This window comes from Ruditapes philippinarum, unplaced genomic scaffold (genome assembly GCF_026571515.1).
Source record: "Ruditapes philippinarum isolate M1 unplaced genomic scaffold, ASM2657151v2 ctg3423_1_1_1_1, whole genome shotgun sequence".
NCBI classification, from domain to species: Eukaryota; Metazoa; Mollusca; class Bivalvia; order Venerida; family Veneridae; genus Ruditapes; species Ruditapes philippinarum.
The window spans coordinates 19,130-80,077 of record NW_026867151.1 but is presented as its reverse complement, the minus strand read 5'-3'; the positions used below and the strand labels follow the sequence as shown (position 1 = coordinate 80,077).

Genomic DNA, 60,948 nt, shown 5'->3' with positions numbered 1-60,948 from the left:
GAGTACTTCCAAAATGTTTGTATGAGAGAAATATGTTAGTAAATTACCTTAGAAAAGAATGGTGTATACAAACGAAAAAAACAACACATATTTTAAATAGCGGAATAACATTTTGTTCCGGAAAATTATATTCTGTTACATGTAACGTTCAATTTTAATGTGTGTGTGTGTGTGCGTGTGCATGTGTGAAATACATTGTACAGAGACATTCTATGTTACAAATCTATCGAAAATCGACCATTAGACTATAAAAACTATAAAAGAATTACTGTAACAGTTGATAAATCTAATAAAAATAGTTTGTCAAGACAGTGCTTCCTACCATTTAATGAAAATCTGACGGAGACCCAAATTTTAATAAATCCACTTACTATCTATCCTTTTTCAAACGAAATAAACGAACAATTAAGGCCATGATAATATAAAATATATTATTTATTTACACGCTCCTTTGATGAACATGTTATAATGTTGTTGTAACATTTTTAATATGATATTTTTAAAAAGTCGAATAACATGCACGTTTTATTTATATACTTTTCGCAGACAACATGTGATATTAATAAAGTTAGGCATAGCAATATGGATGCAGATTTTAGACAGCAAGGCATTGAAATAATGATGGAGCTAAAGAGACAGTAAGACAAATAAATATGAATGGAGATATAGAAATAGTAAGTAAGGCATATAAATATGGATGGATATATAGAGATAGTAAGTAAGGCATATAAATATGAATGGAGATAAAGAGATAGTAAGTAAGGCATATAAATATGGATGGATATATAGAGATAGTAAGTAAGGCATATAAATATGAATGGAGATAAAGAGATAGTAAGTAAGGCATATAAATATGAATGGAGATAAAGAGATAGTAAGTAAGGCATATAAATATGGATGGATATATAGAGATAGTAAGTAAGGCATATAAATATGAATGGAGATAAAGAGATAGTAAGTAAGGCATATAAATATGGATGAAGATATAGAAAAAGTAAAGCATATAAATATGGAAAGAGCTTTAGAGATAGTAAGTAAGGCATATACATAAAGATGCAGATATAGGGATAGTAAAGCATAGAAACATGAATGGAGGTATAGAGATAGTGAAACTTGGGATAAAGAGATATAGAAAATAGAAATCTCAATGTAGACATCGACCTTTATCAATTAAATTCAGTAATATTTTCTATGTAGTCATGCAAATAGAAAAACATTATCCCTGCAAGAATAATATAATAGTAAGAGGGTAAGAGTATATCTTGAATGAGTTAACTTTTAATTTTCTGGAACATATGTCTATCTTATCCTAGAACTTGGGTGTAAGTTCTTATTCATTATTTCCTTTTTTGCCAGGGTTAATATTCTGCACGTTAATCATCTGAGTGATTGTTTTTATCATCAGATGAATCTAAAAGATTTAACATATAGTCATCAGTTGCACGTAGAATCTGCTGCATCGCTCGCAGTGCTACAATGCTTATTGTATCTTTTGTATTGATTTCTTTTTCATAATTTTTCACAGGGAGAACATGGTTTCTAGAAATGCCGAAAATCGTAGCAACATTGTCAATAAGTTCTTTGACCGAAGCACTGCGGAATACTGTTGATGCATCTTCTTTGACGTGGAAACATACCTTGTCTATCTTTGTAACGATAACTACCTGCGATAAACCTGAAATTGAATTAAATTGCGATTGGTCCATTATTGGAATACTCGCCGTTTATCGTAGCGTTACGGCGCCCAGCATGAAATGATACTGAAAAAAAAAATACCGATAGGTATAGAATTCTACATATTGTTTTTTAATTTATATTTCCTTTTAAATGTACACGTGTAGTCTACAGCCGATCAAGTCAAAGCCCGGGACCGCTTTGATATCCACGGCTATTATAATGCTTCCGAAATATACGAGTTGAGCCGATGTTTGACGATTGATGCTTGACAATATTGGGCATCTTCCAATTAAAACATATAAACTGTGTTTTGTTAATAAAAGTTATTTGATATTAGTAAAACGTTGGAGATGTATATACTGTTCTAGATTTCTGGTCAACATCTTCTAATACATTTTGCATTAATTGTAAACCATTGTACCTTTCCGACGGACTTTTGCTTGTAGACTTTTTATTTTCTCTACCATTTTCGCAGACAATTCTGTAGCTGAAGTCCCGTCGACGACGAAGCAGACGCAGTGAATCTTATTGCTTGGTGTAGGGGTCGTAACAAATCCGTATGTTTCCGGCGAAATTGGAACGGAGGGGTTAAACTGTAAAAATAATTTCGTGAGATTAAAGAACATGCATCTTTAATACATGTATCTAATCATTTCAATATAAATATAACAGAATAAGAAAAATCGTAAAATGGTCTTATACATCGTATATAAGCCCATGCGAACGGTCTTAGATAACATATGACGTGTATCGTTCAATTGAAAATTCGTAAAAAAAACAAAGCAAAAAGATATGCTAAAGTCTAACAAGTTTGGGTTTAAATAGTTAGTTTGGTACAGCCATTTTGAAAAACTCTTGGTTCTTTATTTAAATTTCCTGGGAGGCTTTTTTGAAATTCATACATCCACTTTCATAAATTTCCATCTTAAAATAAAGTACAAACGACAACTGTGATTAAATATTCCCAACTAACAAGCCTCTACACGTGTATCATTGAAACTTGCACAAGTGATTTGTACGCATGTCGTAAACATGTAAGTAACCCCTGGTTCTATAGATACACATTTTCCCATGCTTTCAATAATTATAACTATTACATGACCGATTATAACTTTTCACCCAAAGGCCGACCACTTATAATCAGTACTGGCCCTCTGAAATCTAATGTTTACATATTTTCAAATATTGCGTCATTAATCAAGCCAGCTGAGAAAGCGCAAGTCATCAGGCCAATGTTCAATTCATGATACGGCCGATACCTTGGTCAAACACCGCAATGGAAACCTCTAAATAGTAAGCCATGTATCATTTATATGCTTTAAATATTAAATGTTCATCATGATATAATATAAATCACACCTCGTATCCGTTTGGTACATTGCCGTCTATCAAGTAACCAAGCTCTTGGGCGTCAATACCTTGATTTTCTTCAAGTCCACGTGTGTCACACAGTTTGAATTTCATTGGTTGCGTAATGGCAGACCCTCGAACCCGATACATATTATACTGTAATGGACAACACAATGACAGCATTATAATACTGTATCTTCTAGTGAGTGATTTGACAACTAAAATATAACTGTAAAATTAAGAAATTTCACAAAACACGAAACTTTGAATGCTCTAGCGTTCTTAGCGTCATTACTCACTGAATTTTGTCATATGGTGGCTGATTTGTTACACGTTTGCGCGTTGCATTGTCGCTAGCGACAACACAACAAATATCGTTTTCATCTTTTTTTGGGCCGATCGCTAATGTTGAAAGAACTTGGGCCCAACCCTTTTGCTATTTGTTATTTCGAAATCAAGTTTGTTTCTCTGTATATTTTCCTGTATATATTAGCAATACAATATGATTAAACTAAAACCTTTTCGTCTTGTCGCTGCGAAACGCGCTAAACTGCGGCGCGTTGTCGCAATTTTGCGCTGTCGCTTGGTTGATTTCTTATCGTGCTGTCGCATGGCTCGTTGTCGCGAGCATTAAAACACTAATAAGCCAATTCTTCCATTTGAATCAAGTGACAATGTGTCATCTCGCGACAATGTGACGCGCAAAAGTGTAACAAACCAGTCACCATAGTTTCATGCTTTAACCTCTGACATGATTCATAGTTCATCTACCGGATTACAATATCAATGTCTATCAAGGGTATGTACAGCCAACGGAATATTGCTCTATAACAGTAGTGTATATATTATCTTCGGTAGCATAGTTAAAGTAAACATGAACTAACAGTATTTTATAGTAGTCTATGACAGTTAATGAGGACTTCTCACAATATCAAAGGTTGCACATACTTTTAAAACATTATTTAATTTTCAACACTTAGAATTAAAAAGTTTTGAAAATCAATAATTATGATTTTACGAGAGAAAAGAAATATCGGGAGTTTGTATAATTATGTTGCTTTTTTGATATTAAGAAAATCTTGCGAGTTTAGAACTTAAGATCCCTTAGCAAACATTAACAAAAGTAGATATATTGTATAATGGGATAGATCGAGTCTGTCCATGAGAGATCCAGCAAGGTACAGCATCCCTCCTGAAAGACCGACTAGCATCGGCTTTTAAATTAGTTTCAACAGTAATTTAACAAGCAATAAATGCATGTGAACACAAATACAGTAGATCTAAATCTCACATCCCCTTTAACATTAGTAATAACAATGTAACTAAATAATTCATTGCTGTATTTAGTGTTAAAATCAAATATTAAAAATAAAAATAACCTTTGTTGTAATGCTAAACTCTGCACTGCCACAAATAGCCTGTTCAGTGGTATGTCCACGGAAGCAAGACGCAATCGTGTTGAAGAAACTTGACTTTCCGGCACCAGTAGGTCCGAGGAGAAGAATGTTGGCAGATTTTAGACCGACCCCTTGAGGAGGGGACCAATTTTCGAGGTCATGTTTTAGCTTGTCCAGGTCCTTTAACAGATTAATGACTTTTTCAGGAACTCTTAAACATGTTATTTTATTTTGTGAATTTAAAATAAAAATACAAATGTAAAAAAGTCCTTTGTATATTGTGTTAACGTGTATTTTAATGCGTAAACAGTTAAAATGTATGTACACCTTAAAGTAAGCACAATTCAAAAAAAGGATTTATTTGAAAGAATTTTCAATGTAGTAATGCATGTGTATTCCTTGCACATGAAGTAAAATACCTGAAACAACCATTTTCATACAGAACGTAGACAGTCATAATTCAACAACTTGAAGATGAAACTTGAATGGCATTTAACATTGGAATAAAACATATAAGTTTTTTTTCTTAATTCTTATCGACGTTTTCTACAATTTTATCATAAAATATTATTTTTACATATAAACCTGTTGTTCCCAGCCGCCTATATCCCTCCAAACAGGCACAAGCACCGAATCTACAATAAAATCAAAATGGAGTGTGATCATTGGAAGATTTCATAGAACTATAAAATTCTGTTCTAGCAATGCGCGAAACTTATTTTGGTTTAATAACATTTTATTGTATGATTTTACAAACAATGTACAATTTCACAATTTCTTAGACATAATCGTCAAGTGTACATACAAAAGGGTAGTGCCAAAAGTTACACTGACACGATTAATGTCAAATGAAAACACTCCTGTTTTAATGTTGGAGAAATACAAGTGCCATTTCGTGTGATAATTATGGCATGTGCGGTAATAATTATGGCATGTGCGGGCACCTGAGAAAACCTTCGGCGTTTCGTGAGCTTGTCGGATATCATTCTGTCTACTAGAAATAGTCCAAAAATCCTGGCTTGGTTCGAACCAAAAGCGACACAAGGCGCAAATAATTGTAAAATGTCAGCGACCTTAACCAGTCGCACAGGGAGGTTCCTGGTATTTCATATAATTATGTTTGACTTATTACATAACTGCTTTTTTGATATGATAGATCTTATTTCTATCGAGAGTCAAATTTATTCTAATAAACACATACCCGTTACACTGTAGACCTCCAATTCACTGAATGTGACGATGTTGTTTGTAAGCTCTTCAACCGAAATTTCTGTCATGTCGTACGAATAACCAAACTTATAACTCGCATTTGTTGGGTAAGTGCTATTTGTTTCAGTGACTGTTCCGCTGAACGTACACAAATCATAACCGCCTCCAAAAACTGGGCCATAGCCTACATTGCAATATATTGCTTTATCGGGCACCTTAACAGCAAACTTCGAAGGATCTGTCTTTCCGTTTTGTTGAAGTCGAAACAGAAATGCACGATCATCCTTCACGTACTGTCCTGATGATGACCAGCTTTTCTCTGTGTATCCGCCATAAATTGTACCTGCAACGTCATATACGATGGTGACAGTTGGTCCTCGGTCATTGCAGAGTTGATGGAAAGTTGCAGAATTTGCCCCGTCCTTCGAAAAGCTATATAACAAACGAAATTCCTTTTTGTATTCTTGTATGTATGTCAGTAACTGCTTTTTCTGTGAAAGTGTAAGTTTTCCAGCCATCCTGAATATTTAACAGAAATACTGGTTACATATATAATAAACATTTAAAGTTACACTGTTAAACATCAGTGATCCAACATGCCAAAAAGACTCAATTTAGCCTTCAACCAGGACCCCTGCATACTCGATTGAGCGACGCGGGCGGACTTAATTGACGATACGTAGGAAAATGAATGTAAAAAATCATACAGTCGGGACATTTATTTGTGACATTATATAGCCTGTACATTTATTCATAACATTGTGTAGCCAGTACATTTATATACATGTATATTGCTTTGTAGCAAGTACAATTGTTTATAATATTGTGTAGCCAGTGCATGTATTAATTATATTGTGTAGTCAATACATTTATTTATATACTGTGTAACCAGCTGTGCATCATGTTTATGTAGTACATACATATTAACATCGTGTTGCCAGTACATTTATTCATAACATCGTGTAGCCAGTACATTTATTCAAACATTGTGTAGCCAGTACACTTATTTGGAGTAATTTAACATTGTGTAGCCAATACACTTATTCTTAAGTAATTTAACATTCATTAGCCAATACACTTATTCACAAGTATTTTAACATTGTGTAGCCAATACACTTATTTATAAGTACTTAAAAATTGTGTAGCCAATACCCTTATTCATATATTCATAGGTAATTTAACATTGTGAAGCCACAAATTGTGTAGCCAATACATCTATTCGTAAGTAATTTAACATTTTGTAGCCGATACCCTTTTTCATAATTAATTTAACATTGGGTAGCCAATACACTTATTCGTAAGTAATTTAACATTGCTTAGTCAATACCTTTATTCATGAGTATGTATAATACCTTTGTCCATAAGTAATAAGTAATTTAACATTGTGTAGCCAATACCCTTATTCATAAGTATCTAAATTGTGAATCCAATAACTCATTCAAGTAATATAACATTGTGTATCCAGTACCCTTGTTCGTAAGTAATTTAACATTCTATAGCCAATACATGTATTCATAACATTATGAATGGCTGTAGCCAGTACACTTACTCATAAATTTTGTATTAATAATTCTGTGTTACATGTACCAGTACTTTTTTGAAAATCTGGAGACAAAAGATCAACTTTTCATTTTGTATATTGTTTTAAAATACATAAAATTTTCCCTCTTATCAAGTGCACACTTTCTTTATCGAGGGCGTTCTTCCTTCTTAACTTTATCTCTATATACATGTTATCTTCAATTTATTATCATCTGCATCAATTACTATGTAAACTTTTATGGCTGTAAACATTAAGAATTTATATACTTCAATATATGCGATGTGTTTGTTACATGTTACTTTTTTGTATACATGTTTATTAAATGTTACTCTCTTTCAATATATATATGTTTGTTAAATGTTACTTTCTTTGAAAAATAAAAGGAAATGAAATAATAACAAAAACTCTTCGTATTATATAATGTAACATTCAGTAAGATATGACAAATGAATAAAGAAAGTTGTGAATCATGTTCATAACAAATAAAACACAAAGTAGAAAACATTTTTAAAAAGGGGTGAAATTACCTTAAGCGTTAATTTGACAGTAATTTTACCCAAAATAGTCCTATCCAATCTATTTACAGTGGTAAGTTTCATATTACTATTATCTATTCGGAATATTTACATCTGTGATAATCATTTAACACGTCAGCGACCACTAAATTTTTCGACTGAGCAGGCAGATGATAAATCTTTGACGAGGCAAATACAAAATGTATGATCAAAATGATGACGAAAAAATTATTCATTGATAAACTTTGAAAAGAATATATTTTATGTTAAAATCAAACATCTTTGAAAAAGTACGTCCTTTATGTTACGTCATTTCATTCACTTTCTTTACATGTTTTACATAATTTTACATCTTCGTGTTTTACTATGTTTCTTTTTTGGAAAATGATACGTACATTTTAAAGCGGTACAGTGAACTTTTAAATTAATAATGTCATATTTATAGGTTTAAACCCTTAAAACAAGTATTGTAACTGTAAAAGAAACTGTAAGTTTAAAACCCTAGAACATATATTGAGACTATAGGTTTAAACCATTAGAACAAATGTTGCAACCATAGGTTTAAACCCTTAGAGCAAGTATTGTTACTAGGTTTAAACCCTTAGAACAAACATTGCAACTATATGTTTAAATCCTTAGAACATGTATTGGTACTATAGGTTTAAATCCTTAGAGCAAGTATTGCAACTATAGGTTTAAATACTTAGAACCCATATTTAAACTGTAGGTTTAAACCCTTAGAACAAGTATTGCACCCTTAGAACGGGTAGTGCAACTTTAAGGTTAAACACTTAAAACAAGTATTAAACAACGTTACTTTTTTTACAAGACAACAGGTTTAGTTTATCAACTGAAGTTTACGCGAAAGAAATGTGAATAGGTTGCACAAAAATGGCTTTTATAGTTGAAATTAAATGGAAACGATGAAATGAAAAGGTTTTAAAAGTATATCATATCAAACAAAGAGAGCCGAACCTTTAAATAATGTACATGTCACGGTTCAGAACTGTTCACTAATTAGGGGAGAAGATGTGTGAGAGCTCGGATAGTCGGTAGAGCCGCGGAACGGTATTCTAAGTATCCCCGGTTCGAGTCACGGTCAGGATGCACATTTTTCTCCTCTAATTAGTGAACAGTTCTGAACCGATCAGGTGTAAGTTATAACTGCACAAGGCATATGTACATCATAACCGTAAATGTACAGTGATTCTGTACAACATAATTACACAACACTACTGTACACTATGAATATTTAATACAAATGTACATACCAACTGTACAACGCAATTGTTCACTTTAACTGTACAAAAATTGTAAAATAAGACTTTATAATTCAATTGTATACACCACTTGAACGGTGCAACTTTTCACCAGAACTGTAAAAAATTGTAAAATTCGACTGTATAAGAGAACTGTTCACCAGAACTGTACACAGGTTGTAAAATTCGACATTATTAAAGAACTGTTCACCAGAACTGTACAAAAGTTGTAAAATGCGACTGTTGTAAAATTCGACAAAGTGTTCAAGGCTACAACTGTTCATAATAACTGTATAACATAACTGTATACCACAACCAAAAAATACAAGTAAGTGTACAGCACACAACTGTTCAATATAACTGTATCTAAAACGTTAACTGTACATGCACTATATAATTATACAACTGTATAACATACAACTTTTCAACATAACTGTACAACATAATTGCTAGTTAGTGACTATAGTTAGCCTTATTATATAGTTGAATATCATTTTGTAAACAAAGCCGAAAGTCGCTAAATAAGTAAGACCCCTAAAGCATAAATAGATAAACAGCGCGGATACCTTAGGTGACCCACGCATTATTATAAAATATATTTACTAACACATAAAGTTTACACATGAACTACATGGCCATTTATCACTTTAGTTTACTATCATGCATTTCTTTGCGGGCAAAAAAATAAGTCACGACTTCTTAATATCTCGTTTTGATAAGGGAATGAGAAGAGTTTGTCGTAAATGTTAGTAGTTAAAATAACTATTACATTTGTATAACGCGGGAAATAAGTTAATAAGTTAAGAAAAATCGTCATTTGTTCCTTTTTCTGTACTAAATGAAAAAAGAAGAAAAAAAGAAGTAGTAGAAGAAGAAACAGGGAGAGTACTCGCATACTGAGCTCTAACTACACATCTACATGTAGAAATGGGTGATAATTTAGTTTGAAATAATCATTTAACGTATATCCCAGAAGAAACGTAATATTACTCTGTACATGTACCGCAGACTAGGAGAAGAAAATTGCACATGCCTTTGTTTAATGAAATGATAAGCTAGATAAGTAGATAAGTGACTTTATTAGGGATGATGATAATAATGATAATAATAATAATAATAATAATAATAATAATAATAATAATAATAATAATAATAAAAATAATTATGATGATGATGATGATGATAATGATGATGATAATACGAGTATATGCATTTTTTTCATTCAAAAACAAAAAACATAGATTTCCAAAACGTTAGACTAACGCTTGAGCCGGTGCAAAAGCCAGTGCTAGGGGTGTATGACAGATTTTGAAAATGACATTGTCTCTCATGAACGGACTCGACAAAACCGATCGATATCTCGAAGGATCTCCTCTGTTTCATGTTTTTATTTCATCACACATATATCTAAGCGTAAAAACGAAATCAATGTACATTGTCCTGCATGTCTGGGGAATACATTATATACAATGCCTCTTCTTTGTGAGCCTTTATATATTTTAACTTACATCTTGCTTGTGATAACCGGAAGTACACTCGTTTATACACTGTGATATATTTCTATATTGTTTTAGACGAGAAACTTTTATGTCCCTCGGTCTGTATTAAGTTATATTTTATTTCAAAAAAGAGGAAAACTAGTAAATCTTATGACCTCGCACTTGTTACTCTTAATTACAAATAATTATCACCGCTGAGACGGTCATTTATTTTGTGTAATTAATTACACACATATTGCTTCTAGGGTCGAGGTTTGGTTTGTCACGTGACCAGGGTTTCTCATTTGCGCCTCAAATGAATAGTGGACAGTTGTGGGTTGATACTCGTTACATAAGGTTGGTACCTTTTTATATTCAACTATTATTTCAAAATAAAAGAATGAAGGAAATAATTTAAAAGGGAATATCAGATTTTTTTGGATGTTTGTGTTGTTTTTCCTCTATTTTATATATTGATAGAATTGGAATGAACGTCAAATTAAGGTGAAAAAGTACTATGTTCCATCTGTCAAAGTGCTTGTGTTTCTCAATTATTCTATCTTTTTACAAGAACAAAAATACCTAACAAAATTACAAAATTAAAAAGGATTTTAATTTTAGTTCATTCACGGTAAATAAATAAATACATAAAAAATATTGTAAAGCGAAAAAAACAAAACGAAACAGAGTAACAATGATGTTAAATTATTCGACAATTATTCGACGCATTTTTCTTCAGCGCAGTACATTTCTAAATTCTAGAATAGCAATATTTTGTGCCAAATATTACTGAAGTTATAATTATACTATTTCTTATTCTTTAAATTTTGCAAAAATGTTTCTCGGAGTGATATTATTCTTTCCTGTGACTCTATTTCATACAATGTTCATAGTTTGAAATTCAGTGTAGACTCTATTGGCAATTAGCAAAATAGTTTCGTTTCCTTTGGCCATTTACAAATGTAAACAAAAATACTAGCCAAGACAGTTAAATACGTAAACATATAAAACCGTATATACAAAACAATAAAGCACAAAACAAACAAATACTATAACATCAGAAGGCAGGTAGTAAATAGAAAATTCAATACCGAGAGGTTATTTATTATCATTATTATTATTATCATTTTTCTTGTTATTATTATTATTATTATTGTTTTTGTTGTTGTTATTGTTGTTGTTGTTGTTGATGTTGTTGTTGTTGTTGTTGTTTTGAGTTATAAAAGATAAGAGATTTCCAATCAGTGCCTGTTTTGAATGGTCAATTATTAGCACGCAGCAAAAGCGAAAGTCTCCATTTTAGGATTAGCTTGTTTCTTTTTAAACGAATACTAACAACGGGATCTTTAATTAAAAGGTGGTAAATTTTTTAACTGTTCGTGTTGAATTAATTGTTCTGGTGGGATTCGGAAGTCGATCGCACGAACACGAAACACGGAACATTCAAGTTTTACTTGTGGAGAAAGACTTTCGATGGCATGGAAATACCAACTGCCTTTCCAAAAGTTAGATCGATACAGTAACCAATTTTTAGTGATGTAATTAAAATAGCATTAATTAAACTGCACGAGTCAGATTCAATTTTGACCACATAAAATGTTTCATATGGTATTTGTATAAAACACGCCTTTGTTAAGATGAAATATGTTAGGTTTGTGTTTTATCTAAGATTGGAAAAGTGTTATACTGCCATCATTTTAATAGTATTTTTCTGTATTTGTATTCAGTGTTAATTATTTTAAGAAAACGCGTGTAAGAAAATATTTGAATAAAAACCAGTTTCTCTGAAAAGAGGATTTAAACCAGAGTGTATCACCTCAGAAAATGAGTTAAATTTAAACTCATAATAAATGTATAATATGTGAAGTCCTCTTTTGTTTCTATTTCCAGTTTATAAATCATTATGATGTATGCGTGGCTAGTTGTTACAGTGGTTGCCTCGAGCGCAACGTGCACACTATCTCAGGCCACAAAACAAAACGCCCCGACACATGTGCCGAGACGTAAGTTATTAACATAATTATTTCAGCATTTAAATAATTATGTATATTAGTGTGACGATTCACAAAATTTAACAATGTTTATTGAACGCATATAAAAGGGCACCTGGCAGTCAAAATATTACAGACAAAAACAAAAACTAATGAAAACCAGATATTTATACGGTGCTCCGAAATATAAATGAGCCGCGTCAAGACAAAACCAACATAATGAGTTTGCGACCAGCATGGATCCAGACCAGCCTGCGCATCCGCGCAGTCTGATCAGGATCCATGCTGTTTGCTATCAGTTTCTCTACTTGCTATAGGGTTTGCAAGCGAACAGCATGGATCCTAATCAGACTGCGCGGATGCGCAGGCTGGTCTAGATCCATGCTGGTCGCAAACCCACTATGTTGGTTTTGTCGTGACGCGGCTCAAATATTTATTGTATACGTTTTTAACGTGGTAACAACGACAAGTCTGACCTAAGTTCAAGAAATTTTACCCTCTTTTTACATTTCAAAACATGTCTTTTACTCGAAACCCACTACGAAATATTACCAGTATCTATATGTGATATCGACGAGGCATGCCTTCGATTGAAAAATATATAAATTGAATATATCATATTCAAGAATGTTGTCTCACCGTAACCATAAAATGTAAATTACATTCCAGGTTGTTTCCTTGATAAGGCTCCTGGAAGATGTAATGATTATCAAAGAAATTACTATTTCAACTTGACTGCCGGACATTGCCAACCATTTGTTTACGGCGGCTGCGCCGGAAATTGGAACAGATTTACCTCCCTTTCCGAATGTCAAAGAACATGCACATGCGCAATACCTCCAGAAACTGGACCATGTAGAGGTCATATTAGGAGATGGTTTTACAGTCCCGAAGACGGTTGTTGCAGACCCTTTATATACGGTGGGTGTGGTGGAAACAGAAACAGGTATGCAACATGGACTGAATGCAGTGAAAATTGTGGCTATCCAACTGCTGATAGTAGCTGGTGGACATGGGGTGCCCAGTGGGGAAATGGGTCGTCTGGGCAATCAACAGGACAAACATCTGGATCGAATTCGTCTGTTACAGGTTACACGAGAAATGATTTCATGCGGGACTGGATGTTATGGAGTTTACTATCTGGAGGTGAAGGTTTTGAGATGGAAGATATTGCAACTGTGATTGGTCAAGCACATATACTTGGTTTAGGAAATTCAATGGCAGGAGCTGGAAGTGCAGGAACTGGTTTTGGACTTGGATCTCAAATGTTCGGCCAAGAAGGTGCCAACGGGTTTGGTGCAGCTTTAGGCGGAAGTGCAATGCAAGGCTCAGGGTTTGGTAATTTAGGACCAGCATATCAAACCCGACCTGGATCATTCACACCACTTGGACACGTAGGCTCAGAAGCTAATCTAATGAATGGTGAGTTCAGTGAAAGCATGGCGAGCGCCAATGCCGCGTGGAATCAACTGGAAGCAGCTGGTTTAGTAGGTGGCACACAACGTTCGGGAATTCAAAGCCAGGGCTCGATGGGTCAGAATGCAAACAGTAATTCAAACTGGGGTTTTGACGGTCAAAATATAAATGCAGGACTTGGGCAAAGGTGGGGAGAGGCATCTGGCTCAGGAATGTTTGGATCCATGCAGGGTGGCATGTCAGGATTCGGGAATGTAGGAACATCTGGAGCAAGAAACCCTGACATTTCAAATTCTATTGCAGCTGAAATGTCCGGACAAGGTAGTTGGGGTTCACACGGTATTGGCCAATTTAATCCAAGAAATGGTGGATTTTCGGGACGGGGTGAGGCAAGTTGGGTGCACGGAGAAGGACAGTGGAACAGAGGTGCGTCACCTTCTAAAAATATTTTTGATATTGGATGGGGTGCCTTAGGACATAGGGGATTCGGACCAGTGAGTTCCAATCCAAAAGAGGTCGGAAACACAGCAATAGAAATTCTGCATTTGATAGGCCAAATTGGGCGAGGTGCTTTAGGACCATCGGATTTAATAAATTTAGGGACAAGGTACGGAGCTGTAAGTCCAACGGGACATGTTGATATCAATTTACTAGCTACAAGACTGGTTTCTGAGTTGCAAGGACCACGAGGAGAAATGAATATGGCACGTTTAAAAGGTGTCGCGCAGAGGCTTGGTGCCTTGGATAGTAATGGTAATATAAATTTACCACACCTTGTCAGAAGCATTTCCGGATCACTCTCCAGTAGAGGACTAGGAAACAATGGCGTTCCATCTCTTGATGAGTTTAATTGGCTTGGGTCCCAAAAAGGATCGACAGGCTTAGGAAGCAGCGGGACAGGACAAAGAGGATCGACAGGAGGTGTGAACAGAGAAGGCGGACCACTTTTAGGCGGGGGAAGAAGTGGGAGTTTAATGAAGGAAGGTTTTGGAACAAGAGGAATAGAAGGGATTTTTCCATCACAGGGAGGAGGTGTGAGTAGAAGTAGACTGGGTATGAGGGGAGCCGGAGGCGGTCGAGGTATAGAAGGAGGAGCTGTAGGTGGTATAAGTGGGGCTATACGTGGTTTGATGGGAAGAGCTAATAGAGACGGAGCTGGCGGGGCTCATAGAGGTGGTATGGGCGGAGGTCTTAACAGTGGTGTGGGCCGAGTTCATGGAGGTGGAATGGGCGGTTCAAATAGAGGCGGGCCTGGTGGATTTCTTGGAGCTGGTGCAGATGGATTAGGATCTTTTGGCGGTGCGTCAGGCACAGTTGCTGTACAAACGGTTAATGTTAAAGAAGGAAATAGACGAATGGGTTCCTACGGAAAGAAATAAATCCGTATAGTTCATTTTGAAGAACACTTATTTAAAAAGTGTACATAATTTATTTATTGATTTTTTATACAATTATTAACTAGTGAGCAACTGAATATGACGTGATATTCACCGGCAGATGGCATATTGGCCAAGGCAATAGCTAAGGTCAATATGACTTTCTGCCGGTGAATATCACGTCATATTCAATGGCTAGTCAATAATTGTTTTATTGTATAAATAGGCTATGAATTTAAAAAAAATCACAAAAAGTACAATCTTATATACATGTACAAAATTTTTCTCGTTGAAGGGGGGAAGAGATGAGTGCGCTTGCTTATTTCTTCGAAACCAATTTTATTGTTAAATGTAACGCTTCATTACACAGTGTTGTCTTGAGAGCATTACTAATTGTCCGCTTATGGCTAAGTCACCAATGACAAAAGGTCGCCGGTCGTAGTCTATTTCTTCAAAAAAATATCCGGCGACAATTTCATTCATGCGAATTAAAATCGCCCGGTGTTCGAGAATTCGTCAAAGCTGCCGATTTTTTAAAATCGTTAAATTGGGCGGCGGCCTTTTTATTTGTGACCTAGGCATAACTAATTTAATTAAATATAGAGAGTGGTCGTTTGATTAGAGGTATCGAAGGGTTTCCTTATTGTGTATGTATTTTGTCGTCGGAAAATTTCATTTTCCGCCTTAATTCTTTTGAAATGACAATTAAATGAAACGATTTATCTAAAACTAACATATTTAATATTTGGAAAAGCTTAAAGTTGCTTATACATAAAAATAATGCTTATTTGTATGGCTATAAATTATATCAAACATAAGAATAAGTATCATTTGATTAAGATCAATTTCTAAAACCTGTAAAATTAATTTTGTAATATGTTTTACACAAGTTTTATCCATCATAAAAACAGATCTAGCTCCAAAACATACATGTATAATAAAGAATATAATAACCATAAATTTTGTCGTTTCATTTGTCGATGATTTACGTGATAATGGATGAAAATGTTTACAAAATTGCATTCTCGTATTTCCCAGGAAGTTGTTGGCGTCAATTATATGTGTTATATTTTTAGATAATGCATCAAGTAGTTGTTCTGTCACCTTTTCATCTGTTATTATCTTATTGATTCATTAGACACTTTAGAACTTTCCGTGTAATTGATACAGATGGCATTTTTCGTTATTTTGACATACATAAAACGTACAATTTTGGTAATAACTGCAATACTGACAGACAAATAAATGTGTTTTCATAAATGTACGTAATCAAGTCATTTCCTAGCAAAATTTTGTTTTCAGCAAAGCCGCAATAAATAATGATATAGTGTTGTCGTCATCCGTTATTACAAAGTTAAAATTATCGATTCAAGTGGAAAAGTTTCCATCAAAGATTTTTTTTTTTAAATTTTAGAATCAATGATAAACAACTGTTGAAATTTTCATGTCGTATGTCATCTGCTACACTGTTGGTTAGAAAGGAGGACATATTCTATAAAATAAATGCCAGGTGTAAAATTAATACACTTCTTTGTAAAATCGAAATGGCAATTAACAAATTAACACAAAAATTGTTATAGAGTTATTAGATTAATTTATTTGCTGGATAGTTTCTTTAAAAATGTTCTATTTTTTTACAAGGAGATGTTTCCGTATAAATTTTGTTATCATATTGTTACATTTTCCCAAATGACAAACATATTGATCAGTATTGAGAAAAAAAAACATCATCGTTATTTATTTCAAAAGAGAATGTTTTAAACTAGAAATCATAAAAATTCATCAATTTCAATCATAGCCTTATTTACAAATGCTTAGTCGAATACATTCAAATACGTTCGATGCATGTCAAACTATGAAAGGAAACATAATTGGAGACACTAAGGGCATTAAATCATTTTAAGTAGATGGATGGCTTTAGGAGGATTGGAAACAAAAAAGATTGATATTTTTATTGGAATTTTTAGATTGGCAGTAAAATAACAGTTCTTAAGGATGATTATAAATATAGCATCTTGTATTCCATAGAACGACTTTAAAGAGTACTGGTAATCAATTTCCGTCGCTACAATTCTTTTGGAGTCAAAAGCACTAGCTAAATGATCAGAAAAAATAACTACACTGCAAGACAAACAGAGAGCATTCCTACAAACTTAGTGCGACGCGAAGAAAAAAAATGAAAAATACGGAATAAAAACCAATTAAAATGCTAACGGAATTGTATTCAATTAATTCAATCTTCACGCCGAGTATTGATAGTTTGCTTTTTGTGTAATCTAGCAAATTCGATTAGATTCTAAGGAAAATCAGAAATCTTAATTTTCCATCTGTAGCATTCATTAAAGTGGCGTAAACCAATATTTTTCTGGGAAACATAATCTTGCCAATAAACATATTCTAGGAATTGCATTTTTTTCCTTTAAATTTGACTGATTGATATTTCTTGTGGTGGTGTTAAAATACGATCTTCCGTAATGGCCAGCGCGTTTCCTTTGAGAACGAAAAGCGCGAAACATGATAGTACGATGGTGACAGTGCGACAGTACGATGGTGACAGTACGACAGTGCGATGGTGACAATACGACAGTAGGATGGTGACAGCACGACAGTATAATGGTGACAGTAAGACAGTACGATGGTGACAGCACGACAGTACGATGGTGACAATACGACAGTACGATGTTGACAATACGACAGTGCGATGGTGACAGTACGATGGTGACAATACGACAGTACGATGGTGACTCTACGATTGTGACAGTACGATTTTGCGATGATGACAGTACGACAGTACAATGGTGACAATACGAAAGTACCATGGCGAAGCACGACAGCACGATGGTGACAGTCCATACTGTCGTACTGTCATCATCGTAATGTCGTACTTTCACAATCGTACTGTTGTACTGTCAACACCGTACTGTCGTTTTGTCACTATCATACTGTTGTTCTGTCGCCTTCCTGTTAGGCATGCGCATAATTGAAGAAAAAAAACATGGAAGAAAACATTGACCTTGTCATAAAGTTCATTTTAACCATTACCTGATAAACACGTCAATTCCTGTATTGATGAGAGTTGTTTGAAAAATTATTTAGGTCTTCTAAGAAAATACTATATTTTACACACAAAAAATAAGTCAAATACAATTTTTCTAGATTAGGCCTATCTGTTGAAATACAATTATGAAGACACAGATGTACATTTTTATCATAAAATCCTTTATTTATGTAGATAGATTTTGATTCTGCTAACTTTCGATTTCCTTGATAGTTTATCTTTGATAGAATAAGTATAAGTTCTTAGTTTTGCAAACCATGAAGGCGGCAGTTCGATAGTGACAATACAACTGTTCGATGGTGACAGTACGTTGGCAACAGTATGACAGTACAATGGTGACAGTACGATAGTACGACGGTACGATGATGACAGTACGATGGTGACAATACCACAGTAAGATGGACTGTCTTCACCGTACTGTTGTGTTTCTCCATCGTATTGTCATATTATTACCATCGTACTGTCATACTGTCACCATCGTACTGTCGTAATGTCACTATGGTACTGTCACGTTTCGCGCTTTCCGTTCTCAGAGAAAACGCGCTGGCCCAAACAGAACACCGTTTTAAAGAGATGTAACTTTTTTTCTTTTGGAGTATGGAGTATTTGGTATCGTTGGATTCGTATTTCTATCCAATCAAATACTCTATATGATTGTACATAGTTCTAACACAGAGTCAGTAACCTACTGTTCAACAAACATCTAATTATAACTGTCATTTAGCGGTTTTGTTTTAGTTCCACAATCAAATTGCTTATTGGCCGATGAAAGACCATGATTTGCACCACGTGATCAAGTTGCAAAATTTCTGCAAATACAAGATTCCACAAAAAGGACAGCAACCTATATCATAAATATATTGGAAACGGACAAACGCCCTGCCGGACAAAAGCCCTCCCGTCCAAAAATGACAAGGCGGACAAAAATCCCTCCCTTGAAAATGACAGGGCGAACAAAAGCCCTCCCATGAAAATGACTGGACGGACTAAAGCCCTCCGGTGAAAATGACAGGGCGGATAAAAGCCCTCCCGTAATAAGAATATATAATTATGTATGTTCAATACCTGTGTTTTTCCAATGCAATCAACATATTAAAATTGTAACATTATATAAATAACACATGGGTTTGTGGGTAACAGTAAAAATATCATCCCGAGGAAAATACTGTTACCCGAGGCGTAGCCTCGGGTAACAGTATTTTCCTCGGGATGATATTTTTACTGTTACCCACAAACCCATGTGTTATTTATATACTGTTACCTATGTAACAGTACAAAATTTGTAGTCACGTGGTACACTTGCATTAACAGTAAGAATAACTCCCAGAGGCCTATGGGAAATTAACATTACGAAAAAAGTGAGGGGTAATAAATATATTTGTTGTTGTTTGCAATTGGCCTAAGTATGTGTATGAGCTAGAACCATCTTTCATTCAGAATATACCTTTCTGAAATGTTTAACGAGGTAATTTTTACACAAATGTCGTTAAAAACAAAGTCACCTTTAAAAGTAAATGATTTATAATAAATGTCTTTGACTTTTAATTTTAGTTGATTTAAACTTCTTTACATCACTTACCGCTCTTTTAATCTTAAACTTCACATGGGAGTAATCCTTTTCTATTCACATGAATAAATACACTCTTACAGATTTTAGATAGCACTTATTATTTAGATGCCTGTCAGGAATGTCCTCAAGCTACGCATACAGACACGCTTATATAAATGCCATTGGAAAACAAAAATATTTAAGATTACAATATTAATATATTGAGAGAATATAAAAGAGAATACAAACTATTCAACGAACATGGTGACAGCTGTCGCATATACCATTAACATTATGATTATAATCATTATCCCGCTTTTGTTGATGTGATAACAAATGCATATGAGCCGCGTCACGACAAAACCAACATAATGGGTTTGCGACCAGCATGGATCCAGACCAGCCTGCGCATCCGCGCAGTCTGATCAGGATCCATGCTGCTCGCTATCAGTTTTCCTACATGTGATAGAGTTGGTAAGCGAACAGCATGGATCCTGGTCCATGCTGGTCGCAAACGCATTATGCTGGTTTTGTCGTGACGCGGCTCATGTTTTTGTCATTTTCGTTTCCTGCTCACGTATAATGTCGGCCTTTATCTGCTGTATTACAATCTAACTTAGATAATGTATTAAGTGGACGTTATGTCACTTTGCAATCTTCCTGGCCATAATTTCTCTGTTTGATACAGAAGAAATTTGTTGTTTGTTTTTTTTTACTTTGTAAAATAGACCCTTAAAGCTTATGTTGACGTGACAGATATAAATGACTATTCTGGCAAATAATAAAAGAAAGACATTTCTGTCTATTCTCGCCAAGAATAGCACCATAAAACATGTCGCATGTACTGACTGCAATGTTGACATTAAATATGATACAATCTTCCAAAGTTTTCGTCATAATTTTGTAAGGAATTAAAGCTATTAAAAAAACGATGTTTGAATGCTGAATAAATACATGTATCTAAAATTTACTTTTGCAGAACGACAACATTACATATATCCCGGTTGATATAGGTTTATCTTTAAGTTATATGACTGGATAAAAAAATCTATTTTTATTGTCAATCCCATCCATTAAAACAGTACTAGTTCTGTACTTTTTTAATTAAGTGTATTAATGTTTTGAGTAAAGTATAATATTTATGTTACAAACATTTTGAAACACGTAGAATGTAAACTATAACGGTAGCATAAATCATCCATTATATATAAGCATTGAATTGTTTTCTTCCACTTTGCCCTTCTGCATATTTTCCCTTTTTTGAGAACAAATATAAGTAGGCAAAACACACTTTATTTAGATTTGACTTATGCCTTGATCTATGGTGGGTCGTCCTAGATAATAGGTACCGCACGAGTCATGTAATATTATACATAACACGTGTCAAACTATTTAATAAAAGTCTTAGTGAAGATTATAGAAAATGCAATTAAATCAAGACTTAGTATGATATATACATTTATGCAAATGAGACATTAAAGTAGTGAATTCTAAAAGACTTTGAAGATCACGAACGTATACATTTGTATAATTATGTAGTAAAATGAAGAATTACAAACCAGCAGAAAACGTCATTTGAATTAATATCATTATCTATAGAAGTTTCTATAATCAGTGCCGCTCAAACGTATGAAATCATTGATCGACGCACTGTTTGATCTTGTTTAATCTTTGATTAATCAAATCATTTGTCATTCTTTCAAGCCAAAGAAAAACAATTCAACTGATATACCTTTTTATTCAATCTTTGAACCGAGTATACAAAAGCTTTCATTTGATCAAAGTCCTTTCATTTCAGATCTTTTGTCTGCTATTAATTGTATTTATTGACATTCGGTGTTTCATTATTATGCAGAAAGGAATATACCCTACCTTATCAAGATTGGTTAAAACAAATTGCATTATAAAATATATAGAATATTAAATGCTAACAAACTGCATTAGATGTACGGAATACCGTTATTGCGATCGTGGTTAAACTTTATAATCCAGAGGGCGACTTTCGATAATGCTACATCGTTGTCACCATCGCGGTATCGTACTGTCGTCATCTCGTAATCGCACTCTTGTCATCGCGTTGTAGTACTGTCGCATTTTTGTATTGTCGTCATTGCATTTTCGCATTGTCGTCATCGCACTGTCGCATTGTCGCCCTCTGGATTATAAAGTGTAACGGTATTCCGTATATTTGTACACTATATTACAATTTTGATGTATATAAAGCGGAGAACCTTCTGCAAAAAAACACAAGAACTTTTAACTGTTTTAACTGAAAAAATTCATTCAACCACTGCAGACCACGACAATATAATTCAACGTTTTTGTCCAGACTGAAAGATGGAAAAGTCCATTTAAGAGATGTAACATGGTAAGATTTTCCCATTTTGTCGCATGAATAACATGTCGTCTGATTAATTTCTTATCATTCAACGATGTTGTTGATAAAATGTATGCAATAACTTCATGTTCACATTACATATTAAATTAAAGTTGTTGAGCGGGATATTGTAAATGCTTGTCTTAAAATTCCATTATATTTTAATTCAGTTCTGTAGAGTTTTCGATCGTTACCGTTTTCGAGGATGAAGATTATTCAACTTTTTGACCGTTTTGGTCTCGTTTTTTGTTGTTGTTTTTATTTATTTTTATTTATCTTTTTTTAAATTTTTTATTCATTTTTTGGAGGGGGGGGGGCGGTTATCATGCATTTCTTTAAATTAAAAGTGTATTTTATGTTAGTATTGGCACTAACAATCGGGAGTGAAAATCCTTGACGTGATTGCACTTGAAACAGAAATTAAAACAAACTACACTTGAAATGTCATCACATGTTCAATTACGTTTAGATTAGGAAACTCCGGAAAAAAAGAAACAAAATGAAACGCTATCCTAAATTTTATTTGTTTTTTCAATCCCTGATCGATCATTTAGTAATCAGATTTTTTTCTATTAGAATCATGCAATTCATTTATTTTGAAGGCAATTTTCGAGCACGTTTAATTTGTAGAAAATGAAACTTCTTAAGGCATCAGTCTGAACTAATTTCAACTTTAATTATTCCAGTTCCTGAATCAATAAATGATAAAAATTCTAGTTTTTTCCCGAAAGTCAACCATACATGTAGTAATATTTTAAGATAAAAGGGAAACAACCTCATTTAATATTGAATATTATCATAAAAATGACAGTTTTGGTTTTTTTTTTTGTATCATTTGATATCAATCGACAATCATAACTTCAGAAAAAAACATATTCAGAAACAGGCATTATTTTAATACAAAGATTAGTTGAATTGTATTATATCTACTGTATTTCTGACAATTTAGAAACGACAAGAAAAGGAAGCGAGAATAATTCTCTTTATTCTTTATATCAACATGTAAACATTGAGTGTTTGAAATTACCAACATTTCTTTGAAACTAAACACACTCACACGCAAGCATGCACGCACAAACTTCGAAGATAGAAATAAAATTAATTCCAAACGCTAGAAGCAGAATCCCGTATAAAACAATCAGGACAGTTACACAGGTGAAACAGTATCTCAGTGTCATAAAAATGTGTCTTATAATTCTGCGATACCATCCTGCTTGCATTAAGAAAATGACAAAATTTTGATAAAACATTTAATCTTTAATTCAAATATGAAACAAAAGCAGTCAGAGAATAAGGAACTTTTATTAGAAGCTTGAAGTTGATTCCTTGTCACAAGTGATGTGGTTTTTGATCAAAAAGAAACATTTATCTAAAGTTTGCAGTAGATAAATGAAGAAATATAAAAGTTATACAAACATAATTTATTGTACTGCAAAAACCAATTTAATCAGAAATCTCGACGAAAACACCGACGCTATCTCTCCAAATACTCCGCAAGGTTTAGCTAAAAAGCTATTATAAATTACTTAGGTGTACATCTTACTTAGTTATACATGTAAAGAGAATTATATGCAAAGGGTGAGAAATTTATGAGCCTCTTTGGTTTGAAGTTTCAGGAAATATTTTCCCAGATTCACTTTCAGAAACATCTTTTAAAATTATGTTTTATTATATCTGTCGTTCTAGCATCTAGATTATATCATAACTACAAACATTGATCGTTTTAAAGATATGTTTCTTAAATATCTATCTATATAATTCAAGAAGACTTTATTACAAACGCAATATTGCAAAATCAAATAACCGCCTCCGCTATGTAAATAAAAGTAAATAAAATCAATGATCGTACACGATTATCTTCAAAATCGTTTATTGTACGTATATGTTAGTTCTTTCCTATGCTGAAATATGTCAGAAATATAGAGAATATATTTAAAACGCTAGATTTATAAAACATTTTCTATTCAACAAAATCTCTTTACTAATTAAAGGACCCAAAAACAAACACCCGTGACTCAATAACATTTATGTCAATCTGTCTAAGTCTCAAAAGAAATGTTATTGTTTTACTGTTTGTATGAGTATAAGGAAAATATCAAGCAGCACGCCTCCAAATTCGTGCTAATTTCTTGTTTCTTGAACATTTTGAAAATGCACTCATAATATTGTGAAGTAACAAGAAGGAAGCAATTTAGACATTATCAATGGCACTTACAACCCACGTATACAAAACCAAAACGATGTTAAAATAAGCAAAAAGTAGCCTTCAATGCGTTACTAACGCAGCATTAACATACAGAAGTTAAAATACTGAAAAAATCAGCTATGAATCGCTCGCACACAACATGTACATTATTACTTGAATCTTGTAGTTTTTCGTAAATAGTACATTTTTCTCATGTTTGATTTTATTGAAATATTTTGGCTCATCTGGAGGTATGCAGCTTTAACATGACGTATACATGTAAATGAAAATATCAGCATCGGAAGAATCTAAGTTATCAAATATCATATACATTTTACCTGTACATAAAAAATATGAATCGGAATATAAAAAAATCATTATAATATTATAAAGTGTTTTTTTTTTTTAAGTCTACCAATTTTTAATTGGTATACCATAATATGATGCACATTCAATATGTTAGACATCTAGGGAAAACAATTTATAGTCCTTTTTTCATTTTATCAGAATCTCTTCAAAAAGTGAACAAACCATAACCAAAAGCTGTAACTCAATGTGTCAAAGAACTATTGCTGCGAAATATTGATATAAATCAATATTATATAGCGAAATATTGAAATCAATCAAAATACGTATGGCAAGGCCACTTCGTCATCATTTGAAGAATTATGAAACATTGCTTTTCTTCCAAGAATGTTTTTCCATTACTGTATGCGTCTCAAAATACCGTCGTTACATCAATATGTATTACCTGAAACATTATTTGGTTCCTTTTTCCTCATTATAGTTGTCTGGGGCGGAATAACTTGTAGATTACTTAATGCATTCATTCGTAAACATCTGACTGGAAACGAATGTTTGTGTCTAACTTATCTGTACTTGCCTTAACCGTGGAATATCACTTTACAAACAACTAGAATTTAAGACTGTTGTGTTTTGTTAATGTAAGTGTTTTCTGGGGGCTTTCATTATATTTTTTTCTTTTTACCTTTTTTCTTCTTTTGTATTTCTAAGTATGTTTTGTGTAAACCACAAAGAAAAATAACATTAAATTTTAACTCCGAATAAAAATGACCCATGAGTCATTTTTCAATCTGATAAATTGTTAACGTTGGAAATTGACCATTGTCTGTAAAATTATGACCCACCAACACAGATTGCAACGACTTTTGATGAAAATGCAATGTTGAAATGTTGGCAGGACCCATTCTCAACGTTAAGACTTGACACTTGGTCATTTTTTCAACGTTGAGAATTGACCCATGGGGTCAATTTTCAATGAGGTCAAAATTTAATGTTACACCGGCCCTCTGCTGAGCTTGGTACTATATTTCAAATCTTACTGTTAGCTCTTCAATAGCGGCTCGATTTATATTTACAAACAACCGTTTATATAGGACCATATTACGTGTCAAAAATCTTTGTAACTACATGTAATAATATATCCGTCAACAATATGACATATATGACTCATCGCCTGACACAATGCTCATTGCCAATCGGAACGTCTTCGGCTATTATTGGTAGTTTTTATCCGAAATTCGACGGAAAGAGCAGAGAATATGCGATTGGCAGCATTGCATGAGGTCCTTGTTACAAATGGTGTATCCGTTGTAAAACATTTCTAGAAAAACAATTTCACATTTTTCCCCTCATCAACAATTGTCTACGTAACGTTATTGAAAAGCTACATAATCAAATCTATCTTCTGTCTTTTATATTGGTTAATTAAATGTCTGAATATGATATATATCAGGGTTTTATTCCTAAGAAAAGCATTATTCGATTACGATATATATTTTCTGTCGTTGGAGGTTCTAAAACTTCAATAGGCAAGCAAGTATTGGATGATAATTCAATGTAAGCATTTTTCTTTGTACGTCAGAACCGTCTTTCCTTTAGTGCTGTTATTTACTGCTTATCAGTCGGTGCCCCGAAGAGCGCCGACTATATCTGATGCTGTCAGTTGTTGTTGTGTTTAGTTTAAACATATTAATTTCAACTCGATTGCGAAACAAGCTCTTTCAATTTTTATTAATCACTTTCGACTTCGCTTTGTGGAACAAACCAGTGCTGGTGTCATATGATGAAACATGTCGTTACCAGAGTAGGGCTCGAACAAATGATCCCTGGGTTAAAGAGGCAAGGCATCTTAACTACTAAGCCACCGCTGTAGTTAAATGTTAATGAAGGACTATTTATAATTGACTCCTCATTAGTTTTTAAACTATTTTTTACTTAAATATTTAACTAAAATGATGACTTTGTATATATTTTGAAGACGCGGTTAACCATTGCGCAGGATTCTGTTTTCGTGATTAGTTTTATTCCTATCATAAAAACTTGTAGTATGAAACCCTTTTACTTATTGAACGCTTCTTTCAAATTGAAACACTTAATATTCGGTGTTTTTTTTCTGTTGTCAATCATTTCACGAAAGAACATCTTTAATTTCACTAAATACGCATAGAAGAAGCAAGTCGCGATTTTGTCGGAAATTTAGTTTGCACTTAGTGATATAAATTGAACAAATAAATGGGCACATATGTTTATATGAACAGAGAGACAAAGATGAAAGCATGCTGATGCATGTTTTAATGCAAGTCTTAGAGGACAGCTGACTGCCACAGCCGCGCCAATAATTGCATTATTAAAACAGACTGACAAGAATAGCGCTAATGCACCATTTTTCGTCTGAAGAATCCCTGAACTAATTAAACGTCCCGCCCTGTAGACTCCGGCTTAAAATGCGTCTTCGTCTTAAAATGCAGATGTTAATACACAAAAAGAAGGTGCATTTACCCTGTATTCATGTATATAGTTTTATTACTGTTTTTCATAAAACAAGAAGGCCATGATGGCACTGGATTGCTCACTTGAGATACATTGCTTGGTCACACGTTTCATCTCTCAATGTCAGTCACTCATAAAGTCACACCGGGTTTCGTCATTTTTATCCAAGATGCATAATCTTAAAAAATATGTGTAGATGTCTGCTACAATATCTAGGCTCTTGTAATTTTACGCAAGAAAACTTCATTAAATCTGTGATTATATAAATGTGTATAAATTAAAGCTAGAACTGCCACGCTCATGGCGTGAATAAACCACCCCCCCCCCACGCATACAACTTTGTCAGAATCAATAGTATTTTAGAGCTCAAGGACAACCTCCCTGCCAAATTTGAGGGTAGTGTGCTAGTGCATAGCTAAGTCATGTATTATACATGTTATACAGGCATTCTGAAGCAGTTGAGCAGACAAGCCTATTGTAGTAAAAGCCCCTGTGACCTTGACCTTTGACACAATAACCTAAAAATCAATAGTCGTAACCAATCTCAATACCAAATATGAAGACTGTTGACCAAAGCATTCTCAAGCAATTCAAAATCAATGGGGGTCATCTTATGTTCATGATCAACCTCCATGCTAAATATGAAGGATTCTTAAGTTATTGGGCGGACAAACTTTTTAAGGTCAAGGCCCCTGCCACCTTAACTTTTTACCAAGGGCCTCAAAATCAATAGGGGTTATCTAGTGGTCATGACTAACCCACGTGCCAAATATGAAGACTGTGGCTCAAGGTCATTAACTTATTGGGCGGACAAACCTTTTTAGTCAAGGCTCTTCTGAATTTGAACTTTGACTTATTGACCTCAAAATCAGTAGGGGTAATCTAATAGTCATAATCAACCTCAATACCAAATACGAAAACTGTTGACAAAAGCATTCTTAAGCAATTGAGAAGATAACCTCTTTTTGAACCTGTGAACCAGTGACCTCAAAATCTATAGGGGTCACCAAATGGTCATGACCAACCTCCATTCCAAATATGAAGACTGTTACATCAAAGGAATCTAAAAAAATGGGCTTTTAAGTCAAGGCCCCTGTGACCTTTACCTTTGACCCAGTGACCACAAATTCAATATATAGGAGTCTCTTATAATCACGACTAACATAAATGCTAAATATGAGGACTGTAAGGACTGTGAGGACTGTAAGGACTGGTCAAAGGAATCTAAAGTTATTGGGCAGACAAGCCTTTTTTTAGTCAGGACCCCTGTGACTTTGACCTTTGACCCATTAACTTCAAAATCTATAGGGGCCATCAAATAATCATGACTATCGTCCATGCCAAATATGAAGACAGTAGGTCAAAGAAATCTTAAGTTATTGGACGGACAAAGAAAAACGTAAGGACGCCAAACGGGGAGACGTCTGGTGGACGGACAAGTTGATTCCAGTATACCCCCTTACAACTTTGATGTGCGGGTATATTAAGTGACTTCCATGACAAGAAACAATTTGGATCCCAGGGGTATGATTTATATAACTTTGGTAGAGAGCCAAAGGTGATACTATATGGAAAATATCCAAACTGTGAGCATTGTACTTTAAGAGAGGAAGATTTTAAGACAGTTTTACTACACAAGTCTAATTGAAAGATCCCTACTCTGACCTTTTATTTGAATACATAAAACCTTATCATGATTGTGCTCTTTTGTTAACAAAATGATGAAATGAAATTCTTATTGTATCCACTAATCTGATAATTAGAGTTAGACAGATCAGGGATCTATGTATTAAACGATGTGACCCCCAGTGTGTTACCATTTATTGACATCAGGGGGCATGACATACATGTGTACAATACTTTTGTAGCGGTTCACTAGGCAATGATACATGCCAACTACTGTTATCTCAGGGGCATGACTAATGATCTTCACAAGGTAATGCTTCATGTCAAATATCTAATCTCTTGCCATTGTTGTTTCACAAAAGAAACTTAAAAATGAGCCGCGTCATGACAAAACCAACGTAATGCGTTTGCGACCAGCATGGATCCAGACCAGCCTGCACATCCTTGCAGTCTGATCAGGATCCATGCTGTTCGCTATCATTTTCTCTACTTGTAATAGGGTTTGTTGAACAGCATGGATCCTGATCAGACTGTGCGGATGCGCAGGCTGGTCTGGATCCATGCTGGTCACAAACGCATTACGTTGGTTTTGTCGTGACGCGGCTCAAATATATTTTCCTATACAAGTCTATATATACTAAGTGACCCTGTGGGACCATATTTGACTCCAGAGCCATAATTTATGTAGCTTTTATAGAGTATTACAATGTAATTGTACATGTCAAATATATAAGCTCTGTTCAATGAACTTGCAGAGAAGAAGATTTTAATAAAAGTGTGTTTACTAAGTGACCCACCGGGCGGGGCTATTTTTTTACCATATATAACTTTTGTAGAGATCCAAGAAGTGACTCGCCAGTTGGGGCCACTTGTATAGGGCGTGACCTATTTAACTTTTGTAGAGGCGCACAAGGTGATACATGACAGACACACTGCTATCAAAAAAGTCCACATCTGAGCACTTTGTGCCCATGTAAGATGTTAGGTAAAATAATAAGAAACAAACTATTACAAAAGTCAATTCAACCTGTTATCAAAAATGTTTATTAAAAGAGATAATCTTCAATATCACAATTTATAGATAAGTAATATGAAATTTGCCCATGTAAGAAATTCTTATTTGGTTATATTCCTGCTCATTTCTCTAGTCAAGATAATAAAAAAAACTTTGAATTTAAAACTACTTCTGTTACTTCAGAATTATATCATTCTTAAAACATTATATGCAAGTTGTAGGGTTTGATAGGTTTTGAGAACTAGAAAAAAAGTTATCCAGGGGAAAAATCATTTGAGTAAGTGGCATAGATTTTCAAACAAAAAGTTTTAAGGTAATCTACCCTTTACATTTTATTAAACAATAATTATTATAATTCAATAATATTCAAAGTATGAAGTGAATATCTTTAAAAGTCTTCATAAATTATTCTTAATTACCACATATCAGGACCAGCACTTTGTAAAAAAAAAATATGAACGACAAAAAACAAAAACAACAAGAATACTAATATTATCTTCTTTTGAGATATGGCATTCCAATTTGCCCATTAGGATAATGGAAAACTTTGAGGTGAAAAAGCTTTTGATAGTTTCTGAGAAAATAAACTGTTATAGTGGCATATTTACATACTTCTGCATATTTCCTAAATGTTAATAGATTCATTAATATGTAATATACATGTTTAAAATAATAGTATTACAACTTAAATAAGTTCACAAACCTAAAACTTAGGACATTTCTGGCACTGATTAAACAAGTATTTCATGCATCACTGTGACCTTGACCTAATGACTAAATAAATCAAAAGGTTTTTCGCTTACAGACCATGTGCAATGTCCCTATAAAGATTCATAAACTAAGGCATATTACTTCTCAAGTAATTGATATTAAGACATTGTGAATAGTGTCACTGTGACCTTGAACTTTGACCAAATTACCTCAATATCTATAATATTATATAGTTTCTACTGGCTATGCAGATAAATATCTAATCCTAAGAAACAAAGCCATATTCCTTCTCAATTGCTTGATAGCACAAGGATTATTTACATAATGCCAATGTGACCTTGACCTTTGACAAAATGGCATCAAAATCATTTGGGCTCATCTACCAGCTATGACCAAAATAAACAGCAATATTAGGACTGCAGGATTAAGCACTCCTAGTAATTGGTTGTCTGCTTTTAGTGGTCAATGTTGTGGTGACCTTGATCTTTCACCTCCTTATGTCAATTAAAATATATTGGGTCAATTAACTAGCAATGTATAATTTTCCCACTGAGTAACATAAATAATGGCATTTTCCTTTACTACCCACTATACATACTATTTTATACACATTAAAATCCATAAACAATTTCTTAATTAATATTTATGATCAACACTGAGGTGTCACATAATTTAAACACTTCCTACTCCAATCAGAAGTCAATGAATTTTTGTCCTGGAAGTTTTCGGGTTTCTGGTAAAACTCGTGGAGGTGCCCAAGAAAATAGTTCTCCCTCTGTATCTTGTGTATTAACATGCAAAGGCCTGTCCACATCTTCTAGGTATATATTTGCCTTGTCACCAAGACCTTTTATAAAGTCAGCTTGACAACCCTTCATTTTTTCAGTCACTCCTGAACAGAAAAGCCTATAATTTAGTACCAGCCAAAGAAACATTACAGATACTGTACTTAGTGAGCCTCCATCAAAAAGATTAATAGGTCTACATTGCAAAAGAACATCATTTTCAGAGTCATAGAAACAAACGAAAACACTTTTAGCACCAATTCCAATGCCAGGTATAAGATAATTGTTTAATCCCTTTCTGTTTTTCTTTCGCTGCATAAAAGAGGACACAATTGTTTGAGACATTATCAGTGTAATATCTGCGGCACAAAAATGTTGTTCTGTAGAAGACTCAGACTGTCCTTCACCTTCAAGCTGATCTTGTAATTTAGACAATGTGACACCATCTTCCATTATAATATCTGTCTCCCCGTGCCATCCTCTCTTGCATCCTGAACAGACAAAAAAACAATATTTTAAAGACACATTATACCTCAGAAATCAATATGTTTATAATTCTTTTGAATGGTCAAATATGTGTTTACTTAATGAATTTAGAGCATGTAAGATGTGTTTATAATGAAACCATTCAGGGTGTTAATGCCCCCCCCCTTTAAGGAAACTTTTTAATTTGCTAGATCTATACAATAAGATCTGTTTTATTTTGGAAACAAATACTTGATTATCTGAAAAGTAATAACTGTTGTATACTGAGCCCTTATTCCTGTAAGACTTTTGACACAAGAGACTTTATAAATATACAAATCATGTACAAAGCTTAATGAATATACAACATTTATTTGGTTGGCTTATGTTTGTTTTACTGGATTTCAAGACACATATACAGTGTAAAGATCATATTATGGTGCGGGGGGAGGGGGGCTGGCTGGTGGATAGACCCCAGTTGCCCATTTCTGCCTTATTTCATGCACTAGTGGACACCTCAGAAGAACCACCAGCCTCAGCTGTAAACTAGATCAGGATAGCTGCCTCACATGAAAGGATCTGTAGTGTTTTGACAGGATTCAAAATGACATCAGTGAGCGGTAAAGTGATTTGCTGTCAGTGAACTTAATCACTCAGCCATAGAGGTCGCTAATTGGTTAGGTTTCAAGACACAATGACTGTGTTGGAGGCACATTGACTGTGTTGGAGGCACACTGACTGGGTTGGAGGCACATTGACTGGGTTGGAGGCACATTGACTTGGTTTCAAGGCACTTTGACTGGGTTTCAAGGCACAATGACTGGGTTTCAAGGCACATTGACTAGGTTTAAAGGTACATTGACTGGGTTTCAAGGCACACTGACTGGGTTTCAAGACACAATGATTAGGTTTCAAGGCACATTGACGCTATAGTATATGGCAACACTAGAGATACATGTAGAGATGTTATTGATCCATTGCTAAGCATATAGATGATACATCGACATCGAATGACAGGTATCGATAATACACTGATATATCAATATATACTCCTAATTTCTTGTATAACATATATATTATATAATTCACTTTCATACCTGTTTCAATGATTTTAGTAAAATAAATGTTCTGTTCATACAAATACATTTAGTACATTGTATGTTGTGTCCTGATTATAAATGTCTTAAGTTTAAAATCTGCATGATTTTTTCCTAGCAAATTTTTGTCATAACTACTTTGAAATGTGTCCTGGACTCCATTATGTAACAACAGCTTAGTGTAAGACATGGCCACCAGCTTTTGTAAATGTTTTGGGTGAATTTTCATAATTTATAGACAGTATAATAATTAATGAAAATTATCGATTTTTTCCAATGTGTATCCATTACTGATTGAAAGAAAAAATATCAACGATACATCAATATGGTATCAATGATAGCTTTACACAAGATTTATCTCCATATATTTTGGGGCATAGAAGTAACTTGGTAAAACCATAAATTACTGAACAGACATCTGAGTTTATAACAGAAACTAATCATCAATTGGAATTGGTGGGATTACTTAAAGTATGTCTTTAATTATTATTTATTGAATCAACAGTATCAGTTGCTGAATAATTTAACTGCCTTTACCATTGTAAACATTTTTTCAAGGTCAAAATGACAGAGGGTGGCCATACACTTGTCTTATACATGTACTTACAGCTCATTCTTAAGCACTTAGTGTTCAGATGAGCAAACAAAAGAGACATGTGTATGGCTAATCAGTGTAAATTTCTAGATGTTATTACAGTAAAAACCCTCAATTAGAACAACCATCGGGACTGAACCAAAGTGGTCAAAATTGTGGGTGGTCTTAATTGTGGATATTCTTATCATTGCTAACATACTTTATGACCATGGTCTATTTTAGTCTATTTTAGTCATTTTGTATTAACAAACAGTATGTATCTTAACCTACAAATACAACATATGTTACAATATTAATCAAATGAGAGCAAAACATTTTTCTGCAGAAATTTAATTAAATTATCTTTCGTCTGATTCCAATATTAATTATTACATTATGTACATATTTCACCTATCATGTAAGAAATTAATTCTTCAGAAAACAAATGCGCTGAAAGCAACATCGAACCACAGTACATTAATGTAACTCTAAAATATAATTTCACACCTTATTTCATACAATAACCTTATAATAACAGTTTTGAACACCTTGTTAAATCAAGAGCATTCAAGCAGATAATTTAAACAACAAATATGTGATCTTGGTAGGTGTTGACTTTAAAATCAGTGGTCTTAATAGTGAGTTCAAATAAAGAATAAATCAAAGAGTTGGGACTGATTCTGGTGGTCTTAAAAGTGGAAACCAGGGTGGTCTTAATTCTGGGGTATGTAACTATTGACATAAAGAACAGAAAATTCCTTTCTTTTGAAAAATGGTCTTAAAAGCGGGGTGGTCTTAAATCTGGGTTGGTCTTAAGTAGGGATTCTACTGTAATTTCATTGCTGTTTCAAGGAAGCAGTAAATGTGTAATTGCCACATTTTGCAAAACTCAAATATTCTAAGGTTACAAAATTATATTGTATAATTTTCCCTGATACCTTTATACAAAATTGTTGCTTTTACATAGGGAAAATATTTCTTAGCAATGATGAAGAGAAAATGATTAGGGCAAAAATCCGCATGGGCATTTATAAAGAAGACAGTCTGAACAGACCATGTATTTTACTGAAATCATTTAAACAGGTAGTATGAAAGTGAATGACAGACAAGTAATTATTGGTAATTATCGATATATGTTTGTGTATCATTGATATCTGTCATCGGATATTGATATAATCCTTGATATGCTAAAAAATTGCACTGAACCAATGATAGCTCTTCTTTTAATATGAAGTTGAAAAGTTAATCACACTTCCAAAGGCAAGAATTTACTACTAAACAGTAAAGAATCAGATTCACTGCCAGTACATATACATACCAAAGCTGGTATCGCCAATTCTCTCGACCAGTCTATCCCCTTCTTTACGAAGGCAAGATGCTTCTCCTAGCAATGCGAACTCAGAATGTGAAGAAATAGTGTAGTTACTATAAACTGCAAGCTTTGATAACAGATGTTGTGTAAGGGTCACACTCCATGCAGCATCATCATCCTTTTCTTTAATGAGAATTTCATGATCTGCAAGAAGAAAAAAAAGGCCACTTTAAATAAGCAAAAAGTGCAAGACTTAAAGTCATAATCCCGTTGAATGAGGATATTTTACCTAATATACCTTAGTTTTCATAAATTGTCACCTAAATCATATTAAGTCATATCATCATTAATAATGAACTGCATGACAATTTCAATCTTATTTCGTTGAAACGTTCGGATGCAAGTGGATATAACATCGCCAATATTCAAAATCGCGATATTTGTAAAAGCTCTCGGGATCGGATGGGTTAATTCAGAATTAACTCATTTGCATACGTAATAGTTTTCAGGTTGCATGAGACATTAAAGAGAAATCTTTAGAATGTCAAAATATATAATGAAGTGCACCAAAGATTGTCTCTAGTCCTTGCTATAATTAAAAAAAACTGTCAAGTTTTACTCTCTGGTTTAAAGCTGAAATTATGGAATAAATTTTATTTGGGAGTCTAAGTGAGAACATTTAAGAAATAAGTTTATATATTTTCTCAAGTATTTGCCAATGTAGAGACCAGATAAGACTTGACTGTTTTATTTCATGAAAAGTTATCACTAAATAGATTTCTTTACAAATAACGTCATCATATGTCTGCTAAAGAAATTGTTTGCAAAGCAAGTTTGAATTAATCACTGATATCCATTCAGAGAGCAGTCATTGAATGAATTCATTAAGCTACCAGTTAGTTATCCAGGAAAGCAGGTTGGATGGATAGGCTAACTAATTAGCAACTTATTTCCTAATTAGACGTGTTAAAGAGACATCCTGATAAATTTGGACATGTCATGTCTTTTTCATTTGACAGTATGAAAAAAAGTCTGTAAAATGGGTCAAACCATTGATTCACACCAAATCAATTAGGCTAGTTGAGTGGCAGCAGGCTAACCGAATGAGCCTGTACTGTTAGCCAAAAGTTCTATCTGTAAGTGTCATTTCTTTACATTGTATACCAGTAAATTACATTCCTGGTCATGATTTTTCATTAATAAACATTTACATTCTGGGGATACTTCAGTAAATTATGGGTTTATATTAACAGTACTTGAAACTTTTTTTTAACTATCAGAATAAGCATTTTGAATTTACTCAATTTATAATAAATATATGTATTAGTAATGATTTTTTTTTATTTACAGGAAAACTTACAAGGCCACAGGTACCATAGAAAGTTTCAAATTATAATGATGATGAAGAAGAAAAATGAGTTGAATTAACAGAAATAATTGAGGGTTAGTTTTGTTATTCAATAAGGTTAGATAACTGATAAAAATAATGAAATAAATAATAACCATTGATTTGAACAATTTTAACTGTAATATGAACAACTTTCAATGTAGTATATATTTCCATTTAAACAAAATGATTGTATAGACTATAATTTTTGTATGTTAAAGATTACTTAAATTACAACATTATTTATCTAACAGGTTTGTAAAATACTAAAATGCATGTAATACTTTCACTAGTTAAAATTGTCATACAATTAAAGCAAAAGTTCTGATAAAAAGATTCATGATCATCTGATGTGCTGCAGTCAAAACCAGTAGGAATGCGAATAATTTTCAACTGTATTGTTTAAACAATTCTAAACAATTGCATTGCTAGATATAGATCTATGTTGTTGACATTATTTATAGCAATATTTAATAAAATTGAAAACTATTGCAGCAAGAACAATTTTAATTTTTATAAATAATTATTAAACTGGCAAGATTGCAAAAAAATAAAATTTTACTATTGCCCAAAAAAATAATATTTTACTATGCATGTGCTTTCAAATATTGATCTTTTTAATTACATGCTAATAAAACCAATCATAATTATGCATACAAAACATAAATAATTAATTATTATACCAATATTTTTTCAGTGTGACTACAACAGGCTTTAAATGATATGGATAGTTGTGTGCCACAGTGAATCCATTCTAAAAGACTGCATCTGTGAAGGACATGATTTATCATATTACAATATGGATACTTATTTTGAAAAAGAACAAAAAAACAGTTATCGTAAAGTTAAATAAATGTTTTGTTTTATATTTTCTCAACTTGGTAGACATTTATTATTTTTTTTGTATTTGTGTAATAGAATATTGTTTGTTAAGATGAATGTAAATCTAGAAATAAGTTGAAATGAATAAATTTATTCTATTATATAATAGTTTATTAAAATATTATACCTTATAACATGATAATTAAATGCAATATAGGAGAAAGAACTAAGTTTGTTACAGGGCCAGGCTAGACGCAAGCTTGTCGCACACTACAGGCAAGCTTGTCCCATGCTTGCAGCTAGCTGGTCACAAGCTTGCAACTAGCTTATCGCAAGTTTGTGGTGCATTTCAAATCTAAAGCATGCAAAATTTTTTGAAAACACACTGCAAGCTTTCCACAAGCTTGTCTCGCAATTCTAAACTTTCCGCAAGCTTGGGACAAGCTTGTTGCAAGCTTTAAAAAGCTTGCGATTTTGGTTTGGGTCTGTCTGATTTTTATTAAAGGATTCTTGGCATAAAGTTAATTCTTTTGATTTCAAAAGCTTTCTAAAAAATTTGTTCCAAAATTGTTAGGCGGATTTTTTAAAACTAAAATCCAGTAAAAAAATAAGGCATAATTTTTTATTTGTAACAAGGCGGAAATTTTTCCGCCTAGGATTTTTTCTGCCTAGAGTAGGCGGAATCCAGAGTAGGCGGATTCCGCATAAGGTAGGCGGAATCCGCCCACATAGCCAGACCTTAAGCGGAATATTTAAATGAGCTAAGGCAGAATCTGACTAAGATAGGCGGTTTCCACCTTAGCTTATTTAAATTTTTTGCACCATATTCCGCTTAAGGTTTTTCTAAATAATTTTATTTGGATGATATTGGGCAATCTTATTTATATTATGACAAGATATCAGACAGGTCTATCAGATTGACCCAAAACCATGCTAAAAAGTATGCGATCGTGAAAAACAGCTGCGGTGCATCATGAAAATAAATTTTTCAAACTTTTTAAAAGTGATCAAGATAATGAATTTTATTACAAATGTATTATGTCTAATTGTCCATAGAAGTGATTTAATAATGTCTAAGGTTACTTCTCTTCGTATTGAGCAAAGACTATTAATAATAAATTATAAAAATCTCAAAAGACTATAATAAATTATAAAAATCTGAGATTTCCGAGGAAAAAAAATTCTGATCATCAAAAGATAAATACTGTAAATGATAAAGTTTTCATGATATTCAACAAAATATCCATTTAGGAACACAGGTTTGCATATCTTACTGTTTTAAGTTATTTATCTTAAAAATGCAGTACGGTTAGCCTAAACAGTGCGTAATGGCTAATTATACATAACTCATGAATGTCTAGAACTTTTGGCTATTATTGACATTTACAGGAGCGGTTCATTCCAGCGGATAGGACCCTAGTCAAAATAAATTGGTGTGCCAAGGCTTGAGCCTGAAATATTTTTGTTCTGGGTCGGAATCTCGCTTTTACAGTACAGGCCAGATATTGCCCCTGGAGACACAAAACAGCACAATATCTCGCCGCACAGTACAAATAGTTGGTCTAGGTCTAAAATGTCTGTTGATATGACAGTGTCAAAATTAGGAACCTACATATACAGGAGATTAAAATGAGGAAGAATTCAGTACCTACAATACCCTTTTTTGAAGTAAGAAATATCAGGAGCTTTTGTAAAGCTTCACGCTTTTGATCTTCCCCTTGCACTTGACGATGATCTTTGTCTAGATACTTGTCCAGCACCTCTATACCATGCAGAAAAATATCTCCAACAAAACCACCACTTGGTCTGACCTCATCACTATCTGGGTTCAAATTATGCGCTGAGGTGATAATTACGGAATGTTTAAAGTTCTCTTCACGAAGGGAATTAGAACCATCTACATGTAAAGCACCAAGTGTCATACCCAAAAATCAATATTCCAATGCTTTCAGAGCACGCTCCAACTTACTTTTATCATTAGTACCCCAAAAAGTCTCGAGTATAGGATTCAAAATTACTGTTTTTTGCTTTTTGTATTTTCTGATCGCAGATCAGATAATACATAGCTAACATACACGGTCTAACACAAAATTTCCTAACAGTCCTAACAACGCAAATTAGTTCTCACTCAAAACTGCTTAAAAACCAGCAATTTAAAAGAAAGAACAATTTTTTGTTACAAGTGTCCAACAAATTACTACACCTTCAAACTTTTAAAGTAGCGTTGGCTTATAGAGTTGTCAATAAATGCACACTCACAAATTACGCGGATGAATATGATTTTAATCAATGAAAATGCTATTTTTAGCGATGTCGATTACCGAATACTACACAAATAAATCTGACTGCCGAGTAGTTGAATATATAGTTTCTACATGTTGGACTGTTTGGGCGAGAAGATTTTTGCTAAATTATTTACTTCAATTTTAAACAACAGGTTTACCCTGAACAAAATACCTCGAAATTACCCTAACCCGAAATGCAATGGAAATTCTAAATTTAGAATGACTTGATTTTATTCAGCTTTTCTTTTAAAACTTCTCCGTGGTGCAGGGGTAACGCGCTCGTTTAGTGTGTGAGAGGTCTGGAGTTCAAATCCCAGTCGAGTCAACATTTTTTAATTCTTTTTTTTTAGTGTCTTTGTTAAGGAAATAGCCACGTTATGCAAGGATAAAGTGTGGCTATCATAAAAAATTAACATAAATTATTTTTTGATGCAACTCTAGTTATGCAAAATTCCTGACTTATAGTACATAAAAATAAACTTATACAGGAAAACACATACAGATATACAGTACGATTTAGATTGCAGGGATCAGAAAATACCACTGAGCTTGCAGCCCTTTGATTTACTTTCGGTTCACAATTTTCCATTTTGTTTATATCATCCAGACGTTTGCGGGTTGTAGGACTGAAACGTCCACGTGATACAGATGAAGATAAATATGGCGCAATCCACTAATTTTACCGAAATCGACATTATATTACCAAAATCTTTTTAAGTACACCTGGATCTAAGGTAAATCTGGGATATACGATAACTTATCGTATGTCCCAGGGTAAATCTAATGAATTCAAACACAAAAATTTTCTTGAGTAAATATTTCAACAAGTAAAGCCATTGAAGTATGAATATTACAGAAATCCCGAAAATATAGCAGAATCAATGACAGCGCTTGTAGAATAAATTTAAAATGTAAAATAACTGTAAATACATTGGAACACATGTTCCAGATACAAGCTTTCGTACAGAAATATGAAAAATAAAAAAAAGTTAAATTAGATAAATGATAAGATTTTAGCATTAAGTTATACATATCTTTATTTTGAATATAATTGAATTAATCATTAACCCTTAATTACAGCGCTATATATATTTTATAGCTTTGTTCATCTTTCAATTTCGGCATTTCATTATTTTTGGAACATTTCTAAATTTGTGTTGGCATCTCTTTTAAAACTACAAGGCAAAATTTTGACCAAATGCCTGATATTCATAGTTACCAATAGACCTTTTTACGACGCGGTCTGTTAATTGCTATGAAAAATTGACCGGAAGTGGTATTTTCTCGCGCAGGCGCAATTTGCTTAGGGCAAAAAAGCCATGTCCTACATAGAAATGAAATAGAAATTCATAGATAATTCCGAGTTTGTTTAATGTAAATATTAGAAAATCATATAAAATAGCCTTTAACAGAAACACAAAAAATGCCTTCAAAGTTTTGTGGCCAAGATTGCCCAAAAAAGGCATGGAAAAGACGATTGTTTATAAGAATTCCCCATTACGATCACTGACCTGACATTGAGATTATTGTTGTAAAAATATGTGGAAATATATATATTAGCAAATAAAGAAGTCAATTTAATTGTTGTTGAAAACGTCCATATCAAAAAAATATTTTTATTACATATAATATCAGAGACATAGATAGCATTATCTATGTCGCTGATAATATATAACATTTTTATATAAATTTTATTAACATTTAAAATCGAGGTTAAATATCATTCTGAAAAAAAAAGTCGGAACACGTGATATAATGCATTTTTAGTTTTCAGTTTAGCTAATTTTATCCTTTATCCAACTTGACTGATATGCCAAACAGAAACTTTTTAAGTCACATAATATATTTATATAACTTTTCAAACTGTTGTGAAGTTTAGATGGGTGGTGGAATAACACACATTTTGCCCGGTTCCTTAATTGTAACACATGGAAATGCACGTTACGTACACTATTTATCACTTCACAAAATCAATAAACATTGATGAGATTGGTATAAATAAAAATTACTAAAATTACGATTAATCATTTTTTAAGTAATTAACTATGTCATGGTACTAAAATGATCCGGTTGAATGATATTGTTAAGTAGCTGGCAAATATCAACCGGTAACGTGTCAATCTGTTTGACACTTACCGCCTTGCCAGTCCACTTTCTAAGGAGTACCAATTATGTACGAGGGTTGTCAAAAAAAAATTCGTGCACTGCAGTTATAATAGTTATTGATAGAAAAACATGAATTATATATCACTTCAAGGGGAAATCTGTCTCAAATAAAAAAATCAAAAGAGAAAGCCGTGTAACTGGAGTGTCGTGAGTACAAAACGTCATACAGTTACCTTGGTAACGTAATACCGGAGCACGACAAAAAATTGGGTTAGTTCATGACTTTGATGCATCACAGTATTCTTTAAACACTGCATATAAATCTAAATATTCAGGGAAAAGTGTGTGTACGTATTCCTGACATCAATAGAAAATATGACATCATTTGTCCTATTATAACGGTCGTAAACAAACATTTCTGTGTGGTCAATACTGTAATTATGTGAAAATTTCAGTCGCTCAACATCTTGAAATACGGACGATCATTAAATTTTGGGGAATTATTAGTAAAACACCGACAGATACCAACAAAAAATTTAAAAGGGCGAGGGTGACAAGTTCAGTATAACGAAGGCTGGTTTTGTAATGGCACAAATGCTCTGTAGAGGGGCGAAACGTTCGTCCGTAATGCGGGCGCATTTGATGAGGGTTGTCCAATATACTCGTGCACTGGTGGAATATTTAACATGTACGCTGCATAAGAACAAAAAAAACAACTACAAAATACTTTGCATCAATCATTCCTCTATAGACAATAAAACAAATTATGACATAAAAAGCAAATGCCACTCTACAAGCGACAAAAAATTAATACAATTACAGTAATGAACTAACCCATTGTTTTGTCGTGCGCCGGTATTACGTTACTAAGGTAACTTAATGACAATTCTTTTTCACGACACGCCGGTTACACGGTTTTTTCTTATGTTTTCTTATCTGAGACAGATTTCCCCTTCAAGTTATATATAATTCATGTTTTTTATTAATAACTCTCACGACAATAACTGTAGTGCACGAATTTTTGGACAACCCTCGTAATATTATGTAATACATGGGTAATACAATGTGATATTTAACACCCTGCTGTTTTAATTTAAGTTACTGATGAAAAGGTCACCTAATGATACCTTGAACAGAGGACTTTAGGTCGTTTTTTTCTGGGTGCCTTTAAGTCAAGTCAGCGAAATAATTGTAATTACGGACCTCATGTTAAGATATTTAAAGTTTAATTATTCATGACGTGTATATATTGACCATTTTAGTAAGAAAAACATTAAAATTTTATCAAATCATCAGGCCAATGACATTAATTATAAAATATAAGAAAAAAACCTTATCAACATTTACTATATATATCTAACATGAGGGGTAGGAACCTTTGTAAAAAGGCTTTGGTTGAAGTGTCTGAGGGATAAATGTCTGTAAATTTTTAAAGTAGACTTTGATTAGTCATGGGAAGTCTTTGGGTTATAAGCCGAACCGGCTTGGAAATCTGTGGAAGAGACATTTGCTTAAAATGTATCCGTTGTTCAACATGTGGAAAATACTTTTGCTCAAAATATCCCTCCTAGGACTAATTAAACTTGTTTTGACAACCCCTTAAATTGTACAAGCTACCGAAATTAACCTCCTAGAAATTCGTTCACGGGTGTTAGACTAGAAAGATCCCATGGACAACCTTTGTCAGTACATTGTAATTTCCTCTCAAAGTGTCTTTAGCTAAAACCGTCCCCTTGGGCTAAACAAACTCAGATTCACCCATAAACTACAGGAGTTGACCACAAAGACGTATTCCATTGGTATTTTTGAGTAATTTTCATTACCCCCCCCCCCCCCCCCAAAAAAAAAAAAATAATAATAATAAAAAAACAGCAAAAAAAAAAAAAAAAAGACGACAAAGAAAAAACAAACAAAACACAAAACATGGAAGATACTTTCGACAAAAATTACTTCCACCCTCTTCGCACCTTGGATCAAACAAATTTCGTTACCGAATTTAACTCATTAGGACATCTTTCATAGGTTATATGCTTAAAAAGAGCCCCGGACGAGCTATGAAAGATTCTTTTTTCTAAAATAACTCCTTTCCCGAACAGCCTATGGAACCAAGTGAGTGCCTACTAAATTAAAAAGTATAATTAACATTTTGATTTGAGAATAGTTACTTGAAAAAAATATCAGAATATGCAATTTCAAAGACTGGCGTCAAAATTGATGATTTAAATGTGGCCTAGGTTTTATTCTTGTTGTACATTGATTTATTTTGGACAATTCAATTTCAAAACCCAGAGTAATAAGGACAAATGTGTCTTAGAGCGGTATGATGACAGTAGAAAAAGAAGAAATACAGAAATTAAGATATAACAAAAATATAATCTACTTGTCTTGTAACTCTAGCCTGTAAATAGGATTGAATGTGTATTTTGTATTTTCTTTAGTCTAAACATAGTTGTTTCTAAACAATTAAGCTTAATTGAACCATTCTTGAGCCTGTTGAGTTCAAAAAATCCGTAGTGATGCCATATGAGGAAGCATCGTCGTGCCCCAAGTAGAGCTCGAATGAATGGTCCCTTGGTGAAAAACAAACTCTTTTACTAGCTGGCAACCTCTTCCCTGAACATGTGATCTAAGATTTATAACAAAGAAAAATAAAGCGACATAATCCGGCATTCAAGAAATTTATATAAATAGTAAGATTAGATAAGAGGGTACTGTACAGCATATTTTGCTGTAAAAAACCTGAAAACTTATGCAATTGCTAAACTGCAACGGAATCATAAGAATGGTGGTTTAATATTTGGCTCCAAATAATGGAAAATGTATACACTTTATATACTTATATAGAAATAATCACAACATTAATGCAAAAAAGTTAAATTTACTGCGCCGTCATTTTCCCTTGCGTTAGATATTTGAACCTTATATTGGTGTAAAGAAGAACTTCCAATGTGATAAAATCAAATTGATTAACTTTTTTAAGTGCATGTATGTAAAGTTCATTTCAACATGACGGTACATGGTGCAAATTGCCGTCCGAAAAGGCCCATACCACGCAGAACGCTGGAGGCCAAATTTCTTAGCATAGACCTTTATGTATTATATTGCTGAAAAGAAGAAATCCCAATGTAATGAAATCTCTATTCCTTACGAAACACACATATGATGTTTGAACGGTTGACCACAGCAATACCAGTCAGAAATCTGAGGTCCCAGAATAACTCAATGACATTAGTTGTGCCTAAATCTCGGACAGTACGATATGGTGACAGGTGCTTCCAGACAGCCGCAGCGAAATTATGGAACTCGTTACCACCTGACATTAGAGACTGTAATACCTTGCCATGTTTTAAGAGAGCTCTCAAAACACATTATTTCATAAAGTTCTATGGACGTTAGTTCATAAATCATCATACATGTACTACTTTTGCTATATTATCAGTGTTAATTTTAATTGAGCCTTGATTTTAAACTAAATGTGTCTGTATTTCTTACCATCCTTTACTGGTTTTAGATTATCATTATTGTTTAATAGGTTTACTTAATTAATGTTGTACATTATGTCTTATATATATATATATGATTATGTTTTATCGGATTTATGTAAAGCACTCTTGAACATGTATTATTTATGAAAAGAGTGCTATAGAAATGTGGTATATAATAATAATAATAATAATATTGGCCTAGAGCTTTGTGCCTTATATTATTGCAACGAAGAATCTCTTCTAACTAAAACAATTTCCAATTGTCAAAGGAATTACACAAATGGTATTTTAATGGTTAACATTAGGAAAAGGTGTTTTTATTTTTATTTTGACCAAAAGTTGAACACTTTATATAAAAAAAAACAAATCGCCGGTCCAAAATCGGGCATGTCACGCGGAAATCACTGGGCCATATTCCTTGGCCTAAAGCTTTGTACCTTATATAAATGTAAAGAAGAACCTTCCAACTAATACAATTTTCAATCCGGAATGGAATCACGCAAATGTCGTTTGAACGGTCATCTTTGCCATGCGCAAATCTCGAGGTCATACTTGAAAATACAAAACAGCAATTGTTTTTTAAAGAGACAGATTCAGTCTGAGAGACTGTAATATCTAAGATTATTGTGCAATGAAATTCATGCAAAAGACGTTGCTTTAGTGTTTTTTATTATTTATATGATGATGGATTGATTTTGTTTTCTCAAGTAGAAACATAATCTGTCTAACATTCTTGTTCTGAAAGAAATGTGTTTGTTTTTAAATAATAAAATTCCTGTCTGTTTTCTGTCTTTTTATTGCTTAATTCATAACGGGGGATATCAAAATGCATGTTTAAACTAGTATGAAATCGGACATAAAAATCGATATGCGAAGACAATGAGAACACAATAAAAGCATTGTCACTTAAATTTTCAAACAGAATTGGCATCGATAAAGTTTTATGTTTCAACTCTGAAAAACAAACTTAATTAAAAACAAATATCCTGTTCAGAATATAATTGAATTGGCATCAAATACTAATGAAAAGCTGATATGAATTGTTCAAAGAAACCAAAACCTGAACTAGAACAATTATTGTTAAAAAAACAATAAATACGTTGATCAGATCGATATTAAATAATCTGTTTATCAATAATTTAGCAATTTCAAATTAAAAAAAGTTTGGTGTTTATTGTTTTGTTTGGTTTTAAGTCACACCAACACTGTATTGATCATACGACGACATTTTCAGCTTAACTGTTGAATTATAATTTCAGTTGTTCCTCGCTACATTATTCCACACACGAATGGGCGCCGGAGTAGAACCACCGACGTCCCGTTAAGCAAATATTATTAAGTAAAAATTATTTTTAGCCAGGTTTTCAACGAAAACCGATTTATTGCAATGCCGAAGTCGGCGGGCGGGCAGCCGTCAACTTTGGTTTCGCTCAATAACTTTAGTTTCTTTGGCCTATTGACACCAAACTTGGTGTGTGGGTAGCTTATATCAAGAGACAGCTTGGGATTGCTACCCAGGTGTCTGCGATTAAGGTTAAAGTCACTGTTTCTAAAATGGAAATTAAGTTGCCGCTCAATAACTGTAGTTTGCTTGGGCCTATTGACACCAAACATGGTGTATGGTTAGCTTATATAAAGATGTAGCTTAGGATTGTTACTCAGGTGGTTGTGATCAAGGTCTCAGTTTCTGCTCAATAACTTGAGTTTGTTTAGTCCTATTAACACCAAAATTGGTGTATGGATAGCTTATATCAAGTTGCAACTTGGGATTGCTACGCCTGTGTCTGTGATTAATGTCAAGGACACTGTTGCTGAAAAAAAAATATAGAAAAATTCAGTTTTCGCTGTGTTTGCTACAAAGATGTCTGTGACCAAGTTCAAGGTCACTGTTGCTAAAGTGCTCAATAACTTGAGTTTGCTTAGTCCTACTGACACCAAAATGTATGTACGGGTACCTGATATCAAGACAAAGCTTGGGATTGCTACCCTGGTGTTGATGATCCTGGCCAAGGTCACTGTTGCTAAAAATAGAATTTCAGTTTCCGCTCAATAACTTCAGTTTGTTTTGGCCTATTGACGCCGAACTTTGTATCTAGGTAGCGTATATCAAGAGGCTTGGGATTGCTACCCATATGTGTTTGATCAAGGTCAAGGTCACTGTTGCTAAAATTATGAGTTAATTAAGTTTCCGCTCAATAACTTGAGTTTGCTTAGGCTTATTAACACTAAACTTTGTGTATGGGTAGTTTATTTCAAGAGGCATGTTGGGTTTGCTACGAAAGATGTCTGTGACCAAGCTCAAGGTCACTCTTACTAAAGAAATTCAGTTTCTGCTCAATAACTTGAGTTTGCTTAGTCCTACTGACACCAAACTTTGTGCACGGGTACCTTATATCAAAACAAAGCTTGGGATTGCTACGCCGGTGTCAATGATCATGGTCAAGGTCACTTTTGCTATAATAGAATTTCGGTTTCCGCTCAATAACTTCAGTTTGTTTTGGCCTATTGACGCCGAACTTTGTATCTAGGTAGAGTATATCAAGAAGCAGCTTAGGATTGCTACCGAGATGTGTTTGATCAAGGTCAAGGTCACTGTTGTTAAAATTATGAGTTAATTAAGTTTCCGCTCAATAATGAGTTTGCTTAGACCTATTGACACAAAACTTAGTATTGGGATAGCTTATATCAAGACACAACTTGGGCGAGCGAGTGTTATCTGTTGCTAAAATCGAAAATAGGTCTCTGCATAATCACATGAGTTTGCTTACACCTATTGCTACCAAATATAGTATGTGGGTAGCCTATATCAAGAGATAACTTGGGATTATATTTCATTCCCAATTCCTGTCACATCAATGTTTGTTGGTTGAAAACCTGGTTTTGGTCGCATTGCGGCGCTTCTTGTTAATTTTATTTTTGTAAAGTCGAGCTTTTCTATTCAATCTATTTTTAAATTATTAAAGATAAATATAGTATTAGCTACCGAACTTCTGTTGCAAAGTCCGCTTTTTGTAAATCATTTACATATTAATATAAACCTTAATATGTTAAAAGACTTTGCCATTGACGCTGATTATATAGTCCCTATGTCAATAATAAAGATCTCTAGAATCTCTAGAATAATTATACAGATGTTTAACTTTCCACATTTGAGATATTGTCATTGGAATACAATTCTCTGAAGCATACTAAACTGTATCATGCATGCTATTTATTTAACTAAAATCAATGTTACACAGAACGAATATAATGTCTGAAAGACATTATGTACAGTTCCTAAAAACTCTATCCTATTTTTTCACATGTTTGTTCAGCGACCAATTTAATTGCTGTACATCATTGCAGTGTGTTTATCTGCTCATGAAAAACAAAATGGACTGAAAATAACTATCATAACACATGGGGTTTATTATACATGTAATATGTTTATCTATTTAAATCATCTCATCGATAAACCGGTTAATGAAATGGTTATTAAGGTATTTTACAGAAGATAGTTACACTCATATGCCCGCACGTGCCTTAACAATGACCGAGGTCCTACCCCACAAAAGCGAAGCTAGAAATGCAATATATTTCATAAATTCCATTACTTTAAATTTGCCTGAGTGACATAAATAATTAGTGATACGATAGAATTAGGAAACGAATTTTAAGTGCATATTTAGTAAAGTATATGTTTTATATCAAATTATTTAATTAACATCATAATCGTTTTTGTCGCATGAATTTCTTATAATCACATGCTTTTTAAAACATGAATTTGTTATAGCTTATCAATAATCCAGTGTAATTATGAATTAATGACTTCTTAAAAAAGATACGAAATATTGATAAATATTATGCAACAATACTGCCTTTAAAACCGCTATTACTTATTCGCGCATCACAGCTCTTTGTGAAAATATACATGTATACCAAAGCCTTTAATATGTGTTGACGGTGTAATACCCAGATTCAGATATACTACATCGTCCATTTATCATTCAACATGACCCTTGATATATTTCAATTATAAATTAAAGGTATGTACACATTCTCTGAGGCAGCACAAAGCAACATTTAACAAGGCATTAACCTCAATATAAAATTAAGAAAAGAAAAACTAAAAATAAATATTTTGGTGTGTAAATAGTACTAGTAAATACTTATTGATTGTGAAAATCATTATCGCATTGAAAAAATTGTATTCAAACATGATACTTTTAGAGATGTATTGCATTATCACACTATAACAAAACGCCGTCATTTTTCGTGATTTATGTCTCTTCTCGTGTTACGACAGACACTGTTGATTTAAACAGCAGAAATGTCAAAGGTAATACCAAGAAACATTCTGAGTGGTTATTCTAAACATGATGAAAAGAACTCGGCGATTATTCTATTTGTTAATTTTGCATTAAATTAAGGGATTGGTGTTATTTCAGAGTTAAAGATGAAAAAGAATTCACGTAAAGCATCGCGTTACTGTTAAAAATAAACTTTATGATAAAATAAGATATTACATCAACTATAGCAACAACATAAATGTGACTCCAGGCATCTTTAGATATTATATTTTAGAAGAATTCTTGTATCTTGTATAATTCCTGTTTTATCGTATCAATAAAATCAGTACAATCATTTGAAATACTAGCAGCAATGGTAGAGCGGCGCATCAGCTTACGAAATTCATGATTGATAAATCATTATATCTATCAGTTCCTTATAAAGTTAAAATATGATAAACAAGATCAACAATGAAAGGCGACGTTAAATGAACGCAACCCCCACATGACCCAGCAACAAGAACCAGTGGCACATAAGCCCAATATCGGTCCAGCTTTCTTCACGTTTGAATTTGTTTTATGCCAATGTTATGTCCTTACATGTATTGGATTATGGCCAAAGCAATAGTACAATGATTTACAGATTCATTGCTCCATAATGGCAAATAAATTGATCAGAGAGTCATTAAGGAACTAAACAAACATGTTTACACTTGACATTCAATAAAATGATGTTACAGGAAGGCTGTACATTAATGATATCCTGAATCACATTGTTCAATGCTAACATCTTTTTATATCAATGTAGTCTATGTTATACAATAGTTACAAGTGTTTAGCGGCAGCATTTAAGCGGTATCAAAATTATTTATATTATAATTGTAATTACTCTTCTGGAACAGACCATTTTTAAAAAATTCTATGAATTTCAAATTTTGCCATTTTGCGTGTCTGATAGGTAAAATAACTAATGTAGTTACTTATTCAGCATGCATTCTTTAGAATATGAATTCTGATTCAGAAATTAAAATACTCATTTCTGTTAAGCATTTTGTACGGTAACTTAAATACTGTATGTCTATTTCTCTGTTTAGGGTATTTTTTTATTAAATGCATTTTATCACTAGTGTTTTATTATTCAAAAGTAGTGTAAGTTATCAAACTCGATCTTTTGGTAATATTCTTATGCTTAAGCAATTTTCCAATTATCATAAATCAAATTATTGCATGATTATTAAAAGCATTCAGGTATATGAAAAGCGCCATAAATAGTTCAATGGCATTAAAAACGCCTGTGAACTCAAAGCAAAAAGCGTATTCTTCAAATTTTAAATGACTGAACTGGTTAAAGCAAAAAGAAAAAGATACAAATCTTAAATATTTAAATATTACATTATTTCATTTAATTTCACCTGGTGTTACTATTACATTATGTTAGTTTAACAATAAAAATACACATTTGAGATCTTTATCAAATTTAAAGCTGGAAATAATGCATCTTCAAGTTGTTTGTCTCATTATTGTTAGTAAAATAGAAAACTTCATAATTTTAGACACCCTAAGGCTATCATAACTCATTTTGATGAAAAATGTATGCTATTAAAAAGTTTTCAAATTAATCAAAATAATATCACATCTCATGCAATATGAGGAATGCTGAGACAGCGGAATTTAATTCCCGATTTAGTAGAAAAGCCACATGAAATAATAGCAAAATATCGTCCGATTGAAATTATCCCACTGTTCATCCCTAAACAGTTATTTCACATCAGATATCAGAATCTATATCTCGTGACTCAAAATTTGCATTTCATTGTTAATATGGAATTCTCTTAGCAGCTCCTCAATACATATTCATTACTTTTTATCGACGATGGGAAACAATAGATTCAAGAAACAAGCCAATTTTTATACATATTGAAATAGATTAATGCCAAATCGTTCTTGGTATAGTTAAAGAAATGATTTTTTCCAGATTTTCTTAATAGTAGTCCACAACGGTCCAGACGTAATTATTATTTCTCTGCTGTTCATCAATATTGCTGCTGAACATTAGCATGTAAGTGAATTTTAAGCTTATTACATCCTTGTCATTTGTTGTAGGCGTATTAACTGACAGATAATCAGACGTAACGCATACACCTATTTCTCTGTTCATTTCCTCTAACAAGTTAAATTTTAACTCATTTAACCTCTAAATATATTTATTTAACACAGTATGTGAGTAATCGCATGTTTTATTAGTTTTCATTATGCGTTTCATATATAAAAAATGTTTGTGATGATTATTATTAATTTTATTATAATCATTTGGAGTTCGCATCTTTTATTTGATTTATGTTTTTATTTATACGGATAAATGTTGATGATGTATGCATCAATTTATTGTTTATGTTCATCAATTTCTTGAACAGAGAACAACCTAATTTATGAATCAATCTATTCATATGGTACACCTAATATGAACAGCCATATTTAGAGTAAATGAAAATTAAGTACAAATTCAATCCTATTTACAGGCAAGAGTCATAAGACAAGTAGATTATATTTTAGTTATATCGTAATTTCTGTGGTTGTAACTAATTTTGTTTCATGTCATCATACCGCTCCAAGGCACGTTTCTCCTAATAACTCTGGGTTGGAAATTTAATGTTTAATTCATAACAGGGGAAATCAAAATGCATATGTAATCTACATTTAGTATTGTAACTGGACATTTAAATCGATATGCGAAGACAATGAGAATATAATAAAAGCGTTGTCACTTAGGTTTTCAAACAACATTGCCATCGATAAAGTTTTATGATTCAAATCAGAATAACAAATAAATTAAACTAATTGAATACAAATATCAGTTTCAGAATATAATTGAATTGGCATCAAAAACTCATAAAAAGCTGATAACAATTGTTTAAAGATACATGAAACAGAACAATTATTGTTAATGATATCACTGAAAAACAATAAAGACGTTTGTCAAATCGATAATGCACAAAATGTTTATCAGTTATATAACAATATAAAAAAATGTGTTTATTGTTTTGTTTGTTTTTCATTAACACCGACACTGTATAGGTTTCAACTTTACTGGTGGATTAGGATTTCAGGTGCCCCTCCGTGCATTATTCCACGTACAGAAGGGTGCCCGAGTTGAAACATCGACGTCCCGTTAGCTTGCGGGATAGCTCGCTAACATACAATAATAAAAAGATGAGCAAAGTTATTATGTAAAGTGCATTTCTGATTTTATTATTGTAAAGTTGTGATTTTCAAGTTTTTGTATTCAATTTATATTTATAACTACAACAGGGCATTAAGGTATATTTCTCTTTTTTTTTAATGGAAAGGAGGCTTTTCAACAATTACCAGAATACAACCACAAAACCATGATATTCAACAAATCAGAAGGTGTATAATACTTTTAACTACATGTGTATTTTGTAATTTTACGCCAACAAATCCGTAGGTTTATATTAAAGATAAATAAAATCCTAGCTAACGAACCTACGTCTTAAATGGTTCTTTTGTTAATCATTATAATATTAATAAAAAAAACCTTTGGAAATTATTTAATGAATTTTGCCAATGACTCTGATTGTATAGCCTCTATTTCAAAAATGAAGATCTGGATTTACATATCAAGATGGTTTGCTTTCCATATTCGAGTTATTTCAATTCGAAAGCAATTCTCTGAAGCATACTACGTGTATCATGCATGCTATTGATTTAACTTAAGTCAATGTTACTCAGACCGAACATCATATCTGAAAGACAGTACAGTTTATAAAGTTTATAAAGCTCTATGTCATTTTTAACATGTTTTTTAAATGCTATACATCATTGCAATGTGTTTGTCTGCCCTGCAAAATGAAAATCGAATGACAATACGATCGATATCATATGAAACATAATTTAAGCAACAGTGGTAGAGCGGCATATCTGTTTACATAATTATAATTTATAAAATTGATAAATTATAATATCTTTTAGTTCCTTATAAAGTTAAGTAATTGTCAATCACTTATATCTCCTTAACACAAGTCTGGTAAAATGGAAATAGAATAGACAGTATTTGCCAGGGCTATTACATATACTGCTGACAATGAGCACTATGGACTGACTAGACACAATCATCATTTTGTTCTTTTACTATTTATTATTCGTCAACGCTTTTGATTGAAGGGCCACATTACTCAATCGTACCATTTAAAGTCATACATATTAGACGAGACCAATCAAATTGTAATACATCTCTGGTACCATAATTTTTGTACACCTGACTGCTACCAGACATGCAGCCGAAAATCATCTTTACTCTAATCATTTTAAACTAAGTCTTGTTGGCATACCGGTTTTGATATTCCTTTTTCATACAACAAACATTCATAACTGCAGACTCATTTATGACAAAGTTGTCTTACGATATATGTGAAGAAAATGACCTGCACAGATTGGAAAATATCTTTCAGCGCAGCTTTTGTTACACAAAGTAATGTTTTTCAGATACATTTTAGTTAAAACATAATTATGTGAATAGATGAGTGAATGTTTATATACTATATAAGAATAGGACATTTTAGAATTCTACCGTTTATACACGCATGAGAAATTTTTGAGTATCGCAGCTGAAAATAATTAAAACGTAAATCAGCTTCTTGTTTGTTACGTTAAAGTTATACACAACATGTTTTTGTTTCTTCTCATAGAACACAAAAATGTTTATTCTTGGTAACAATTGTAAATACAATTGATCAATTTTGATCCGCCAAAAGCAGATAAAAAGTGCAACTATTTGTATTATCATTAGTTATTTCATATTGTTTAACACAATGAAACGACTGGCTGTTCTCTTTGTTACGTGAAAATTGCACAAACAGCATATTTTTGTATATTTTGCTTATATCAATAAACATCGGAATGTGATTTAGTCATTGGTGCTTAAACAATTCAATACCGGTATTTCAATCCAAGACATTAACATTCCTCGTGGGTGCCATCCAAACACAATGAGATTTTTCGTTGTCGCTACAATTTGTTACGCACATTGAATAATTGTATAATGATCTATGCTCATAATTATATACAACGGTACAACGTTTAATACAAAAACACGTTGTATGGCATACTGAACACTGGAAGTTGTGTTTCGTATCAATACAAAATTTTGTATACTAGTATAAAAGTTGTTTATTAAATGATATTTTACTAGTTAAAGCTATAATATTCATTGTATTCAAGCAGGTATTTTGTTTGCAAATCTTTAGCTAGATATTCGTCATGTTGCTTTCAACATTACATGTATATAACCCAAATCATTACGCTTATGCTTAACATCAATATACATTTTATGTCATCAACAAAAGAATTGTTTTGCATTGACATTTAGTTATGAAGTAAACATTTTTTTTAATTACTTGATTGTTTTAAAGGCAAATGACTTTATTCTAAATACGTCATGACATGGAGATGCTAATGATTACAGTAAAGTGTTTCAGACAGAGCATAAAATTCGATTTGGAAACAAAATCTTTTTTTTTTCTCTAAAATTTAATTTATGCTTGTATTACAAAACTTTAAACACAATAGACCACGATTATTTTTTGTTGGTTCGTCTAGATTAAAACCCATGCTAGTGTGTGAAGGACTTTATGAGTTTTCTAAGAACTGAATGAAGAGTCATGGGTTTATACAAAAACAATAGCATTTGCTCTTAAATGACCTTTGCAAATAACCGTAGTAAAATGTGTAAATCAGTATATGTTGGCAGTAACAAATTTTAACTAATTTAAAATTTATGACACATGACCTTAATATCAGTCCAACTTTCGTCACGTTTGAATATGTTTTCTGCCAATGTCATGTCTCAATATGTATTGAATTATGGCTAAGCAGTAGTATAATGTTTCACATATTCATTGCTCCGTAATAACAAATAAATTGATCGGACAGCCATTAAGGAAGTAAACAAACATATTAACAGTTGAAATTCAATAAAATTATGTTACAGGAAGGTTGTACATTAATGACATCCTTAATCACCTTGTTCAATGCTTAACATGATCATCTTATATCAATATAGTGTATGTTTTACAAAAGATACAAGTGTTTAGCGTCAGCTTTTCAACATTGTTAATGTAATTAATATTTTTGTAATCATTTCTACTCTTCTGAAACATATCATTTATAAGAGCATTTTATTTATTTGACATTCTGCATGTCTGATATGTTAAATAACTTATGTAGCTACTATTTCATCATTTAAGTTTCAAAATAAATACAAACTTGAGATCTTTGTCAAATTAGAAGTTAGAGACAATGCATCTTGTAAGTCTCGTTATTGGTACTTTGTAAAGTAGAAAATATCATAATCTTAGGCACTAGAAGTTTTCCATAACTCATTTTGATGAAAAAATGTTTGCTATTAAAGGGTTTTCGAATTACCCAAAACAATATCACATCGCATGCAATATGAAGATCGCTGAACAGCGGAATTTATTTCCCGATCTAGTAGAAAAGCAACATTTCTAAAGCGAAATATTGTTCGCTTGAAATTATTCCACTGTTCATTCTAAACAGTAATGTCACATCGGATATCAGAATCTATATATCGTGGCCCAACATTTGCATTTCATTCTTAAGATGGAATTCTCTTAGCTGCTATTCAATACATATTTTCATTACTTTTTTATCGACGATTCGAAATAATAAATCTAAGAAACAAGCGATGTTTATACATATTGAAATAGATTAATGTCAATAGGTAAAGAAATGATTGTTTCCAGATTTTCTAAATAGTTGCCAAAAAGTAGCAGTCCAGATGCAATTATTATTTCTCGGCTGTTCATCAATATTGCTGCTGAACATTATTGGCATATAAGTGAATTAGTCTACTCACGACCAGTTTAAGTTTGTAACATCTGTCATTTGTTGTAGGCGTATTAACTACCAGATACTCAGACGTAACGCATATATCTAGTTTTCTGTTCATTTTCTTCTAACAAATTAAATAGTATCTCATACAACGTTTACAATATGTTTTGTAAACACCATATTTGAGTGATCTCATGTTTCATTAATTGGTGTTATGTGTTTCATTTATTACAAATGTTTGTGATAATGATTATACATTCTATTATAATTACTTGAAGTCGGTATTCTTTCTTTGATTTATGTTTTCATTCATACAGATTAATTAAATGTTGATGATGTATGGAACAATTCAGTGACAAGCAGTATGTTTATTAGTTCCTGAACAAAGAACACACTGATTTATGGATCAATTAAGTTTAGTATATTGTATACCTAATATACATAAACACGTTTTGATACAAACACACTACAGACGTTTTTCCACATATGAAGTCTTCCATTGGTACTAGAATACATGGTCTTGTCCATAAAGAGTTCGAATATATGGTCCCTGGGTTGATATAGATAGACACCTTAATCACCTGGCAAGGCAACTTCTTTCATTTTCTTTGTTACATGAATATGTGTTGTCAGATAAGCAAAATAGAAAACTAATGCCACATTTAAGAAATGTATTGTAGATGTTAAGGCAAGATAAGAAAGTACAGAACAAAGCAGATGCCAACAAATGTAAATAACAATAAATATCTATGATCATAACAAGACATACAACAAAAAGGAAATATGTACATATATCAAACTTGATAAACAATTTCCATGTCTTTATTTGTTATTTTAACAAATGTTCTTTGGCGCCATTTGATTTTTTATTATCATTAAAATCATTAAAATTATGAAATACTTTGCCTCTGTAAGAGATATATCTAAACTTGACTAAATAGGGAGGGAGGCTTCTAGTAAGTTTATTCCATTATTTATTCAATTCTTTTTAGAAGTGTTTGTAAGCTATGCTTTATGACAACTTTAGATAGATCTCATCTTCTTAACAAAACTGAAGATGATAAAATTAAAATTTCTTAAAAAATATATTTGAATATCAAATATAGCGTTTAAATAATATTTGATATTAATATTGCAGTCTGAAGAAAGTACAGTATCTATACGTTACATTTATATATTTTGTATTGATATTAATGTATCATAAAGATCATTATGTCCCGATTTGCAGAGAAAACATATACTAGTAATTCAAAATATATTATCACAATTCAACAACATTGACATTGCATTGTATAGCCATGTAGATTATCTTTCTTGATTATTTACGTGCAAACACTTGTTGTTATAACATTTTCGCACCCACAGTTGACAGTAATCACGCGTTAATCCCACGTGTATGATGTTTAATGGCGATGAAAGAAAACTTCAAAGTCAGTGTACAGTATATTAAATTTTAAAAATCTATCTTTCTACATCTATATAATTTTGTAACATGAAGAAAAATCTTAAAACTCAAATCAAAATTTGATAATTTGTGAACGCATTGGCCTAGGATCATGAAAGTTGATAGGGAGGATTGTCATCACTGACAAATGACTGCTATTGATTTTGAAGTCAGTAGGTCAAAGGTCAAACTCTGAATGAGCCGAAATGGAAAAACCTTTTTCTGATGGTCAGTTGAGAACACTGGCCCAGGATCATGAAAGTTATTACGGAGGTTGGTCATCATAGGTAGATGACCTTTATTGATTTTGGAATCAATAGTTCAAAGGTCAAGGTCACAGTGACCCAAAATGCCAAAACCGTTTCAGGACAATAACTTGAGTATGCTTTGGCCGTTTCCGGACAAAAACTTAAGTATGCTTTGGCCTAGGATCATGAAAGTTTAAATGGTGGTTTGTATGGCAAATGGCCTATTGATTTTGAGATCAGAAGGTCAAAAGTCAAGGTCACACTGACCCAAAATGTTAAAACCTTTTTGTGGATATTAACGAGAACGCTTTGGCCTAGGATCATGAAAGAAAGGTCATAAGAAGTTTGATAATCATTTGCAGATGACACCTATTGATTTTGGGTTCTGTAGGTCAAAATCAAGCTCAAAGTGACCGGAAATGATTAAACTATTTCCGAAAGGATAATTTTAGTACGCCTTGGCCTACGATCATGAAAGTTGATATGAGGGTTGATAATCTCTGGCAGGTGACCCCTATTCATTTAAAGGTCATTACGTCAAAGATCAAGGTCACTGTGACTCGAAATAATAACACCATTTCCGGATGATTCCTTGAGTATACTTTGGTTCAGGATCACGAAATTTGATAGGGAAATTGTTCATCATTGGCAGATGACCCCTATTTATTTTGAAGTCGGTAGGTCAAAGATCAAGGTCACAGTGACCCAAAATGCTAAAACGTTCCTAAGAATTATTTCATGATCACTGGTATATGACCCCTATTGATTTTTAGATAAGTAGGTCAAGGTCAAGTAGCCCAAATGGCAATACTATTTGGATGATAGCTTCAGTATGTTTTGTCATATGATCATTAGAGTTGTTACGGAATTTGACCATTCACAGATGGTCCCTATTGATTTTAAGATTAGTAGATCAAAGGATAGATACTAACAGAGTGTATGAAGGGGGGTTTTTCGTGTTCTACGAACTTTTGTTCATAATATAAACACAGTGCAATTTTTGACCTCGTTAACATAAAATTTCCATGTATGATCGCCACAACACGTTACTATGCAAGATCAAAGGAAGTTAGAATTCCTTTTTTCCTCAATTAGATATGGCTCTTCCTTACTTTTTATACTGTATACATATTTCACAAGTTATGTAACTTCAATTACTGACTTTAACAAAAATTCTACTGCGGCGTATAAATATTTTACTTGTATATTTTCACCAAATTAATATATGTGTCAATACAAATATTATGTTCAGAATATAATTGAATTGGCATCAAACACTTATAAAAAGCTGATATGAATTGTTCAAAGCAACATGAAAAAGAACAATTATTGTGACAGATATCATTTAAAAACAATAAAGACTTTAGATCGATAGTAAACAAACTGATTATCAGTAATTTAGCAATTTCACTGCAAAAAAGATTGATGTCTATTGTTTCATTTGGTGTTTAGTAACACCAGCACTGTATAGGTCATACGGCGACATTTTCAGCTGCACTGATGGATTAGAATTTCAGGTGCCCTCTATGTGTTGTTCAACGCACGAACGGGCGCCTGAGCAGGACCACCGACGTATCGTTAACTTGCTTGATAGCTCTCTCACATGAAATAATACACAGGGAAGCAACAATGATTATTAAACAAAGTGTATTTTTAATTTCATTATTCTTAAGTCCATTTTTGTAATTTTCAATTTTTTTATCCAAGGTATATTTAAAATTACAAAATGATATTAAGGTATATTTCTTTTTTGAATGGGAAGGAGGCTTTTCAACATTCATCCGAATATAATCACAAAACCATGATATTCAATAACTCAGAATGTGTATAATATTTTAACTACATGTGTATATGTAATTGTACGCCAACACATCCGTAGGTTTATATTAAAGATATATATAGTATTGCTAACGAACTTACGTCTTAAAGTCTTCTTTTGTAAATCCTTTAAATATTAATAAAAAAACTTCGGAAATAATTTAATAAATTTTGCCAATGACGGTGATTGTATAGCTTCTATTTCAAAAATGAAGATCTGGATTTACATATTATCAAGATGGTTTGCTTTCCATGTTCGAGTTATTTTCATTCGAAAGCAATTCTCTGAAGCATACTAAATGTATCATGCATGCTATTGATTTAACTTAAGTCAATGTTACTCAGACCGAATATCATATCTGAAAGACAGTACAGTTTATAAAGCTCTATGTCATTTTTCACATGTTTTTTAAATGCTTTACATCATTGCAATGTGTTTGTCTGCCCTGCAAAATGAAAATCGAATGACAATACGATCGATATCATATGAAACATAAGCAACAATGGTAGAGCGGCACATCTGTTTACATAATTCTAATCTATAAAATTGATAAATCATAATATACGTATATTAGCTCCTTATAAAGTAAAGTAATTGTCAATCACTTATATCTCTTTAACACAAGACTTGTAAAATGGAAATAGAATCGACAGTATTTGCTATTGCTATTAAGTATACCGCTGACAATGCTACGGACTGACTAGACACAATCATCATTTTGTTATTTAACTATTTATTGTTCGTCAACGCTTTGATTGAACATAAGGGCCACAATACTCAATTATACCATTTAAAGTCATACATTGTAGACAAGACAAAGCAAAGTATAGTACATCTCTGGTACATTATTTGTTGTAGGCCTGACTGCTACAGGACATGCAACCGAAAAGCATCTTTACTCTAATCATTTTAAAATAAGTCTTGTTGGCATGCCGTTTTTGGCATTACCTATTCATACAACAAACATTCATAATTGAAGACTCAATTATGACAAAGTTGTTTAACGATATATGTGAAGAAAATGACAAGCACAGATTGGAAAATATCTTTAAGCGCAGCTACTTTTACACAAAGTAATGTTTTCTTAGAAGAATGTTAGTTAAAACATATGTGAATAAATGAGTGAATGTTTATATACTATATAAGTTTAGGACATTTTAGAATTCTACCGTTTATACACGCATGAGAAATGTTTAAGTATCGCAGCTGAAAATAATTAAAACTTAAATCAGCTTCTTGTTTGTTACGTTAAAGTTATACACAACATGCTATTTTTTTCTTTTCATAAAACACAGAAATATTTATTCTTTGTAACAATTGTAAATACCAAAAACAAATAAAACGGTGCTACTATTTATATTATCATTAGTTATGTCATATTGTTTAACACAATGAAACGATTGGCTGTTCGCTTTGTTAAGTGAAAATTGCACAAACAACATATTTGTGTATATCT

At 32.7% G+C, this 60,948-nt stretch overlaps 2 protein-coding genes across 3 annotated transcripts; one reads left to right on the top strand and one right to left on the bottom strand.

Moving 5' to 3' along the window:
• Positions 1-512: 512 nt before the first annotated feature.
• On the bottom strand, positions 513-20,035 carry LOC132735031 (interferon-induced protein 44-like). Of its 2 annotated transcripts, none has more exons than XM_060721923.1 (7): positions 19,849-20,035; positions 5,626-6,152; positions 5,010-5,059; positions 4,407-4,604; positions 3,037-3,183; positions 2,099-2,270; positions 513-1,675 (listed from the first exon to the last, which is right to left on the bottom strand). In XM_060721923.1, the coding sequence occupies exons 2-7, from the start codon at positions 6,149-6,151 to the stop codon at positions 1,374-1,376; spliced, it is 1,395 nt and encodes a 464-aa protein (XP_060577906.1). In that variant the 5' UTR covers position 6,152; positions 19,849-20,035; the 3' UTR covers positions 513-1,373. The 2 variants fall into 2 exon arrangements, with proteins under 2 accessions (XP_060577906.1, XP_060577907.1); XM_060721924.1 differs by lacking the exon at positions 19,849-20,035 and adding an exon at positions 7,704-7,775.
• LOC132735041 (PE-PGRS family protein PE_PGRS33-like) lies at positions 12,317-15,324 on the top strand. The gene is made up of 2 exons (XM_060721940.1): positions 12,317-12,431; positions 13,089-15,324. The coding sequence occupies exons 1-2, from the start codon at positions 12,332-12,334 to the stop codon at positions 15,212-15,214; spliced, it is 2,226 nt and encodes a 741-aa protein (XP_060577923.1). The 5' UTR covers positions 12,317-12,331; the 3' UTR covers positions 15,215-15,324.
• Positions 20,036-60,948: the final 40,913 nt, after the last annotated feature.

What these genes read in the sequence shown, in the direction of transcription:
- LOC132735031 (XM_060721923.1), bottom strand. Translation starts at nt 6,151, where the DNA reads ATGGCTGGAAAACTTACACTTTCACAGAAAAAGCAGTTACTGACATAC. An exon ending in GGAGGTCTACAGTGTAACGG is followed by an intron (nt 5,060 to 5,625) that starts GTATGTGTTTAT and finishes ATTTTATTGTAG; the next exon opens with ATTCGGTGCTTGTGCCTGTT. An exon ending in TAGGCGGCTGGGAACAACAG is followed by an intron (nt 4,605 to 5,009) that starts GTTTATATGTAA and finishes AATCTGTTAAAG; the next exon opens with GACCTGGACAAGCTAAAACA.
- LOC132735041 (XM_060721940.1), top strand. Translation starts at nt 12,332, where the DNA reads ATGATGTATGCGTGGCTAGTTGTTACAGTGGTTGCCTCGAGCGCAACG. An exon ending in CCCGACACATGTGCCGAGAC is followed by an intron (nt 12,432 to 13,088) that starts GTAAGTTATTAA and finishes ATTACATTCCAG; the next exon opens with GTTGTTTCCTTGATAAGGCT.